Source organism: Hemicordylus capensis, chromosome 3 (assembly GCF_027244095.1).
Source record: "Hemicordylus capensis ecotype Gifberg chromosome 3, rHemCap1.1.pri, whole genome shotgun sequence".
In the NCBI taxonomy this organism is placed as follows: Eukaryota; Metazoa; Chordata; class Lepidosauria; order Squamata; family Cordylidae; genus Hemicordylus; species Hemicordylus capensis.
This window is the reverse complement of record NC_069659.1, coordinates 213,157,509-213,225,502: the sequence shown is the minus strand read 5'-3', so window position 1 is coordinate 213,225,502 and position 67,994 is coordinate 213,157,509.

Sequence of the window (67,994 nt, the reverse complement as noted above, 5' to 3'; positions counted from 1 at the left end):
GGAAAGTTCCGTTCGCAATGTTCCGTTTGGAAAGTTCCGTTCGGAGTGTTCCGTTTGGAAAGTTCCGTTCGGAGTGTTCCGTTTGGAACGTTCCGTTCGGAGTGTTCCATTTGGAAAGTTCCGTTCGGAGTGTTCCGTTTGGAAAGTTCCATTCGGAGTGTTCCTTTTGGAAAGTTCCGTTCGGAATATTCCGTTCGGAATGATCCATTCGGAGTGTTCCATTTGAAAAGTTCCGTTTGGAATGTTCAATTTGGAATGTTCCATTTGGAATGGTCCATTTGGCGTGTTCCATTTGGAAAGTTCCGTTCGGAGTGTTCCGTTTGGAAAGTTCCGTTTGAATGTTCGGTCCGGAGTGTTAGCTCTGAATGTTCCGTTCGTAGTGTTCCGTATGGAAAGTTAAATTCGGAGTGTTCCGTTTGGAAAGTTCTGTTCGGAGTGTTCCGTTTGGAAAGTTCCGTTCGGAGTGTTCCATTTGGAAAGTTCCATTAGGAGTGTTCCGTTTGGAAAGTTCCGTTCGGAGTGTTCCGTTTGGAAAGTTCCGTTCAGAGTGTTCCGTTTGTAAAGTTCCGTTCGGAGTGTTCCATTTGAAAAGTTCCATTTGGAATGTTCCATTTGGAATGTTCCATTTGGAATGGTCCATTTGGAATGTTCCATTTGGAATGGTCCATTTGGAGTGTTCCGTATGGAAAGTTTCATTCGGTGTGTTCCATTTGGAAAGTTCCGTTCGGAGTGTTCCATTTGGAAAGTTCCGTTCGGAGTGTTCCATTTGGAAAGTTCCGTTCGGAGTGTTCCGTTTGGAATATTCCATTTGGAAAGTTCCGTTCGGAGTGTTCCGTTTGGAAAGTTCCGTTCGGAATGTTCCGTTTGGAAAGTTCCGTTCGGAGTGTTCCGTTTGGAAAGTTCCGTTCGGAGTGTTCCGTTTGGAACGTTCCGTTCGGAGTGTTCCGTTTGGAAAGTTCCGTTCGGAGTGTTCCGTTTGGAAAGTTCCATTCGGAGTGTTCCTTTTGGAAAGTTCCGTTCGGAATATTCCGTTCGGAATGATCCATTCGGAGTGTTCCATTTGAAAAGTTCCGTTTGGAATGTTCAATTTGGAATGTTCCATTTGGAATGGTCCATTTGGCGTGTTCCATTTGGAAAGTTCCGTTCGGAGTGTTCCGTTTGGAATGTTCCGTTTGAATGTTCGGTCCGGAGTGTTAGCTCTGAATGTTCCGTTCGTAGTGTTCCGTATGGAAAGTTAAATTCGGAGTGTTCCGTTTGGAAAGTTCTGTTCGGAGTGTTCCGTTTGGAAACTTCCGTTCGGAGTGTTCCATTTGGAAAGTTCCGTTAGGAGTGTTCCGTTTGGAAAGTTCCGTTCGGAGTGTTCCGTTTGGAAAGTTCCGTTCGGAGCGTTCCATTTGAAAAGTTCCATTTGGAATGTTCCATTTGGAATGTTCCATTTGGAATGTTCCATTTGGAATGGTCCATTTGGAGTGTTCCGTATGGAAAGTTTCATTCGGTGTGTTCCATTTGGAAAGTTCCGTTCGGAGTGTTCCATTTGGAAAGTTCCGTTCGGAGTGTTCCATTTGGAAAGTTCCGTTCGGAGTGTTCCATTTGGAAAGTTCCGTTCGGAGTGTTCCGTTTGGAAAGTTCCGTTTGGAATATTCCATTTGGAAAGTTCCGTTCGGAGTGTTCCGTTTGGAAAGTTCCGTTCGGAATGTTCCGTTTGGAAAGTTCCGTTCGGAGTGTTCCGTTTGGAAAGTTCCGTTCGGAGTGTTCCGTTTGGAACGTTCCGTTCGGAGTGTTCCGTTTGTAAAGTTCCGTTCGGAGTGTTCAGTTTGGAAAGTTCCGTTTGGAATGTTCCATTTGGAATATTCCATCTGGAAAGTTCCGTTTGGAATGTTCCATTTGGAAAGTTCCGTTTGGAATGTTCCATTTGGAAAGTTCCGTTCGGAGTGTTCCGTTTGGAAAGTTCCGTTCGGAGTGTTCCGTTTGGAAAGTTCCGTTCGGAGTGTTCTGTTTGGAAAGTTCCGTTCAGAATGTTTGGTTTGGAATGATCCGTTCGGAGTGTTCCCTTTGAAAAGTTCCATTTGGAATGTTCCATTTGGAATGTTCCATTTGGAATGGTCCATTTGGAATGGTCCATTTGGAGTGTTCCGTGTGGAAAGTTTCATTCGGTGTGTTCCATTTGGAAAGTTCCGTTCGGAGTGTTCCATTTGGAAAATTCCGTTCGGCGTGTTCCGTTTGGAAAGTTCTGTTCGGAGTCTTCCGTTTGGAAAGTTCCGTTCGGAGTGTTCCATTTGGAAAGTTCCGTTAGGAGTGTTCCGTTTGGAAAGTTCCGTTCGGAGTGCTCCATTTGGAAAGTTCCGTTCGGAGTGTTCCATTTGGAAAATTCCATTCGGCGTGTTACGTTTGGAAAGTTCCGTTCGGAGTGTTCCATTTGGAAAGTTCCGTTCGGAGTGTTCCATTTGGAAAGTTTCGTTTGGAACGTTCCGTTCGGAGTGTTCCGTTTGGAAAGTTCCGTTCGGAGTGTTCCGTTTGGAAAGTTCCGTTTGGAATGTTCCATTTGGAATGTTCCTTTTGGAAAGTTATGTTTGGAATGTTCCATTTGGAAAGTTCCGTTCGGAGTGTTCCATTTGGAAAGTTCCGTTTGGAATGTTCCATTTGGAAAGTTCCGTTCGGAGTGTTCCGTTTGGAAAGTTCCGTTCGGAGTGTTCCGTTTGGAAAGTTCCATTCGGAGTGTTCCTTTTGGAAAGTTCCGTTCGGAATATTCCGTTCGGAATGATCCATTCGGAGTGTTCCATTTGAAAAGTTCCGTTTGGAATGTTCAATTTGGAATGTTCCATTTGGAATGGTCCATTTGGCGTGTTCCATTTGGAAAGTTCCGTTCGGAGTGTTCCGTTTGGAAAGTTCCGTTTGAATGTTCGGTCCGGAGTGTTAGCTCTGAAAGTTCCGTTCGTAGTGTTCCGTATGGAAAGTTAAATTCGGAGTGTTCCGTTTGGAAAGTTCTGTTCGGAGTGTTCCGTTTGGAAAGTTCCGTTCGGAGTGTTCCATTTGGAAAGTTCCGTTAGGAGTGTTCCGTTTGGAAAGTTCCGTTCGGAGTGTTCCGTTTGGAAAGTTCCGTTCGGAGTGTTCCGTTTGTAAAGTTCCGTTCGGAGTGTTCCATTTGAAAAGTTCCATTTGGAATGTTCCATTTGGAATGTTCCATTTGGAATGGTCCATTTGGAATGTTCCATTTGGAATGGTCCATTTGGAGTGTTCCGTATGGAAAGTTTCATTCGGTGTGTTCCATTTGGAAAGTTCCGTTCGGAGTGTTCCGTTTGGAAAGTTCCGTTTGGAATATTCCATTTGGAAAGTTCCGTTCGGAGTGTTCCGTTTGGAAAGTTCCGTTCGGAATGTTCCGTTCGGAAAGTTCCGTTCGGAGTGTTCCGTTTGGAAAGTTCCGTTCGGAGTGTTCCGTTTGGAACGTTCCGTTCGGAGTGTTCCGTTTGGAAAGTTCCGTTCGGAGTGTTCAGTTTGGAAAGTTCCGTTTGGAATGTTCCATTTGGAATATTCCATCTGGAAAGTTCCGTTTGGAATGTTCCATTTGGAAAGTTCCGTTCGGAGTGTTCCGTTTGGAAAGTTCCGTTCGGAGTGTTCCGTTTCGAAAGTTCCGTTCGGAGTGTTCTGTTTGGAAAGTTCCGTTCAGAATGTTTGGTTTGGAATGATCCGTTCGGAGTGTTCCCTTTGAAAAGTTCCATTTGGAATGTTCCATTTGGAATGTTCCATTTGGAATGGTCCATTTGGAATGGTCCATTTGGAGTGTTCCGTGTGGAAAGTTTCATTCGGTGTGTTCCATTTGGAAAGTTCCGTTCGGAGTGTTCCATTTGGAAAATTCCGTTCGGCGTGTTCCGTTTGGAAAGTTCTGTTCGGAGTCTTCCGTTTGGAAAGTTCCGTTCGGAGTGTTCCATTTGGAAAGTTCCGTTAGGAGTGTTCCGTTTGGAAAGTTCCGTTCGGAGTGTTCCATTTGGAAAGTTCCGTTCGGAGTGTTCCATTTGGAAAATTCCATTCGGCGTGTTACGTTTGGAAAGTTCCGTTCGGAGTGTTCCATTTGGAAAGTTCCGTTCGGAGTGTTCCATTTGGAAAGTTTCGTTTGGAACGTTCCGTTCGGAGTATTCCGTTTGGAAAGTTCCGTTCGGAGTGTTCCGTTTGGAAAGTTCCGTTTGGAATGTTCCATTTGGAATGTTCCTTTTGGAAAGTTATGTTTGGAATGTTCCATTTGGAAAGTTCCGTTCGGAGTGTTCCATTTGGAAAGTTCCATTTGGAATGTTCCATTTGGAAAGTTCCGTTCGGAGTGTTCCGTTTGGAAAGTTCCGTTCGGAGTGTTCCGTTTGGAAAGTTCCATTCGGAGTGTTCCTTTTGGAAAGTTCCGTTCGGAATATTCCGTTCGGAATGATCCATTCGGAGTGTTCCATTTGAAAAGTTCCGTTTGGAATGTTCAATTTGGAATGTTCCATTTGGAATGGTCCATTTGGCGTGTTCCATTTGGAAAGTTCCGTTCGGAGTGTTCCGTTTGGAAAGTTCCGTTTGAATGTTCGGTCCGGAGTGTTAGCTCTGAATGTTCCGTTCGTAGTGTTCCGTATGGAAAGTTAAATTCGGAGTGTTCCGTTTGGAAAGTTCTGTTCGGAGTGTTCCGTTTGGAAAGTTCCGTTCGGAGTGTTCCATTTGGAAAGTTCCTTTTGGAAAGTTATGTTTGGAATGTTCCATTTGGAAAGTTCCGTTCGGAGTGTTCCATTTGGAAAGTTCCGTTTGGAATGTTCCATTTGGAAAGTTCCGTTCGGAGTGTTCCGTTTGGAAAGTTCCGTTCGGAGTGTTCCGTTTGGAAAGTTCCATTCGGAGTGTTCCTTTTGGAAAGTTCCGTTCGGAATATTCCGTTCGGAATGATCCATTCGGAGTGTTCCATTTGAAAAGTTCCGTTTGGAATGTTCAATTTGGAATGTTCCATTTGGAATGGTCTATTTGGCGTGTTCCATTTGGAAAGTTCCGTTCGGAGTGTTCCGTTTGGAAAGTTCCGTTTGAATGTTCGGTCCGGAGTGTTAGCTCTGAATGTTCCGTTCGTAGTGTTCCGTATGGAAAGTTAAATTCGGAGTGTTCCGTTTGGAAAGTTCTGTTCGGAGTGTTCCGTTTGGAAAGTTCCGTTCGGAGTGTTCCATTTGGAAAGTTCCGTTAGGAGTGTTCCGTTTGGAAAGTTCCGTTCGGAGTGTTCCGTTTGGAAAGTTAAGTTCGGAGTGTTCCGTTTGTAAAGTTCCGTTCGGAGTGTTCCATTTGAAAAGTTCCATTTGGAATGGTCCATTTGGAATGTTCCATTTGGAATGGTCCATTTGGAGTGTTCCGTATGGAAAGTTCCGTTCGGAGTGTTCCATTTGGAAAGTTCCGTTCGGAGTGTTCCATTTGGAAAGTTCCGTTCGGAGTGTTCCATTTGGAAAGTTCCGTTCGGAGTGTTCCGTTTGGAATATTCCATTTGGAAAGTTCCGTTCGGAGTGTTCCGTTTGGAAAGTTCCGTTCGCAATGTTCCGTTTGGAAAGTTCCGTTCGGAGTGTTCCGTTTGGAAAGTTCCGTTCGGAGTGTTCCGTTTGGAACGTTCCGTTCGGAGTGTTCCGTTTGGAAAGTTCCGTTCGGAGTGTTCCGTTTGGAAAGTTCCATTCGGAGTGTTCCTTTTGGAAAGTTCCGTTCGGAATATTCCGTTCGGAATGATCCATTCGGAGTGTTCCATTTGAAAAGTTCCGTTTGGAATGTTCAATTTGGAATGTTCCATTTGGAATGGTCCATTTGGAGTGTTCCATTTGGAAAGTTCCGTTCGGAGTGTTCCGTTTGGAAAGTTCCGTTTGAATGTTCGGTCCGGAGTGTTAGCTCTGAATGTTCCGTTCGTAGTGTTCCGTATGGAAAGTTAAATTCGGAGTGTTCCGTTTGGAAAGTTCTGTTCGGAGTGTTCCGTTTGGAAACTTCCGTTCGGAGTGTTCCATTTGGAAAGTTCCGTTAGGAGTGTTCCGTTTGGAAAGTTCCGTTCGGAGCGTTCCATTTGAAAAGTTCCATTTGGAATGTTCCATTTGGAATGTTCCATTTGGAATGTTCCATTTGGAATGGTCCATTTGGAGTGTTCCGTATGGAAAGTTTCATTTGGTGTGTTCCATTTGGAAAGTTCCGTTCGGAGTGTTCCATTTGGAAAGTTCCGTTCGGAGTGTTCCATTTGGAAAGTTCCGTTCGGAGTGTTCCATTTGGAAAGTTCCGTTCGGAGTGTTCCGTTTGGAAAGTTCCGTTTGGAATATTCCATTTGGAAAGTTCCGTTCGGAGTGTTCCGTTTGGAAAGTTCCGTTCGGAATGTTCCGTTTGGAAAGTTCCGTTCGGAGTGTTCCGTTTGGAAAGTTCCGTTCGGAGTGTTCCGTTTGGAACGTTCCGTTCGGAGTGTTCCGTTTGGAAAGTTCCGTTCGGAGTGTTCAGTTTGGAAAGTTCCGTTTGGAATGTTCTATTTGGAATATTCCATCTGGAAAGTTCCGTTTGGAATGTTCCATTTGGAAAGTTCCGTTCGGAATGTTCCATTTGGAAAGTTCCGTTCGGAGTGTTCCGTTTGGAAAGTTCCGTTCGGAGTGTTCCGTTTGGAAAGTTCCGTTCGGAGTGTTCTGTTTGGAAAGTTCCGTTCAGAATGTTTGGTTTGGAATGATCCGTTCGGAGTGTTCCCTTTGAAAAGTTCCATTTGGAATGTTCCATTTGGAATGTTCCATTTGGAATGGTCCATTTGGAGTGTTCCGTGTGGAAAGTTTCATTCGGTGTGTTCCATTTGGAAAGTTCCGTTCGGAGTGTTCCATTTGGAAAATTCCGTTCGGCGTGTTCCGTTTGGAAAGTTCTGTTCGGAGTCTTCCGTTTGGAAAGTTCCGTTCGGAGTGTTCCATTTGGAAAGTTGCGTTAGGAGTGTTCCGTTTGGAAAGTTTCGTTCGGAGTGTTCCATTTGGAAAGTTCCGTTCGGAGTGTTCCATTTGGAAAATTCCATTCGGCGTGTTACGTTTGGAAAGTTCCGTTCGGAGTGTTCCATTTGGAAAGTTCCGTTCGGAGTGTTCCATTTGGAAAGTTTCGTTTGGAACGTTCCGTTCGGAGTGTTCCGTTTGGAAAGTTCCGTTCGGAGTGTTCCGTTTGGAAAGTTCCGTTTGGAATGTTCCATTTGGAATGTTCCTTTTGGAAAGTTATGTTTGGAATGTTCCATTTGGAAAGTTCCGTTCGGAGTGTTCCATTTGGAAAGTTCCGTTTGGAATGTTCCATTTGGAAAGTTCCGTTCGGAGTGTTCCGTTTGGAAAGTTCCGTTCGGAGTGTTCCGTTTGGAAAGTTCCATTCGGAGTGTTCCTTTTGGAAAGTTCCGTTCGGAATATTCCGTTCGGAATGATCCATTCGGAGTGTTCCATTTGAAAAGTTCCGTTTGGAATGTTCAATTTGGAATGTTCCATTTGGAATGGTCCATTTGGCGTGTTCCATTTGGAAAGTTCCTTCGGAGTGTTCCGTTTGGAAAGTTCCGTTTGAATGTTCGGTCCGGAGTGTTAGCTCTGAATGTTCCGTTCGTAGTGTTCCGTATGGAAAGTTAAATTCGGAGTGTTCCGTTTGGAAAGTTCTGTTCGGAGTGTTCCGTTTGGAAAGTTCCGTTCGGAGTGTTCCATTTGGAAAGTTCCGTTCGGAATGTTCCGTTTGGAAAGTTCCGTTCGGAGTGTTCCGTTTGGAAAGTTCCGTTCGGAGTGTTCCGTTTGTAAAGTTCCGTTCGGAGTGTTCCATTTGAAAAGTTCCATTTGGAATGTTCCATTTGGAATGTTCCATTTGGAATGGTCCATTTGGAATGTTCCATTTGGAATGGTCCATTTGGAGTGTTCCGTATGGAAAGTTTCATTCGGTGTGTTCCATTTGGAAAGTTCCGTTCGGAGTGTTCCATTTGGAAAGTTCCGTTTTGAATATTCCATTTGGAAAGTTCCGTTCGGAGTGTTCCGTTTGGAAAGTTCCGTTCGGAATGTTCCGTTTGGAAAGTTCCGTTCGGAGTGTTCCGTTTGGAAAGTTCCGTTCGGAGTGTTCCGTTTGGAACGTTCCGTTCGGAGTGTTCCGTTTGGAAAGTTCCGTTCGGAGTGTTCAGTTTGGAAAGTTCCGTTTGGAATGTTCCATTTGGAATATTCCATCTGGAAAGTTCCGTTTGGAATGTTCCGTTTGGAAAGTTCCGTTCGGAGTGTTCCGTTTGGAAAGTTCCATTCGGAGTGTTCCTTTTGTCAAGTTCCGTTCGGAATATTCCGTTCGGAATGATCCATTCGGAGTGTTCCATTTGAAAAGTTCCGTTTGGAATGTTCAATTTGGAATGTTCCATTTGGAATGGTCCATTTGGCGTGTTCCATTTGGAAAGTTCCGTTCGGAGTGTTCCGTTTGGAAAGTTCCGTTTGAATGTTCGGTCCGGAGTGTTAGCTCTTAATTTTCCGTTCGTAGTGTTCCGTATGGAAAGTTAAATTCGGAGTGTTCCGTTTGGAAAGTTCTGTTCGGAGTGTTCCGTTTGGAAAGTTCCGTTCGGAGTGTTCCATTTGGAAAGTTCCGTTAGGAGTGTTCCGTTTGGAAAGTTCCGTTCGGAGTGTTCCGTTTGGAAAGTTCCGTTCGGAGTGTTCCGTTTGTAAAGTTCCGTTCGGAGTGTTCCATTTGAAAAGTTCCATTTGGAATGTTCCATTTGGAATGTTCCATTTGGAATGTTCCATTTGGAATGGTCCATTTGGAGTGTTCCGTATGGAAAGTTTCATTCGGTGTGTTCCATTTGGAAAGTTCCGTTCGGAGTGTTCCATTTGGAAAGTTCCGTTCGGAGTGTTCCATTTGGAAAGTTCCGTTCGGAGTGTTCCATTTGGAAAGTTCCGTTCGGAGTGTTCCGTTTGGAAAGTTCCGTTTGGAATATTCCATTTGGAAAGTTCCGTTCGGAGTGTTCCGTTTGGAAAGTTCCGTTCGGAATGTTCCGTTTGGAAAGTTCCGTTCGGAGTGTTCCGTTTGGAAAGTTCCGTTCGGAGTGTTCCGTTTGGAAAGTTCCGTTCGGAGTGTTCAGTTTGGAAAGTTCCGTTTGGAATGTTCCATTTGGAATATTCCATCTGGAAAGTTCCGTTTGGAATGTTCCATTTGGAAAGTTCCGTTTGGAATGTTCCATTTGGAAAGTTCCGTTCGGAGTGTTCCGTTTGGAAAGTTCCGTTCGGAGTGTTCCGTTTGGAAAGTTCCGTTCGGAGTGTTCTGTTTGGAAAGTTCCGTTCAGAATGTTTGGTTTGGAATGATCCGTTCGGAGTGTTCCCTTTGAAAAGTTCCATTTGGAATGTTCCATTTGGAATGGTCCATTTGGAATGGTCCATTTGGAATGGTCCATTTGGAGTGTTCCGTGTGGAAAGTTTCATTCGGTGTGTTCCATTTGGAAAGTTCCGTTCGGAGTGTTCCATTTGGAAAATTCCGTTCGGCGTGTTCCGTTTGGAAAGTTCTGTTCGGAGTCTTCCGTTTGGAAAGTTCCGTTCGGAGTGTTCCATTTGGAAAGTTCCGTTAGGAGTGTTCCGTTTGGAAAGTTCCGTTCGGAGTGTTCCATTTGGAAAGTTCCGTTCGGAGTGTTCCATTTGGAAAATTCCATTCGGCGTGTTACTTTTGGAAAGTTCCGTTCGGAGTGTTCCATTTGGAAAGTTCCGTTCGGAGTGTTCCATTTGGAAAGTTTCGTTTGGAACGTTCCGTTCGGAGTGTTCTGTTTGGAAAGTTCCGTTCGGAGTGTTCCGTTTGGAAAGTTCCGTTTGGAATGTTCCATTTGGAATGTTCCATTTGGAAAGTTATGTTTGGAATGTTCCATTTGGAAAGTTCCGTTCGGAGTGTTCCATTTGGAAAGTTCCGTTTGGAATGTTCCATTTGGAAAGTTCCGTTCGGAGTGTTCCGTTTGGAAAGTTCCGTTCGGAGTGTTCCGTTTGGAAAGTTCCGTTCGGATTGTTCTGTTTGGAAAGTTCCGTTCGGAATGTTCGGTTTGGAATGATCCATTCGGAGTGTTCCCTTTGAAAAGTTCCATTTGGAATGTTCCATTTGGAATGTTCCATTTGGAATTGTCCATTTGGAATGTTCCATTTGGAATGGTCCATTTGGAATGTACCATTTGGAATGTTCCATTTGGAGTGTTCCGTATGGAAAGTTCCATTCGGTGTGTTCCATTTGGAAAGTTCCGTTCGGAGTGTTCCGTTTGGAAAATTCCGTTAGGAGTGTTCCGTTTGGAAAATTCCATTCGGAGTGTTCCATTTGGAAAGTTCCGTTCGGAGTGTTCCATTTGGAAAGTTCCGTTCGGAGTGTTCCATTTGGAAAGTTCCATTCGGAGTGTTTCGTTTGGAAAGTTCCGTTCGGAAAGTTTGTTTCGGACTGATCCATTCGGAGTGTTCCATTTGAAAAGTTCCATTTGGAATGTTCCATTTGGAATGGTCCATTTGGAATGTTCCATTTGGAATGGTCCATTTGGAATGTTCCGTTTGGAATGGTCCATTCGGAGTGTTCTGTTTGGAAATTTCCATTCAGAGTGTTCGATTTGGAAAGTTCCGTTCGGTGTGTTCCATTTGGAACGTTCCGTTTTTAATGTTCGGTCCGGAGTGTTACCTCCGGAATGTTCCGTTCGGGGTGTTCTGTATGGAAAGCTCCATTCGGAGTGTTCCTTATGGAAAGTTCCATTCGGTGTGTTCCATTTGGAAAGTTCCGTTCGGAGTGTTCCGTTTGGAAAGTTCCGCTCGGAGTGTTCCGTTTGGAAAGTTCCGTTCGGAGTGTTCCGTTTGGAAAGTTCCATTCGGAATGTTCGGTTCGGAATGACCCGTTCGGAGTGTTCCATTTGGAAAGTTCCGTTTGGAATGTTCCATTTGGAAAGTTCCGTTCGGAGTGTTCCATTTGGAAAGTTCCGTTCGGAGTGTTCCATTTGGAAAGTTCTGTTTGGAATGTTCCATTTGGAATGTTCCATTTGGAATGGTCCCTTTGGAGTGTTCCATTTGGAAAGTTCCATTCGGAGTGTTCCGTTTGGAAAGTTCCGTTCGGAATGTTCGGTTCGGAATGATCCATTCGGAGTGTTCCATTTGTTAAGTTCCGTTCGGAGTGTTCCATTTGGAAAGTTCCGTTCGGAGTGTTCCATTTGGAAAGTTCCATTTGGAATGTTCCATTTGGAATGTTCCATTTGGAATGGTCCATTTGGAATGTTCCATTTGGAATGGTCCATTTGGAGTGTTCCGTTTGGAATGGTCCATTCGGAGTGTTCTGTTTGGAAATTTCCATTCAGAGTGTTCCATTTGGAAAGTTCCGTTCGGTGTGTTCCATTTGGAATGTTCCGTTTTCAATGTTCGGTCCGGAGCGTTAGCTCCGGAATGTTCCGTTCGGGGTGTTCTGTATGGAAAGCTCCATTCGGAGTGTTCCGTATGGAAAGTTCCATTCGGTGTGTTCCATTTGGAAAGTTCTGTTCGGAGTGTTCCGTTTGGAAAGTTCCGTTTGGAATGTTCCATTTGGAAAGTTCCGTTCGGAGTGTTCCATTTGGAAAGTTCCGTTCGGAGTGTTCAATTTGGAAAGTTCTGTTTGGAATGTTCCATTTGGAATGTTCCATTTGGAATGGTCCGTTTGGAGTGTTCCATTTGGAATGGTCCGTTTGGAGTGTTACATTTGGAAAGTACCATTCGGAGTGTTCCATTTGGTAAGTTCCGTTCGGAGTGTTCCGTTTGGAAAGTTCCGTTTGAATGTTCAGTCCGGAGTGTTAGCTCTTGAATGTTCCGTTCGGAGTGTTCCGTATGGAAAGTTAAATTCGGAGTGTTCCGTTTGGAAAGTTCCGTTCGGAGTGTTCCGTTTGGAAAGTTCCATTCGGAGTGTTCCGTTTAGAAAGTTCCGTTCGGAATGTTCGGTTCGGAATGATCCATTCGGAGTGTTCCATTTGTTAAGTTCCATTCGGAGTGTTCCGTTTGGAAAGTTCCGTTTGAATGTTCAGTCCGGAGTGTTAGCTCTTGAATGTTCCGTTCGGAGTGTTCCGTATGGAAAGTTAAATTCGGAGTGTTCCGTTTGGAAAGTTCCGTTCGGAGTGTTCCGTTTGGAAAGTTCTGTTCGGAGTGTTCCGTTTGGAAAGTTCCGTTCGGAGTATTCCGTTTGGAAAGTTCCGTTCGGAATGTTCGGTTCGGAATGATCCATTCGGAGTGTTCCATTTGAAAAGTTCCGTTTGGAATGTTCCATTTGGAATGTTCCATTTGGAATGGTCCATTTGCAGTGTTCCATTTGGAAAGTTCCGTTCGGAGTGTTCGGTTTGGAAAGTTCCATTTGAATGTTCGGTCCGGAGTGTTAGCTCTTGAATGTTCCGTTCGGAGTGTTCCGTATGGAAAGTTAAATTCGGAGTGTTCCGTTTGGAAAGTTCCGTTCGGAGTGTTCCGTTTGGAAAGTTCCGTTCGGAGTGTTCTGTTTGGAAACTTCCGTTCGGAATGTTCGGTTTGGAATGATCCATTCGGAGTGTTCCCTTTGAAAAGTTCCATTTGGAATGTTCCATTTGGAAAGTTCCATTTGGAATGGTCCATTTGGAATGTTCCATTTGGAATGGTCCATTTGGAGTGTACCGTATGGAAAGTTCCATTTGGTGTGTTCCATTTGGAAAGTTCCATTCGGAGTGTTCCGTTTGGAAAATTCCGTTTGGAGTGTTCCGTTTGGAAAGTTCCGTTCAGAATGTTCGGTTCGGAATGATCCATTCGGAGTGTTCCATTTGAAAAGTTCCGTTTGGAATGTTCCATTTGGAATGTTCCATTTGGAATGGTCCATTTGCAGTGTTCCATTTGGAAAGTTCCGTTCGGAGTGTTCGGTTTGGAAAGTTCCATTTGAATGTTCGGTCCGGAGTGTTAGCTCTTGAATGTTCCGTTCGGAGTGTTCCGTATGGAAAGTTAAATTCGGAGTGTTCCGTTTGGAAAGTTCCGTTCGGAGTGTTCCGTTTGGAAAGTTCCGTTCGGAGTGTTCTGTTTGGAAACTTCCGTTCGGAATGTTCGGTTTGGAATGATCCATTCGGAGTGTTCCCTTTGAAAAGTTCCATTTGGAATGTTCCATTTGGAAAGTTCCATTTGGAATGGTCCATTTGGAATGGTCCATTTGGAATGGTCCATTTGGAGTGTACCGTATGGAAAGTTCCATTCGGTGTGTTCCATTTGGAAAGTTCCATTCGGAGTGTTCCGTTTGGAAAATTCCGTTTGGAGTGTTCCGTTTGGAAAATTCCATTCGGAGTATTCCGTTTGGAAAGTTCCGTTCGGAGTGTTCCATTTGGAAAGTTCCGTTCGGAGTGTTCCATTTGGAAAGTTCCATTAGGAGTGTTACGTTTGGAAAGTTCCGTTCGGAAAGTTTATTTCGGAATGATCCATTCGGAGTGTTCCATTTGAAAACTTCCATTTGGAATGCTCCATTTGGAGTGTTCCATTTGGAAAGTTCCATACGGAGTGTTCCGTTTGGAAAGTTCTGTTCGGAATGTTCGGTTCGGAATGATCCATTCGGAGTGTTCCATTTGAAAAGTTCCGTTTGGAATGTTCCATTTTGAATGTTCCATTTGGAATGGTCCCTTTGGAGTGTTCCATTTGGAAAGTTCCATTCGGAGTGTTCCGTTTGGAAAGTTCCGTTTGAATGTTCGGTCCGGAGTGTTAGCTCTTGAATGTTCCGTTCGGAGTGTTCCGTATGGAAAGTTAAATTCGGAGTGTTCCGTTTGGAAAGTTCCGTTCGGAGTGTTCCGTTTGGAAAGCTCTGTTCGGAGTGTTCCGTTTGGAAAGTTCCGTTCGGAGTATTCCGTTTGGAAAGTTCCGTTCGGAATGTTCTGTTTGGAAACTTCCGTTCGGAATGTTCGGTTTGGAATGATCCATTCGGAGTGTTCCCTTTGATATGTTCCATTTGGAATGTTCCATTTGGAAAGTTCCATTTGGAATGGTCCATTTGGAATGGTCCATTTGGAATGGTCCATTTGGAGTGTACCGTATGGAAAGTTCCATTCGGTGTGTTCCATTTGGAAAGTTCCATTCGGAGTGTTCCGTTTGGAAAATTCCGTTTGGAGTGTTCCGTTTGGAAAATTCCATTCGGAGTATTCCGTTTGGAAAGTTCCGTTCGGAGTGTTCCATTTGGAAAGTTCCGTTCGGAGTGTTCCATTTGGAAAGTTCCATTAGGAGTGTTACGTTTGGAAAGTTCCGTTCGGAATGTTCGGTTCGGAATGATCCGTTCGGAGTGTTCCATTTGAAAAGTTCCATTTGGAATGTTTCATTTGGAATGGTCCGTTTGGAGTGTTCCGTTTGGAATGGTCCATTCGGAGTGTTCCATTTGGAAATTTCCATTCAGAGTGTTCCATTTGGAAAGTTCCGTTCGGAGTGTTCCATTTGGAAAGTTCCTTTTTTAATGTTCGGTCCGGTGTGTTAGCTCCGGAATGTTCCGTTCGGGGTGTTCCGTATGGAAAGTTCCATTCGGTGTGTTCCGTTTGGAAAGTTCCGTTCGGAGTGTTCCGTTTGGAAAGTTCCTTTCGGAGTGTTCCATTTGGAAAGTTCCGTTCGGAATGTTCCGTTTGGAAAGTTCCGTTCGGAGTGTTCCGTTTGGAAAGTTCCTTTCGGAGTGTTCCATTTGGAAAGTTCCGTTCGGAATGTTCCGTTTGGAAAGTTCCGTTCGGAGTGATCCGTTTGGAAAGTTCCGTTCGGAATGTTCCGTTAGGAAAGTTCCGTTCGGAGTGTTCCTTTTGGAAAGTTCCATTCGGAGTGTTCCGTTTGGAAAGTTCCGTTCGGAGTGTTCCGTTTGGAAAGTTCCGTTCGAAGTGTTCCGTTTGGAAAGTTCCGTTCGGAATGTTCGGTTCGGAATGATCCGTTCGGAGTGTTCCATTTGAAAAGTTCCGTTTGGAATGTTCCATTTGGAATGTTCCATTTGGAATACTCCATTTGGAGTGTTCCATTTGGAAAGTTCCATACGGAGTGTTCCGTTTGGAAAGTTCTGTTCGGAATGTTCGGTTCGGAATGCTCCATTCGGAGTGTTCAATTTGAAAAAATCTGTTTGGAATTTTCCATTTGGAATGTTCCATTTGGAATGGTCCATTTGGAGTGTTCCATTTGAAAAGTTCCATTTGGAATGTTCCATTTGGAATGGTCGATTTGGAATGTTCCATTTGGAATGGTCCATTTGGAGTGTTCCGTTTGGAATGGTCCATTCGGAGTGTTCCGTTTGGAAATTTCCATTCAGAGTGTTCCTTATGGAAAGTTCCGTTCGGAATGTTCCGTTTGGAAAGTTCCGTTCGGAGTGTTCCGTTTGGAAAATTCCGTTCGGAATGTTCCGTTAGGAAAGTTCCGTTCGGAGTGTTCCTTTTTGAAAGTTCCATTCGGAGTGTTCCGTTTGGAAAGTTCCGTTCGGAGTGTTCCATTTGGAAAGTTCCATTCGGAGTGTTTCGTTTGGAAAGTTCCGTTCGGAAAGTTTATTTCGGAATGATCCATTCGGAGTGTTCCATTTGAAAACTTCCATTTGGAATGCTCCATTTGGAGTGTTCCATTTGGAAAGTTCCATACGGAGTGTTCCGTTTGGAAAGTTCTGTTCGGAATGTTCGGTTCGGAATGATCCATTCGGAGTGTTCCATTAGAAAAGTTCCGTTTGGAATGTTCCATTTTGAATGTTCCATTTGGAATGGTCCATTTGGAGTGTGCCATTTGGAAAGTTCCATTCGGTGTGTTACGTTTGGAAAGTTCCGTTTGAATGTTCGGTCCGGAGTGTTAGCTCTTGAATGTTCCGTTCGGAGTGTTCCGTATGGAAAGTTAAATTCGGAATGTTCCGTTTGGAAAGTTCCGTTCAGAGTGTTCCGTTTGGAAAGTTCCGTTCGGAGTGTTCCATTTGGAAAGTTCCATTCGGAATGTTCGGTTCGGAATGACCCGTTCGGAGTGTTCCATTTGGAAAGTTCCGTTTGGAATGTTCCATTTGGAAAGTTCCGTTCGGAGTGTTCCATTTGGAAAGTTCCGTTCGGAGTGTTCCATTTGGAAAGTTCTATTTGGAATGTTCCATTTGGAATGTTCCATTTGGAATGGTCCCTTTGGAGTGTTCCATTTGGAAAGTTCCATTCGGAGTGTTCCGTTTGGAAATTTCCGTTCGGAATGTTCGGTTCGGAATGATCCATTCGGAGTGTTCCATTTGTTAAGTTCCGTTCGGAGTGTTCCGTTTGGAAAGTTCCGTTTGAATGTTCGGTCCGGAGTGTTAGCTCTTGAATGTTCCGTTCGGAGTGTTCCGTATGGAAAGTTAAATTCGGAGTGTTCCGTTTGGAAAGTTCCGTTCGGAGTGTTCCGTTTGGAAAGCTCTGTTCGGAGTGTTCCGTTTGGAAAGTTCCGTTCGGAGTATTCCGTTTGGAAAGTTCCGTTCGGAATGTTCGGTTCGGAATGATCCATTCGGAGTGTTCCATTTGAAAAGTTCCGTTTGGTATGTTCCATTTGGAATGTTCCATTTGGAATGGTCCATTTGGAGTGTTCCATTTGGAAAGTTCCATTCGGAGTGTTCGGTTTGGAAAGTTCCGTTTGAATGTTCGGTCCGGAGTGTTAGCTCTTGAATGTTCCGTTCGGAGTGTTCCGTATGGAAAGTTAAATTCGGAATGTTCCGTTTGGAAAGTTCCATTCGGAGTGTTCCGTTTGGAAAGTTCCGTTCGGAGTGTTCCGTTTGGAAAGTTCCGTTCGGAGTGTTCCGTTTGGAAAGTTCTGTTCGGAGTGTTCCGTTTGGAAAGTTCCGTTCGGAGTGTTAAGTTTGGAAAGTTCCGTTCGGAATGTTCGGTTTGGAATGATCCATTCGGAGTGTTCCATTTGAATAGTTCCATTTGGAATGTTCCATTTGGAATGTTCCATTTGGAATGGTCCATTTGGAATGGTCCATTTGGAATGGTCCATTTGGAATGTTCCATTTGGAATGGTCCATTTGGAGTGTTCCGTTTGGAAAATTCCATTCGGAGTATTCCGTTTGGAAAGTTCCGTTCGGAGTGTTCCATTTGGAAAGTTCCGTTCGGAGTGTTCCATTTGGAAAGTTCCATTAGGAGTGTTACGTTTGGAAAGTTCCGTTCGGAAAGTTTATTTCGGAATGATCCATTCGGAGTGTTCCATTTGAAAACTTGCATTTGGAATGCTCCATTTGGAGTGTTCCATTTGGAAAGTTCCATACGGAGTGTTCCGTTTGGAAAGTTCTGTTCGGAATGTTCGGTTCGGAATGATCCATTCGGAGTGTTCCATTTGAAAAGTTCCGTTTGGAATGTTCCATTTTGAATGTTCCATTTGGAATGGTCCATTTGGAATGTTCCATTTGGAATGTTCCGTTTGGAAAGTTCCGTTTGGAATGTTCCATTTGGAAAGTTCCGTTCGGAGTGTTCCATTTGGAAAGTTCCATTTGGAATGTTCCATTTGGAAAGTTCCGTTCGGAGTGTTCCGTTTGGAAAGTTCCGTTTGGAGTGTTCCGTTTGGAAAGTTCCGTTCGGAGTGTTCTGTTTGGAAAGTTCCGTTCGGAATGTTCGGTTTGGAATGATCCGTTCGGTGTGTTCCCTTTGAAAAGTTCCATTTGGAATGTTCCATTTGGAATGTTCCATTTGGAATGTTCCATTTGGAATGGTCCATTTGGAGTGTTCCGTGTGGAAAGTTTCATTCGGTGTGTTCCATTTGGAAAGTTCCGTTCCGAGTGTTCCATTTGGAAAGTAACGTTCGGAGTGTTCCATTTGGAATGTTCCGTTCGGAAAGTTCCGTTTGGAAAGTTCCATTTGGAAAGTTCCGTTCGGAGTGTTCCATTTGGAAAGTTCCGTTCGGAGTGTTCCGTTTGGGAAGTTCCGTTCGGAGTGTTCCATTTGGAAAGTTCCGTTCGGAGTGTTCTGTTTGGAAAGTTCCGTTCGGAATGTTCGGTTTGGAATGATCCGTTCGGTGTGTTCCCTTTGAAAAGTTCCATTTGGAATGTTCCATTTGGAATGTTCCATTTGGAATGGTCCATTTGGAGTGTTCCGTGTGGAAAGTTTCATTCGGTGTGTTCCGTTTGGAAAATTCCGTTCGGAGTGTTCCGTTTGGAAAGTTCCGTTCGGAGTGCTCCATTTGGAAAGTTACGTTCGGAGTTTTCCATTTGGAAAGTTCCATTCGGAGTGTTACGTTTGGAAAGTTCCGTTCGGAGTGTTCCATTTGGAAAGTTCCGTTCGGAGTGTTCCATTTGGAAAGTTTCGTTTGTAACGTTCCGTTCGGAGTGTTCCGTTTGGAAAGTTCAGTTCGGAGTGTTCCGTTTGGAATGTTCCATTTGGAATGTTCCATTTTTAAAGTTATGTTTGGAATGTTCCATTTGGAAAGTTCCGTTCGGAGTGTTCCATTTGGAAAGTTCCGTTTGGAATGTTCCATTTGGAAAGTTCCGTTCGGATTGTTCCGTTTGGAAAGTTCCGTTCGGAATGTTCCGTTTGGAAAGTTCCGTTCGGAGTGTTCTGTTTGGAAAGTTCCGTTCGGAATGTTAGGTTTGGAATGATCCATTCGGAGTGTTCCCTTTGAAAAGTTCCATTTGGAATGTTCCATTTGGAATGTTCCATTTGGAATGGTCCATTTGGAATGTTCCATTTGGAATGGTCCATTTGGAGTGTTCCGTATGGAAAGATTCATTCGGTGTGTTCCATTTGGAAAGTTCCGTTCGGAGTGTTCCATTTGGAAAGTTCCGTTCGGAGTGTTCCATTTGGAAAGTTCCGTTCGGAGTGTTCCGTTTGGAAAGTTCCATTTGGAATGTTCCATTTGGAAAGTTCCGTTCGGAGTGTTCCGTTTGGAAAGTTCCGTTCGGAATGTTCGGTTTGGAATGATCCGTTCGGAGTCTTCCCTTTGAAAAGTTCCATTTGGAATGTTCCATTTGGAATGTTCCATTTGGAATGGTCCATTTGGAGTGTTCCGTGTGGAAAGTTTCATTCGGTGTGTTCCGTGTGGAAAGTTTCATTCGGTGTGTTCCGTGTGGAAAGTTTCATTCGGTGTGTTCCATTTGGAAAGTTCCGTTCGGAGTGTTCCATTTGGAAAATTCCGTTCGGCGTGTTCCGTTTGGAAAATTCCGTTCGGAGTGTTCCGTTTGGAAAGTTCCGTTCGGAGTGTTCCGTTTGGAAAGTTCCGTTCGGAGTGTTCCATTTGGAAAATTCCGTTCGGCGTGTTCCGTTTGGAAAATTCCGTTCGGAGTTTTCCGTTTGGAAAGTTCCGTTCGGAGTGTTCCATTTGGAAAGTTACGTTTGGAGTTTTCCATTTGGAAAGTTCCATTCGGAGTGTTACGTTTGGAAAGTTCCGTTCGGAGTGTTCCATTTGGAAAGTTCCGTTCGGAGTGTTCCATTTGGAAAGTTTCGTTTGGAACGTTCCGTTCGGAGTGTTCCGTTTGGAAAGTTCCGTTCGGAGTGTTCCGTTTGGAAAGTTCCGTTTGGAATGTTCCATTTGGAATGTTCCATTTGGAAAGTTATGTTTGGAATGTTCCATTTGGAAAGTTCCGTTCGGAGTGTTCCATTTGGAAAGTTCCGTTTGGAATGTACCATTTGGAAAGTTCCGTTCGGAGTGTTCCATTTGGAAAGTTCCGTTCGGAGTGTTCCGTTTGGAAAGTTCCGTTCGGAGTGTTCTGTTTGGAAAGTTCCGTTCGGAATGTTCGGTTTGGAATGATCCATTCGGAGTGTTCCCTTTGAAAAGTTCCATTTGGAATGTTCCATTTGGAATGTTCCATTTGGAATGTTCCATTTGGAATGTTCCATTTGGAATGGTCCATTTGGAGTGTTCCGTGTGGAAAGTTTCATTCGGTGTGTTCCATTTGGAAAGTTCCGTTCGGAGTGTTCCATTTGGAAAATTCCGTTCGGCGTGTTCCGTTTGGAAAATTCCGTTCGGAGTGTTCCGTTTGGAAAGTTCCGTTCGGAGTGTTCCATTTGGAAAGTTACGTTCGGAGTTTTCCATTTGGAAAGTTCCATTCGGAGTGTTCCGTTTGGAAAGTTCCGTTCGGAGTGTTCCATTTGGAAAGTTCCGTTCGGAGTGTTCCATTTGGAAAGTTTCGTTTGGAATGTTCCATTTGGAATGTTCCATTTGGAATGGTCCATTCGGAGTGTTCCATTTGGAAAGTTCCATTCGGAGTGTTCCGTTTGGAAAGTTCCGTTCGGAGTGTTCCGTTTGGAACGTTCCGTTAGGAATGTTCCATTTGGAAAGTTCCGTTCGGAGTGTTCCATTTGTAAAGTTCCGTTCGGAGTGTTCCATTTGTAAAGTTCCGTTCGGAATGTTCCGTTTGGAAAGTTCCGTTCGGAGTGTTCCGTTTGGAAAGTTCCGTTCGGAGTGTTCCGTTTGGAAAGTTCCGTTCGGAGTGTTCTGTTTGGAAAGTTCCGTTCGGAATGTTCGGTTTGGAATGATCCGTTCGGTGTGTTCCCTTTGAAAAGTTCCATTTGGAATGTTCCATTTGGAATGTTCCATTTGGAATGTTCCATTTGGAATGGTCCATTTGGAGTGTTCCGTGTGGAAAGTTTCATTCGGTGTGTTCCATTTGGAAAGTTCCGTTCCGAGTGTTCCATTTGGAAAGTTCCGTTCGGAGTGTTCCATTTGGAAAGTTCCGTTCGGAAAGTTCCGTTTGGAATGTTCCATTTGGAAAGTTCCGTTCGGAGTGTTCCATTTGGAAAGTTCCGTTCGGAATGTTCCGTTTGGAACGTTCCGTTAGGAGTGTTCCGTTTGGAAAGTTCCGTTCGGAGTGTTCCGTTTGGAAAGTTCCGTTTGGAATGTTCCATTTGGAATGTTCCATTTGGAAAGTTCCGTTTGGAATGTTCCATTTGGAAAGTTCCGTTCGGAGTGTTCCATTTGGAAAGTTCCGTTCGGAGTGTTCCGTTTGGAAAGTTCCGTTCGGAGTGTTCCGTTTGGAAAGTTCCGTTCGGAGTGTTCTGTTTGGAAAGTTCCGTTCGGAATGTTCGATTTGGAATGATCCGTTCGGTGTGTTCCCTTTGAAAAGTTCCATTTGGAATGTTCCATTTGGAATGTTCCATTTGGAATGGTCCATTTGGAGTGTTCCGTGTGGAAAGTTTCATTCGGTGTGTTCCATTTGGAAAGTTCCGTTCGGAGTTTTCCATTTGGAAAGTTCCATTCGGAGTGTTACGTTTGGAAAGTTCCGTTCGGAGTGTTCCATTTGGAAAGTTCCGTTCGGAGTGTTCCATTTGGAAAGTTTCGTTTGGAACGTTCCGTTCGGAGTGTTCCGTTTGGAAAGTTCAGTTCGGAGTGTTCCGTTTGGAAAGTTCCATTTGGAATGTTCCATTTGGAATGTTCCATTTGGAAAGTTATGTTTGGAATGTTCCATTTGGAAAGTTCCGTTCGGAGTGTTCCATTTGGAAAGTTCCGTTTGGAATGTTCCATTTGGAAAGTTCCGTTCGGAGTGTTCCGTTTGGAAAGTTCCGTTCGGAATGTTCCGTTTGGAAAGTTCCGTTCGGAGTGTTCTGTTTGGAAAGTTCCGTTCGGAATGTTAGGTTTGGAATGATCCGTTCGGAGTGTTCCATTTGGAAAATTCCGTTCGGCGTGTTCCGTTTCGAAAATTCCGTTCGGAGTGTTCCGTTTGGAAAGTTCCATTCGGAGTGTTCCATTTGGAAAGTTCCGTTCGGAGTGTTCCATTTGGAAAGTTCCGTTCGGAGTGTTCCATTTGGAAAGTTCCGTTCGGAGTGTTCCGTTTGGAAAGTTCCGTTTGGAATGTTCCGTTTGGAAAGTTCCGTTTGGAATGTTCCATTTGGAAAGTTCCGTTCGGAGTGTTCCATTTGGAAAGTTCCGTTTGGAATGTTCCATTTGGAAAGTTCCGTACGGAGTGTTCCATTTGGAAAGTTTTTTCGGAGTGTTCCATTCGGAAAGTTCTGTTTGGAATGTTCCATTTGGAATGGTCCATTTGGAATGTTCCATTTGGAATGGTCCATTTGGAGTGTTCCGTATGGAAAGTTTCATTCGGTGTGTTCCATTTGGAAAGTTCCGTTCGGAGTGTTCCATTTGGAAAATTCCATTCGGCGTGTTCCGTTTCGAAAATTCCGTTCGGAGTGTTCCGTTTGGAAAGTTCCATTCGGAGTGTTCCATTTGGAAAGTTTCGTTCGGAGTGTTCCATTTGGAAAGTTCCGTTCGGAGTGTTCCATTTGGAAAGTTCCGTTCGGAGTGTTCCGTTTGGAAAGTTCCGTTTGGAATGTTCCATTTGGAAAGTTCCGTTCGGAGTGTTCCATTTGGAAAGTTCCGTTCGGAATGTTCCGTTTGGAAAGTTCCGTTCGGAGTGTTCCGTTTGGAAAGTTCCGTTCGGAGTGTTCCGTTTGGAAAGTTCCGTTCGGAGTGTTCTGTTTGGAAAGTTCCGTTCGGAGTGTTCGGTTTGGAATGATCCGTTCGGTGTGTTCCCTTTGAAAAGTTCCATTTGGAATGTTCCATTTGGAATGTTCCATTTGGAATGTTCCATTTGGAATGTTCCATTTGGAATGGTCCATTTGGAGTGTTCCGTGTGGAAAGTTTCATTCGGTGTGTTCCATTTGGAAAGTTCCGTTCCGAGTGTTCCATTTGGAAAGTTCCGTTCGGAGTGTTCCATTTGGAAAGTTCCGTTCGGAAAGTTCCGTTTGGAATGTTCCATTTGGAAAGTTCCGTTCGGAGTGTTCCATTTGGAAAGTTCCGTTCGGAATGTTCCGTTTGGAACGTTCCGTTAGGAGTGTTCCGTTTGGAAAGTTCCGTTCGGAGTGTTCCGTTTGGAAAGTTCCGTTTGGAATGTTCCATTTGGAATGTTCCATTTGGAAAGTTCCGTTCGGAATGTTCCATTTGGAAAGTTCCGTTCGGAGTGTTCCATTTGGAAAGTTCCGTTCGGAGTGTTCCGTTTGGAAAGTTCCGTTCGGAGTGTTCCGTTTGGAAAGTTCCGTTCGGAGTGTTCTGTTTGGAAAGTTCCGTTCGGAATGTTCGGTTTGGAATGATCCGTTCGGTGTGTTCCCTTTGAAAAGTTCCATTTGGAATGTTCCATTTGCAATGTTCCATTTGGAATGGTCCATTTGGAGTGTTCCGTGTGGAAAGTTTCATTCGGTGTGTTCCATTTGGAAAGTTCCGTTCGGAGTTTTCCATTTGGAAAGTTCCATTCGGAGTGTTACGTTTGGAAAGTTCCGTTCGGAGTGTTCCATTTGGAAAGTTCCGTTCGGAGTGTTCCATTTGGAAAGTTTCGTTTGGAACGTTCCGTTCGGAGTGTTCCGTTTGGAAAGTTCAGTTCGGAGTGTTCCGTTTGGAAAGTTCCATTTGGAATGTTCCATTTGGAATGTTCCATTTGGAAAGTTATGTTTGGAATGTTCCATTTGGAAAGTTCCGTTCGGAGTGTTCCATTTGGAAAGTTCCGTTTGGAATGTTCCATTTGGAAAGTTCCGTTCGGAGTGTTCCGTTTGGAAAGTTCCGTTCGGAATGTTCCGTTTGGAAAGTTCCGTTCGGAGTGTTCTGTTTGGAAAGTTCCGTTCGGAATGTTAGGTTTGGAATGATCCGTTCGGAGTGTTCCATTTGGAAAATTCCGTTCGGCGTGTTCCGTTTCGAAAATTCCGTTCGGAGTGTTCCGTTTGGAAAGTTCCATTCGGAGTGTTCCATTTGGAAAGTTCCGTTCGGAGTGTTCCATTTGGAAAGTTCCGTTCGGAGTGTTCCATTTGGAAAGTTCCGTTCGGAGTGTTCCGTTTGGAAAGTTCCGTTTGGAATGTTCCATTTGGAAAGTTCCGTTCGGAGTGTTCCATTTGGAAAGTTCCGTTCGGAATGTTCCGTTTCGAAAGTTCCGTTCGGAGTGTTCCGTTTGGAAAGTTCCGTTTGGAAAGTTCCGTTCGGAGTGTTCCGTTTGGAAAGTTCCGTTTGGAATGTTCCATTTGGAATGTTCCGTTTGGAAAGTTCCGTTTGGAATGTTCCATTTGGAAAGTTCCGTTCGGAGTGTTCCATTTGGAAAGTTCCGTTTGGAATGTTCCATTTGGAAAGTTCCGTTCGGAGTGTTCCGTTTGGAAAGTTCCGTTCGGAGTGTTCCGTTTGGAAAGTTCCGTTCGGCGTGTTCCGTTTGGAAAATTCCGTTCGGAGTGTTCCGTTTGGAAAGTTCTGTTCGGAGTGTTCCATTTGGAAAGTTACGTTCGGAGTTTTCCGTTTGGAAAAGTTCCATTCGGAGTGTTCCGTTTGGAAAGTTCCGTTCGGAGTGTTCCATTTGGAAAGTTCCGTTTGGAATGTTCCATTTGGAAAGTTCCATTTGGAATGGTCCGTTCGGAGTGTTCCATTTGGAAAGTTCCATTCGGAGTGTTCCGTTTGGAAAGTTCCGTTCGGAGTGTTCCATTTGGAAAATTCCGTTCGGCGTGTTCCGTTTGGAAAATTCCGTTCGGAGTGTTCCGTTTGGAAAGTTCCGTTCGGAGTGCTCCATTTGGAAAGTTACGTTCGGAGTTTTCCATTTGGAAAGTTCCATTCGGAGTGTTACGTTTGGAAAGTTCCGTTCGGAGTGTTCCATTTGGAAAGTTCCGTTCGGAGTGTTCCATTTGGAAAGTTTCGTTTATAACGTTCCGTTCGGAGTGTTCCGTTTGGAAAGTTCAGTTCGGAGTGTTCCGTTTGGAAAGTTCCATTTGGAATGTTCCATTTGGAATGTTCCATTTTTAAAGTTATGTTTGGAATGTTCCATTTGGAAAGTTCCGTTCGGAGTGTTCCATTTGGAAAGTTCCGTTTGGAATGTTCCATTTGGAAAGTTCCGTTCGGATTGTTCCGTTTGGAAAGTTCCGTTCGGAATGTTCCGTTTGGAAAGTTCCGTTCGGAGTGTTCTGTTTGGAAAGTTCCGTTCGGAATGTTAGGTTTGGAATGATCCATTCGGAGTGTTCCCTTTGAAAAGTTCCATTTGGAATGTTCCATTTGGAATGTTCCATTTGGAATGGTCCATTTGGAATGTTCCATTTGGAATGGTCCATTTGGAGTGTTCCGTATGGAAAGATTCATTCGGTGTGTTCCATTTGGAAAGTTCCGTTCGGAGTGTTCCATTTGGAAAGTTCCGTTCGGAGTGTTCCATTTGGAAAGTTCCGTTCGGAGTGTTCCGTTTGGAAAGTTCCATTTGGAATGTTCCATTTGGAAAGTTCCGTTCGGAGTGTTCCGTTTGGAAAGTTCCGTTCGGAATGTTCGGTTTGGAATGATCCGTTCGGAGTCTTCCCTTTGAAAAGTTCCATTTGGAATGTTCCATTTGGAATGTTCCATTTGGAATGGTCCATTTGGAGTGTTCCGTGTGGAAAGTTTCATTCGGTGTGTTCCGTGTGGAAAGTTCCGTTCGGAGTGTTCCATTTGGAAAATTCCGTTCGGCGTGTTCCGTTTGGAAAATTCCGTTCGGAGTGTTCCGTTTGGAAAGTTCCGTTCGGAGTGTTCCGTTTGGAAAGTTCCGTTCGGAGTGTTCCATTTGGAAAATTCCGTTCGGCGTGTTCCGTTTGGAAAATTCCGTTCGGAGTTTTCCGTTTGGAAAGTTCCGTTCGGAGTGTTCCATTTGGAAAGTTACGTTTGGAGTTTTCCATTTGGAAAGTTCCATTCGGAGTGTTACGTTTGGAAAGTTCCGTTCGGAGTGTTCCATTTGGAAAGTTCCGTTCGGAGTGTTCCATTTGGAAAGTTTCGTTTGGAACGTTCCGTTCGGAGTGTTCCGTTTGGAAAGTTCCGTTCGGAGTGTTCCGTTTGGAAAGTTCCGTTTGGAATGTTCCATTTGGAATGTTCCATTTGGAAAGTTATGTTTGGAATGTTCCATTTGGAAAGTTCCGTTCGGAGTGTTCCATTTGGAAAGTTCCGTTTGGAATGTACCATTTGGAAAGTTCCGTTCGGAGTGTTCCATTTGGAAAGTTCCGTTCGGAGTGTTCCGTTTGGAAAGTTCCGTTCGGAGTGTTCTGTTTGGAAAGTTCCGTTCGGAATGTTCGGTTTGGAATGATCCATTCGGAGTGTTCCCTTTGAAAAGTTCCATTTGGAATGTTCCATTTGGAATGTTCCATTTGGAATGTTCCATTTGGAATGTTCCATTTGGAATGGTCCATTTGGAGTGTTCCGTGTGGAAAGTTTCATTCGGTGTGTTCCATTTGGAAAGTTCCGTTCGGAGTGTTCCATTTGGAAAATTCCGTTCGGCGTGTTACATTTGGAAAGTTCCGTTCGGAGTGTTCCATTTGGAAAGTTCCGTTCGGAGTGTTCCATTTGGAAAGTTTCGTTTGGAACGTTCCGTTCGGAGTGTTCCGTTTGGAAAGTTCAGTTCGGAGTGTTCCGTTTGGAAAGTTCCATTTGGAATGTTCCATTTGGAATGTTCCATTTGGAAAGTTATGTTTGGAATGTTCCATTTGGAAAGTTCCGTTCGGAGTGTTCCATTTGGAAAGTTCCGTTTGGAATGTTCCATTTGGAAAGTTCCGTTCGGAGTGTTCCGTTTGGAAAGTTCCGTTCGGAATGTTCCGTTTGGAAAGTTCCGTTCGGAGTGTTCTGTTTGGAAAGTTCCGTTCGGAATGTTAGGTTTGGAATGATCCGTTCGGAGTGTTCCATTTGGAAAATTCCGTTCGGCGTGTTCCGTTTCGAAAATTCCGTTCGGAGTGTTCCGTTTGGAAAGTTCCATTCGGAGTGTTCCATTTGGAAAGTTCCGTTCGGAGTGTTCCATTTGGAAAGTTCCGTTCGGAGTGTTCCATTTGGAAAGTTCCGTTCGGAGTGTTCCGTTTGGAAAGTTCCGTTTGGAATGTTCCATTTGGAAAGTTCCGTTCGGAGTGTTCCATTTGGAAAGTTCCGTTCGGAATGTTCCGTTTCGAAAGTTCCGTTCGGAGTGTTCCGTTTGGAAAGTTCCGTTTGGAAAGTTCCGTTCGGAGTGTTCCGTTTGGAAAGTTCCGTTTGGAATGTTCCATTTGGAATGTTCCGTTTGGAAAGTTCCGTTTGGAATGTTCCATTTGGAAAGTTCCGTTCGGAGTGTTCCATTTGGAAAGTTCCGTTTGGAATGTTCCATTTGGAAAGTTCCGTTCGGAGTGTTCCGTTTGGAAAGTTCCGTTCGGAGTGTTCCGTTTGGAAAGTTCCGTTCGGCGTGTTCCGTTTGGAAAATTCCGTTCGGAGTGTTCCGTTTGGAAAGTTCCGTTCGGAGTGTTCCATTTGGAAAGTTCCATTTGGAATGTTTCATTTGGAATGGTCCGTTTGGAGTGTTCCGTTTGGAATGGTCCATTCGTAGTGTTCCATTTGGAAATTTCCATTCAGAGTGTTCCATTTGGAAAGTTCCGTTCGGAGTGTTCCATTTGGAAAGTTCCTTTTTTAATGTTCGGTCCGGTGTGTTAGCTCCGGAATGTTCCGTTCGGGGTGTTCCGTATGGAAAGTTCCATTCGGTGTGTTCCGTTTGGAAAGTTCCGTTCGGAGTGTTCCGTTTGGAAAGTTCCTTTCGGAGTGTTCCATTTGGAAAGTTCCGTTCGGAATGTTCCGTTTGGAAAGTTCCGTTCGGAGTGTTCCGTTTGGAAAGTTCCTTTCGGAGTGTTCCATTTGGAAAGTTCCGTTCGGAATGTTCCGTTTGGAAAGTTCCGTTCGGAGTGATCCGTTTGGAAAGTTCCGTTCGGAATGTTCCGTTAGGAAAGTTCCGTTCGGAGTGTTCCTTTTGGAAAGTTCCATTCGGAGTGTTCCGTTTGGAAAGTTCCGTTCGGAGTGTTCCGTTTGGAAAGTTCCGTTCGAAGTGTTCCGTTTGGAAAGTTCCGTTCGGAATGTTCGGTTCGGAATGATCCGTTCGGAGTGTTCCATTTGAAAAGTTCCGTTTGGAATGTTCCATTTGGAATGTTCCATTTGGAATACTCCATTTGGAGTGTTCCATTTGGAAAGTTCCATACGGAGTGTTCCGTTTGGAAAGTTCTGTTCGGAATGTTCGGTTCGGAATGCTCCATTCGGAGTGTTCAATTTGAAAAAATCTGTTTGGAATTTTCCATTTGGAATGTTCCATTTGGAATGGTCCATTTGGAGTGTTCCATTTGAAAAGTTCCATTTGGAATGTTCCATTTGGAATGGTCGATTTGGAATGTTCCATTTGGAATGGTCCATTTGGAGTGTTCCGTTTGGAATGGTCCATTCGGAGTGTTCCGTTTGGAAATTTCCATTCAGAGTGTTCCTTATGGAAAGTTCCGTTCGGAATGTTCCGTTTGGAAAGTTCCGTTCGGAGTGTTCCGTTTGGAAAATTCCGTTCGGAATGTTCCGTTAGGAAAGTTCCGTTCGGAGTGTTCCTTTTTGAAAGTTCCATTCGGAGTGTTCCGTTTGGAAAGTTCCGTTCGGAGTGTTCCATTTGGAAAGTTCCATTCGGAGTGTTTCGTTTGGAAAGTTCCGTTCGGAAAGTTTATTTCGGAATGATCCATTCGGAGTGTTCCATTTGAAAACTTCCATTTGGAATGCTCCATTTGGAGTGTTCCATTTGGAAAGTTCCATACGGAGTGTTCCGTTTGGAAAGTTCTGTTCGGAATGTTCGGTTCGGAATGATCCATTCGGAGTGTTCCATTAGAAAAGTTCCGTTTGGAATGTTCCATTTTGAATGTTCCATTTGGAATGGTCCATTTGGAGTGTGCCATTTGGAAAGTTCCATTCGGTGTGTTACGTTTGGAAAGTTCCGTTTGAATGTTCGGTCCGGAGTGTTAGCTCTTGAATGTTCCGTTCGGAGTGTTCCGTATGGAAAGTTAAATTCGGAATGTTCCGTTTGGAAAGTTCCGTTCAGAGTGTTCCGTTTGGAAAGTTCCGTTCGGAGTGTTCCATTTGGAAAGTTCCATTCGGAATGTTCGGTTCGGAATGACCCGTTCGGAGTGTTCCATTTGGAAAGTTCCGTTTGGAATGTTCCATTTGGAAAGTTCCGTTCGGAGTGTTCCATTTGGAAAGTTCCGTTCGGAGTGTTCCATTTGGAAAGTTCTATTTGGAATGTTCCATTTGGAATGTTCCATTTGGAATGGTCCCTTTGGAGTGTTCCATTTGGAAAGTTCCATTCGGAGTGTTCCGTTTGGAAATTTCCGATCGGAATGTTCGGTTCGGAATGATCCATTCGGAGTGTTCCATTTGTTAAGTTCCGTTCGGAGTGTTCCGTTTGGAAAGTTCCGTTTGAATGTTCGGTCCGGAGTGTTAGCTCTTGAATGTTCCGTTCGGAGTGTTCCGTATGGAAAGTTAAATTCGGAGTGTTCCGTTTGGAAAGTTCCGTTCGGAGTGTTCCGTTTGGAAAGCTCTGTTCGGAGTGTTCCGTTTGGAAAGTTCCGTTCGGAGTATTCCGTTTGGAAAGTTCCGTTCGGAATGTTCGGTTCGGAATGATCCATTCGGAGTGTTCCATTTGAAAAGTTCCGTTTGGTATGTTCCATTTGGAATGTTCCATTTGGAATGGTCCATTTGGAGTGTTCCATTTGGAAAGTTCCATTCGGAGTGTTCGGTTTGGAAAGTTCCGTTTGAATGTTCGGTCCGGAGTGTTAGCTCTTGAATGTTCCGTTCGGAGTGTTCCGTATGGAAAGTTAAATTCGGAATGTTCCGTTTGGAAAGTTCCATTCGGAGTGTTCCGTTTGGAAAGTTCCGTTCGGAGTGTTCCGTTTGGAAAGTTCCGTTCGGAGTGTTCCGTTTGGAAAGTTCTGTTCGGAGTGTTCCGTTTGGAAAGTTCCGTTCGGAGTGTTAAGTTTGGAAAGTTCCGTTCGGAATGTTCGGTTTGGAATGATCCATTCGGAGTGTTCCATTTGAATAGTTCCATTTGGAATGTTCCATTTGGAATGTTCCATTTGGAATGGTCCATTTGGAATGGTCCATTTGGAATGGTCCATTTGGAATGTTCCATTTGGAATGGTCCATTTGGAGTGTTCCGTTTGGAAAATTCCATTCGGAGTATTCCGTTTGGAAAGTTCCGTTCGGAGTGTTCCATTTGGAAAGTTCCGTTCGGAGTGTTCCATTTGGAAAGTTCCATTAGGAGTGTTACGTTTGGAAAGTTCCGTTCGGAAAGTTTATTTCGGAATGATCCATTCGGAGTGTTCCATTTGAAAACTTGCATTTGGAATGCTCCATTTGGAGTGTTCCATTTGGAAAGTTCCATACGGAGTGTTCCGTTTGGAAAGTTCTGTTCGGAATGTTCGGTTCGGAATGATCCATTCGGAGTGTTCCATTTGAAAAGTTCCGTTTGGAATGTTCCATTTTGAATGTTCCATTTGGAATGGTCCATTTGGAATGTTCCATTTGGAATGTTCCGTTTGGAAAGTTCCGTTTGGAATGTTCCATTTGGAAAGTTCCGTTCGGAGTGTTCCATTTGGAAAGTTCCATTTGGAATGTTCCATTTGGAAAGTTCCGTTCGGAGTGTTCCGTTTGGAAAGTTCCGTTTGGAGTGTTCCGTTTGGAAAGTTCCGTTCGGAGTGTTCTGTTTGGAAAGTTCCGTTCGGAATGTTCGGTTTGGAATGATCCGTTCGGTGTGTTCCCTTTGAAAAGTTCCATTTGGAATGTTCCATTTGGAATGTTCCATTTGGAATGTTCCATTTGGAATGGTCCATTTGGAGTGTTCCGTGTGGAAAGTTTCATTCGGTGTGTTCCATTTGGAAAGTTCCGTTCCGAGTGTTCCATTTGGAAAGTAACGTTCGGAGTGTTCCATTTGGAAAGTTCCGTTCGGAAAGTTCCGTTTGGAAAGTTCCATTTGGAAAGTTCCGTTCGGAGTGTTCCATTTGGAAAGTTCCGTTCGGAGTGTTCCGTTTGGGAAGTTCCGTTCGGAGTGTTCCATTTGGAAAGTTCCGTTCGGAGTGTTCTGTTTGGAAAGTTCCGTTCGGAATGTTCGGTTTGGAATGATCCGTTCGGTGTGTTCCCTTTGAAAAGTTCCATTTGGAATGTTCCATTTGGAATGTTCCATTTGGAATGGTCCATTTGGAGTGTTCCGTGTGGAAAGTTTCATTCGGTGTGTTCCGTTTGGAAAATTCCGTTCGGAGTGTTCCGTTTGGAAAGTTCCGTTCGGAGTGCTCCATTTGGAAAGTTACGTTCGGAGTTTTCCATTTGGAAAGTTCCATTCGGAGTGTTACGTTTGGAAAGTTCCGTTCGGAGTGTTCCATTTGGAAAGTTCCGTTCGGAGTGTTCCATTTGGAAAGTTTCGTTTGTAACGTTCCGTTCGGAGTGTTCCGTTTGGAAAGTTCAGTTCGGAGTGTTCCGTTTGGAATGTTCCATTTGGAATGTTCCATTTTTAAAGTTATGTTTGGAATGTTCCATTTGGAAAGTTCCGTTCGGAGTGTTCCATTTGGAAAGTTCCGTTTGGAATGTTCCATTTGGAAAGTTCCGTTCGGATTGTTCCGTTTGGAAAGTTCCGTTCGGAATGTTCCGTTTGGAAAGTTCCGTTCGGAGTGTTCTGTTTGGAAAGTTCCGTTCGGAATGTTAGGTTTGGAATGATCCATTCGGAGTGTTCCCTTTGAAAAGTTCCATTTGGAATGTTCCATTTGGAATGTTCCATTTGGAATGGTCCATTTGGAATGTTCCATTTGGAATGGCCCATTTGGAGTGTTCCGTATGGAAAGATTCATTCGGTGTGTTCCATTTGGAAAGTTCCGTTCGGAGTGTTCCATTTGGAAAGTTCCGTTCGGAGTGTTCCATTTGGAAAGTTCCGTTCGGAGTGTTCCGTTTGGAAAGTTCCATTTGGAATGTTCCATTTGGAAAGTTCCGTTCGGAGTGTTCCGTTTGGAAAGTTCCGTTCGGAATGTTCGGTTTGGAATGATCCGTTCGGAGTCTTCCCTTTGAAAAGTTCCATTTGGAATGTTCCATTTGGAATGTTCCATTTGGAATGGTCCATTTGGAGTGTTCCGTGTGGAAAGTTTCATTCGGTGTGTTCCGTGTGGAAAGTTTCATTCGGTGTGTTCCGTGTGGAAAGTTTCATTCGGTGTGTTCCATTTGGAAAGTTCCGTTCGGAGTGTTCCATTTGGAAAATTCCGTTCGGCGTGTTCCGTTTGGAAAATTCCGTTCGGAGTGTTCCGTTTGGAAAGTTCCGTTCGGAGTGTTCCGTTTGGAAAGTTCCGTTCGGAGTGTTCCATTTGGAAAATTCCGTTCGGCGTGTTCCGTTTGGAAAATTCCGTTCGGAGTTTTCCGTTTGGAAAGTTCCGTTCGGAGTGTTCCATTTGGAAAGTTACGTTTGGAGTTTTCCATTTGGAAAGTTCCATTCGGAGTGTTACGTTTGGAAAGTTCCGTTCGGAGTGTTCCATTTGGAAAGTTCCGTTCGGAGTGTTCCATTTGGAAAGTTTCGTTTGGAACGTTCCGTTCGGAGTGTTCCGTTTGGAAAGTTCCGTTCGGAGTGTTCCGTTTGGAAAGTTCCGTTTGGAATGTTCCATTTGGAATGTTCCATTTGGAAAGTTATGTTTGGAATGTTCCATTTGGAAAGTTCCGTTCGGAGTGTTCCATTTGGAAAGTTCCGTTTGGAATGTACCATTTGGAAAGTTCCGTTCGGAGTGTTCCATTTGGAAAGTTCCGTTCGGAGTGTTCCGTTTGGAAAGTTCCGTTCGGAGTGTTCTGTTTGGAAAGTTCCGTTCGGAATGTTCGGTTTGGAATGATCCATTCGGAGTGTTCCCTTTGAAAAGTTCCATTTGGAATGTTCCATTTGGAATGTTCCATTTGGAATGTTCCATTTGGAATGTTCCATTTGGAATGGTCCATTTGGAGTGTTCCGTGTGGAAAGTTTCATTCGGTGTGTTCCATTTGGAAAGTTCCGTTCGGAGTGTTCCATTTGGAAAATTCCGTTCGGCGTGTTCCGTTTGGAAAATTCCGTTCGGAGTGTTCCGTTTGGAAAGTTCCGTTCGGAGTGTTCCATTTGGAAAGTTACGTTCGGAGTTTTCCATTTGGAAAGTTCCATTCGGAGTGTTCCGTTTGGAAAGTTCCGTTCGGAGTGTTCCATTTGGAAAGTTCCGTTCGGAGTGTTCCATTTGGAAAGTTTCGTTTGGAATGTTCCATTTGGAATGTTCCATTTGGAATGGTCCATTCGGAGTGTTCCATTTGGAAAGTTCCATTCGGAGTGTTCCGTTTGGAAAGTTCCGTTCGGAGTGTTCCGTTTGGAACGTTCCGTTAGGAATGTTCCATTTGGAAAGTTCCGTTCGGAGTGTTCCATTTGTAAAGTTCCGTTCGGAGTGTTCCATTTGTAAAGTTCCGTTCGGAATGTTCCGTTTGGAAAGTTCCGTTCGGAGTGTTCCGTTTGGAAAGTTCCGTTCGGAGTGTTCCGTTTGGAAAGTTCCGTTCGGAGTGTTCTGTTTGGAAAGTTCCGTTCGGAATGTTCGGTTTGGAATGATCCGTTCGGTGTGTTCCCTTTGAAAAGTTCCATTTGGAATGTTCCATTTGGAATGTTCCATTTGGAATGTTCCATTTGGAATGGTCCATTTGGAGTGTTCCGTGTGGAAAGTTTCATTCGGTGTGTTCCATTTGGAAAGTTCCGTTCCGAGTGTTCCATTTGGAAAGTTCCGTTCGGAGTGTTCCATTTGGAAAGTTCCGTTCGGAAAGTTCCGTTTGGAATGTTCCATTTGGAAAGTTCCGTTCGGAGTGTTCCATTTGGAAAGTTCCGTTCGGAATGTTCCGTTTGGAACGTTCCGTTAGGAGTGTTCCGTTTGGAAAGTTCCGTTCGGAGTGTTCCGTTTGGAAAGTTCCGTTTGGAATGTTCCATTTGGAATGTTCCATTTGGAAAGTTCCGTTTGGAATGTTCCATTTGGAAAGTTCCGTTCGGAGTGTTCCATTTGGAAAGTTCCGTTCGGAGTGTTCCGTTTGGAAAGTTCCGTTCGGAGTGTTCCGTTTGGAAAGTTCCGTTCGGAGTGTTCTGTTTGGAAAGTTCCGTTCGGAATGTTCGATTTGGAATGATCCGTTCGGTGTGTTCCCTTTGAAAAGTTCCATTTGGAATGTTCCATTTGGAATGTTCCATTTGGAATGGTCCATTTGGAGTGTTCCGTGTGGAAAGTTTCATTCGGTGTGTTCCATTTGGAAAGTTCCGTTCGGAGTTTTCCATTTGGAAAGTTCCATTCGGAGTGTTACGTTTGGAAAGTTCCGTTCGGAGTGTTCCATTTGGAAAGTTCCGTTCGGAGTGTTCCATTTGGAAAGTTTCGTTTGGAACGTTCCGTTCGGAGTGTTCCGTTTGGAAAGTTCAGTTCGGAGTGTTCCGTTTGGAAAGTTCCATTTGGAATGTTCCATTTGGAATGTTCCATTTGGAAAGTTATGTTTGGAATGTTCCATTTGGAAAGTTCCGTTCGGAGTGTTCCATTTGGAAAGTTCCGTTTGGAATGTTCCATTTGGAAAGTTCCGTTCGGAGTGTTCCGTTTGGAAAGTTCCGTTCGGAATGTTCCGTTTGGAAAGTTCCGTTCGGAGTGTTCTGTTTGGAAAGTTCCGTTCGGAATGTTAGGTTTGGAATGATCCGTTCGGAGTGTTCCATTTGGAAAATTCCGTTCGGCGTGTTCCGTTTCGAAAATTCCGTTCGGAGTGTTCCGTTTGGAAAGTTCCATTCGGAGTGTTCCATTTGGAAAGTTCCGTTCGGAGTGTTCCATTTGGAAAGTTCCGTTCGGAGTGTTCCATTTGGAAAGTTCCGTTCGGAGTGTTCCGTTTGGAAAGTTCCGTTTGGAATGTTCCGTTTGGAAAGTTCCGTTTGGAATGTTCCATTTGGAAAGTTCCGTTCGGAGTGTTCCATTTGGAAAGTTCCGTTTGGAATGTTCCATTTGGAAAGTTCCGTACGGAGTGTTCCATTTGGAAAGTTTTTTCGGAGTGTTCCATTCGGAAAGTTCTGTTTGGAATGTTCCATTTGGAATGGTCCATTTGGAATGTTCCATTTGGAATGGTCCATTTGGAGTGTTCCGTATGGAAAGTTTCATTCGGTGTGTTCCATTTGGAAAGTTCCGTTCGGAGTGTTCCATTTGGAAAATTCCATTCGGCGTGTTCCGTTTCGAAAATTCCGTTCGGAGTGTTCCGTTTGGAAAGTTCCATTCGGAGTGTTCCATTTGGAAAGTTCCGTTCGGAGTGTTCCATTTGGAAAGTTCCGTTCGGAGTGTTCCATTTGGAAAGTTCCGTTCGGAGTGTTCCGTTTGGAAAGTTCCGTTTGGAATGTTCCATTTGGAAAGTTCCGTTCGGAGTGTTCCATTTGGAAAGTTCCGTTCGGAATGTTCCGTTTGGAAAGTTCCGTTCGGAGTGTTCCGTTTGGAAAGTTCCGTTCGGAGTGTTCCGTTTGGAAAGTTCCGTTCGGAGTGTTCTGTTTGGAAAGTTCCGTTCGGAGTGTTCGGTTTGGAATGATCCGTTCGGTGTGTTCCCTTTGAAAAGTTCCATTTGGAATGTTCCATTTGGAATGTTCCATTTGGAATGTTCCATTTGGAATGTTCCATTTGGAATGGTCCATTTGGAGTGTTCCGTGTGGAAAGTTTCATTCGGTGTGTTCCATTTGGAAAGTTCCGTTCCGAGTGTTCCATTTGGAAAGTTCCGTTCGGAGTGTTCCATTTGGAAAGTTCCGTTCGGAAAGTTCCGTTTGGAATGTTCCATTTGGAAAGTTCCGTTCGGAGTGTTCCATTTGGAAAGTTCCGTTCGGAATGTTCCGTTTGGAACGTTCCGTTAGGAGTGTTCCGTTTGGAAAGTTCCGTTCGGAGTGTTCCGTTTGGAAAGTTCCGTTTGGAATGTTCCATTTGGAATGTTCCATTTGGAAAGTTCCGTTCGGAATGTTCCATTTGGAAAGTTCCGTTCGGAGTGTTCCATTTGGAAAGTTCCGTTCGGAGTGTTCCGTTTGGAAAGTTCCGTTCGGAGTGTTCCGTTTGGAAAGTTCCGTTCGGAGTGTTCTGTTTGGAAAGTTCCGTTCGGAATGTTCGGTTTGGAATGATCCGTTCGGTGTGTTCCCTTTGAAAAGTTCCATTTGGAATGTTCCATTTGCAATGTTCCATTTGGAATGGTCCATTTGGAGTGTTCCGTGTGGAAAGTTTCATTCGGTGTGTTCCATTTGGAAAGTTCCGTTCGGAGTTTTCCATTTGGAAAGTTCCATTCGGAGTGTTACGTTTGGAAAGTTCCGTTCGGAGTGTTCCATTTGGAAAGTTCCGTTCGGAGTGTTCCATTTGGAAAGTTTCGTTTGGAACGTTCCGTTCGGAGTGTTCCGTTTGGAAAGTTCAGTTCGGAGTGTTCCGTTTGGAAAGTTCCATTTGGAATGTTCCATTTGGAATGTTCCATTTGGAAAGTTATGTTTGGAATGTTCCATTTGGAAAGTTCCGTTCGGAGTGTTCCATTTGGAAAGTTCCGTTTGGAATGTTCCATTTGGAAAGTTCCGTTCGGAGTGTTCCGTTTGGAAAGTTCCGTTCGGAATGTTCCGTTTGGAAAGTTCCGTTCGGAGTGTTCTGTTTGGAAAGTTCCGTTCGGAATGTTAGGTTTGGAATGATCCGTTCGGAGTGTTCCATTTGGAAAATTCCGTTCGGCGTGTTCCGTTTCGAAAATTCCGTTCGGAGTGTTCCGTTTGGAAAGTTCCATTCGGAGTGTTCCATTTGGAAAGTTCCGTTCGGAGTGTTCCATTTGGAAAGTTCCGTTCGGAGTGTTCCATTTGGAAAGTTCCGTTCGGAGTGTTCCGTTTGGAAAGTTCCGTTTGGAATGTTCCATTTGGAAAGTTCCGTTCGGAGTGTTCCATTTGGAAAGTTCCGTTCGGAATGTTCCGTTTCGAAAGTTCCGTTCGGAGTGTTCCGTTTGGAAAGTTCCGTTTGGAAAGTTCCGTTCGGAGTGTTCCGTTTGGAAAGTTCCGTTTGGAATGTTCCATTTGGAATGTTCCGTTTGGAAAGTTCCGTTTGGAATGTTCCATTTGGAAAGTTCCGTTCGGAGTGTTCCATTTGGAAAGTTCCGTTTGGAATGTTCCATTTGGAAAGTTCCGTTCGGAGTGTTCCGTTTGGAAAGTTCCGTTCGGAGTGTTCCGTTTGGAAAGTTCCGTTCGGCGTGTTCCGTTTGGAAAATTCCGTTCGGAGTGTTCCGTTTGGAAAGTTCTGTTCGGAGTGTTCCATTTGGAAAGTTACGTTCGGAGTTTTCCGTTTGGAAAAGTTCCATTCGGAGTGTTCCGTTTGGAAAGTTCCGTTCGGAGTGTTCCATTTGGAAAGTTCCGTTTGGAATGTTCCATTTGGAAAGTTCCATTTGGAATGGTCCGTTCGGAGTGTTCCATTTGGAAAGTTCCATTCGGAGTGTTCCGTTTGGAAAGTTCCGTTCGGAGTGTTCCATTTGGAAAATTCCGTTCGGCGTGTTCCGTTTGGAAAATTCCGTTCGGAGTGTTCCGTTTGGAAAGTTCCGTTCGGAGTGCTCCATTTGGAAAGTTACGTTCGGAGTTTTCCATTTGGAAAGTTCCATTCGGAGTGTTACGTTTGGAAAGTTCCGTTCGGAGTGTTCCATTTGGAAAGTTCCGTTCGGAGTGTTCCATTTGGAAAGTTTCGTTTATAACGTTCCGTTCGGAGTGTTCCGTTTGGAAAGTTCAGTTCGGAGTGTTCCGTTTGGAAAGTTCCATTTGGAATGTTCCATTTGGAATGTTCCATTTTTAAAGTTATGTTTGGAATGTTCCATTTGGAAAGTTCCGTTCGGAGTGTTCCATTTGGAAAGTTCCGTTTGGAATGTTCCATTTGGAAAGTTCCGTTCGGATTGTTCCGTTTGGAAAGTTCCGTTCGGAATGTTCCGTTTGGAAAGTTCCGTTCGGAGTGTTCTGTTTGGAAAGTTCCGTTCGGAATGTTAGGTTTGGAATGATCCATTCGGAGTGTTCCCTTTGAAAAGTTCCATTTGGAATGTTCCATTTGGAATGTTCCATTTGGAATGGTCCATTTGGAATGTTCCATTTGGAATGGTCCATTTGGAGTGTTCCGTATGGAAAGATTCATTCGGTGTGTTCCATTTGGAAAGTTCCGTTCGGAGTGTTCCATTTGGAAAGTTCCGTTCGGAGTGTTCCATTTGGAAAGTTCCGTTCGGAGTGTTCCGTTTGGAAAGTTCCATTTGGAATGTTCCATTTGGAAAGTTCCGTTCGGAGTGTTCCGTTTGGAAAGTTCCGTTCGGAATGTTCGGTTTGGAATGATCCGTTCGGAGTCTTCCCTTTGAAAAGTTCCATTTGGAATGTTCCATTTGGAATGTTCCATTTGGAATGGTCCATTTGGAGTGTTCCGTGTGGAAAGTTTCATTCGGTGTGTTCCGTGTGGAAAGTTCCGTTCGGAGTGTTCCATTTGGAAAATTCCGTTCGGCGTGTTCCGTTTGGAAAATTCCGTTCGGAGTGTTCCGTTTGGAAAGTTCCGTTCGGAGTGTTCCGTTTGGAAAGTTCCGTTCGGAGTGTTCCATTTGGAAAATTCCGTTCGGCGTGTTCCGTTTGGAAAATTCCGTTCGGAGTTTTCCGTTTGGAAAGTTCCGTTCGGAGTGTTCCATTTGGAAAGTTACGTTTGGAGTTTTCCATTTGGAAAGTTCCATTCGGAGTGTTACGTTTGGAAAGTTCCGTTCGGAGTGTTCCATTTGGAAAGTTCCGTTCGGAGTGTTCCATTTGGAAAGTTTCGTTTGGAACGTTCCGTTCGGAGTGTTCCGTTTGGAAAGTTCCGTTCGGAGTGTTCCGTTTGGAAAGTTCCGTTTGGAATGTTCCATTTGGAATGTTCCATTTGGAAAGTTATGTTTGGAATGTTCCATTTGGAAAGTTCCGTTCGGAGTGTTCCATTTGGAAAGTTCCGTTTGGAATGTACCATTTGGAAAGTTCCGTTCGGAGTGTTCCATTTGGAAAGTTCCGTTCGGAGTGTTCCGTTTGGAAAGTTCCGTTCGGAGTGTTCTGTTTGGAAAGTTCCGTTCGGAATGTTCGGTTTGGAATGATCCATTCGGAGTGTTCCCTTTGAAAAGTTCCATTTGGAATGTTCCATTTGGAATGTTCCATTTGGAATGTTCCATTTGGAATGTTCCATTTGGAATGGTCCATTTGGAGTGTTCCGTGTGGAAAGTTTCATTCGGTGTGTTCCATTTGGAAAGTTCCGTTCGGAGTGTTCCATTTGGAAAATTCCGTTCGGCGTGTTACATTTGGAAAGTTCCGTTCGGAGTGTTCCATTTGGAAAGTTCCGTTCGGAGTGTTCCATTTGGAAAGTTTCGTTTGGAACGTTCCGTTCGGAGTGTTCCGTTTGGAAAGTTCAGTTCGGAGTGTTCCGTTTGGAAAGTTCCATTTGGAATGTTCCATTTGGAATGTTCCATTTGGAAAGTTATGTTTGGAATGTTCCATTTGGAAAGTTCCGTTCGGAGTGTTCCATTTGGAAAGTTCCGTTTGGAATGTTCCATTTGGAAAGTTCCGTTCGGAGTGTTCCGTTTGGAAAGTTCCGTTCGGAATGTTCCGTTTGGAAAGTTCCGTTCGGAGTGTTCTGTTTGGAAAGTTCCGTTCGGAATGTTAGGTTTGGAATGATCCGTTCGGAGTGTTCCATTTGGAAAATTCCGTTCGGCGTGTTCCGTTTCGAAAATTCCGTTCGGAGTGTTCCGTTTGGAAAGTTCCATTCGGAGTGTTCCATTTGGAAAGTTCCGTTCGGAGTGTTCCATTTGGAAAGTTCCGTTCGGAGTGTTCCATTTGGAAAGTTCCGTTCGGAGTGTTCCGTTTGGAAAGTTCCGTTTGGAATGTTCCATTTGGAAAGTTCCGTTCGGAGTGTTCCATTTGGAAAGTTCCGTTCGGAATGTTCCGTTTCGAAAGTTCCGTTCGGAGTGTTCCGTTTGGAAAGTTCCGTTTGGAAAGTTCCGTTCGGAGTGTTCCGTTTGGAAAGTTCCGTTTGGAATGTTCCATTTGGAATGTTCCGTTTGGAAAGTTCCGTTTGGAATGTTCCATTTGGAAAGTTCCGTTCGGAGTGTTCCATTTGGAAAGTTCCGTTTGGAATGTTCCATTTGGAAAGTTCCGTTCGGAGTGTTCCGTTTGGAAAGTTCCGTTCGGAGTGTTCCGTTTGGAAAGTTCCGTTCGGCGTGTTCCGTTTGGAAAATTCCGTTCGGAGTGTTCCGTTTGGAAAGTTCCGTTCGGAGTGTTCCATTTGGAAAGTTACGTTCGGAGTTTTCCGTTTGGAAAGTTCCATTCGGAGTGTTCCGTTTGGAAAGTTCCGTTCGGAGTGTTCCATTTGGAAAGTTCCGTTTGGAATGTTCCATTTGGAAAGTTCCATTTGGAATGGTCCGTTCGGAGTGTTCCATTTGGAAAGTTCCATTCGGAGTGTTCCGTTTGGAAAGTTCCGTTCGGAGTGTTCCATTTGGAAAATTCCGTTCGGCGTGTTCCGTTTGGAAAATTCCGTTCGGAGTGTTCCGTTTGGAAAGTTCCGTTCGGAGTGCTCCATTTGGAAAGTTACGTTCGGAGTTTTCCATTTGGAAAGTTCCATTCGGAGTGTTACGTTTGGAAAGTTCCGTTCGGAGTGTTCCATTTGGAAAGTTCCGTTCGGAGTGTTCCATTTGGAAAGTTTCGTTTATAACGTTCTGTTCGGAGTGTTCCGTTTGGAAAGTTCAGTTCGGAGTGTTCCGTTTGGAAAGTTCCATTTGGAATGTTCCATTTGGAATGTTCCATTTTTAAAGTTATGTTTGGAATGTTCCATTTGGAAAGTTCCGTTCGGAGTGTTCCATTTGGAAAGTTCCGTTTGGAATGTTCCATTTGGAAAGTTCCGTTCGGATTGTTCCGTTTGGAAAGTTCCATTTGGAATGTTCCATTTGGAAAGTTCCGTTCGGAGTGTTCCGTTTGGAAAGTTCCGTTCGGAATGTTCGGTTTGGAATGATCCGTTCGGAGTCTTCCCTTTGAAAAGTTCCATTTGGAATGTTCCATTTGGAATGTTCCATTTGGAATGGTCCATTTGGAATGTTCCATTTGGAATGGTCCATTTGGAGTGTTCCGTATGGAAAGATTCATTCGGTGTGTTCCATTTGGAAAGTTCCGTTCGGAGTGTTCCATTTGGAAAGTTCCGTTCGGAGTGTTCCATTTGGAAAGTTCCGTTCGGAGTGTTCCGTTTGGAAAGTTCCATTTGGAATGTTCCATTTGGAAAGTTCCGTTCGGAGTGTTCCGTTTGGAAAGTTCCGTTCGGAATGTTCGGTTTGGAATGATCCGTTCGGAGTCTTCCCTTTGAAAAGTTCCATTTGGAATGTTCCATTTGGAATGTTCCATTTGGAATGGTCCATTTGGAGTGTTCCGTGTGGAAAGTTTCATTCGGTGTGTTCCGTGTGGAAAGTTCCGTTCGGAGTGTTCCATTTGGAAAATTCCGTTCGGCGTGTTCCGTTTGGAAAATTCCGTTCGGAGTGTTCCGTTTGGAAAGTTCCGTTCGGAGTGTTCCGTTTGGAAAGTTCCGTTCGGAGTGTTCCATTTGGAAAATTCGGTTCGGCGTGTTCCGTTTGGAAAATTCCGTTCGGAGTTTTCCGTTTGGAAAGTTCCGTTCGGAGTGTTCCATTTGGAAAGTTACGTTTGGAGTTTTCCATTTGGAAAGTTCCATTCGGAGTGTTACGTTTGGAAAGTTCCGTTCGGAGTGTTCCATTTGGAAAGTTCCGTTCGGAGTGTTCCATTTGGAAAGTTTCGTTTGGAACGTTCCGTTCGGAGTGTTCCGTTTGGAAAGTTCCGTTCGGAGTGTTCCGTTTGGAAAGTTCCGTTTGGAATGTTCCATTTGGAATGTTCCATTTGGAAAGTTATGTTTGGAATGTTCCATTTGGAAAGTTCCGTTCGGAGTGTTCCATTTGGAAAGTTCCGTTTGGAATGTACCATTTGGAAAGTTCCGTTCGGAGTGTTCCATTTGGAAAGTTCCGTTCGGAGTGTTCCGTTTGGAAAGTTCCGTTCGGAGTGTTCTGTTTGGAAAGTTCCGTTCGGAATGTTCGGTTTGGAATGATCCATTCGGAGTGTTCCCTTTGAAAAGTTCCATTTGGAATGTTCCATTTGGAATGTTCCATTTGGAATGTTCCATTTGGAATGTTCCATTTGGAATGGTCCATTTGGAGTGTTCCATTTGGAAAGTTCCATTCGGAGTGTTCCGTTTGGAAAGTTCCGTTCGGAGTGTTCCGTTTGGAACGTTCCGTTAGGAATGTTCCATTTGGAAAGTTCCGTTCGGAGTGTTCCATTTGTAAAGTTCCGTTCGGAGTGTTCCGTTTGGAAAGTTCCGTTCGGAGTGTTCCGTTTGGAACGTTCCGTTCGGAGGGTTCCATTTGGAAAGTTCCGTTCGGAGTGTTCCGTTTGGAAAGTTCCGTTTGGAATGTTCCGTTTGGAAAGTTCCGTTTGGAATGTTCCATTTGGAAAGTTCCGTTCGGAGTGTTCCATTTGGAAAGTTCCGTTTGGAATGTTCCATTTGGAAAGTTCCGTACGGAGTGTTCCATTTGGAAAGTTTTTTCGGAGTGTTCCATTCGGAAAGTTCTGTTTGGAATGTTCCATTTGGAATGGTCCATTTGGAATGTTCCATTTGGAATGGTCCATTTGGAGTGTTCCGTATGGAAAGTTTCATTCGGTGTGTTCCATTTGGAAAGTTCCGTTCGGAGTGTTCCATTTGGAAAATTCCATTCGGCGTGTTCCGTTTCGAAAATTCCGTTCGGAATGTTCCGTTTGGAAAGTTCCATTCGGAGTGTTCCATTTGGAAAGTTTCGTTCGGAGTGTTCCATTTGGAAAGTTCCGTTCGGAGTGTTCCATTTGGAAAGTTCCGTTCGGAGTGTTCCATTTGGAAAGTTTCGTTTGGAACGTTCCGTTCGGAGTGTTCCGTTTGGAAAGTTCAGTTCGGAGTGTTCCGTTTGGAAAGTTCCATTTGGAATGTTCCATTTGGAATGTTCCATTTGGAAAGTTATGTTTGGAATGTTCCATTTGGAAAGTTCCGTTCGGAGTGTTCCATTTGGAAAGTTCCGTTTGGAATGTTCCATTTGGAAAGTTCCGTTCGGAGTGTTCCGTTTGGAAAGTTCCGTTCGGAATGTTCCGTTTGGAAAGTTCCGTTCGGAGTGTTCTGTTTGGAAAGTTCCGTTCGGAATGTTAGGTTTGGAATGATCCGTTCGGAGTGTTCCATTTGGAAAATTCCGTTCGGCGTGTTCCGTTTCGAAAATTCCGTTCGGAGTGTTCCGTTTGGAAAGTTCCATTCGGAGTGTTCCATTTGGAAAGTTCCGTTCGGAGTGTTCCATTTGGAAAGTTCCGTTCGGAGTGTTCCGTTTGGAAAGTTCCGTTTGGAATGTTCCGTTTGGAAAGTTCCGTTCGGAGTGTTCCATTTGGAAAGTTCCGTTCGGAATGTTCCGTTTGGAAAGTTCCGTTCGGAGTGTTCCGTTTGGAAAGTTCCGTTCGGAGTGTTCCGTTTGGAAAGTTCCGTTTGGAATGTTCCATTTGGAATGTTCCGTTTGGAAAGTTCCGTTTGGAATGTTCCATTTGGAAAGTTCCGTTCGGAGTGTTCCATTTGGAAAGTTCCATTTGGAATGTTCCATTTGGAAAGTTCCGTTCGGAGTGTTCCGTTTGGAAAGTTCCGTTCGGAGTGTTCTGTTTGGAAAGTTCCGTTCGGAGTGTTCTGTTTGGAAAGTTCCGTTCGGAATGTTCGGTTTGGAATGATCCGTTCGGTGTGTTCCCTTTGAAAAGTTCCATTTGGAATGTTCCATTTGGAATGTTCCATTTGGAATGTTCCATTTGGAATGGTCCATTTGGAGTGTTCCGTGTGGAAAGTTTCATTCGGTGTGTTCCATTTGGAAAGTTCCGTTCCGAGTGTTCCATTTGGAAAGTTCCGTTCGGAGTGTTCCATTTGGAAAGTTCCGTTCGGAAAGTTCCGTTTGGAATGTTCCATTTGGAAAGTTCCGTTCGGAGTGTTCCATTTGGAAAGTTCCATTCGGAATGTTCCGTTTGGAACGTTCCGTTAGGAGTGTTCCGTTTGGAAAGTTCCGTTCGGAGTGTTCCGTTTGGAAAGTTCCGTTTGGAATGTTCCATTTGGAATGTTCCATTTGGAAAGTTCCGTTTGGAATGTTCCATTTGGAAAGTTCCGTTCGGAGTGTTCCATTTGGAAAGTTCCGTTCGGAGTGTTCCGTTTGGAAAGTTCTGTTCGGAGTGTTCCGTTTGGAAAGTTCCGTTCGGAGTGTTCTGTTTGGAAAGTTCCGTTCGGAATGTTCGGTTTGGAATGATCCGTTCGGTGTGTTCCCTTTGAAAAGTTCCATTTGGAATGTTCCATTTGGAATGTTCCATTTGGAATGGTCCATTTGGAGTGTTCCGTTTGGAAAGTTCCGTTCGGAGTGTTCCATTTGGAAAGTTCCGTTCGGAGTGTTCCATTTGGAAAGTTTCGTTTGGAACGTTCCGTTCGGAGTGTTCCGTTTGGAAAGTTCAGTTCGGAGTGTTCCGTTTGGAAAGTTCCATTTGGAATGTTCCATTTGGAATGTTCCATTTGGAAGGTTATGTTTGGAATGTTCCATTTGGAAAGTTCCGTTCGGAGTGTTCCATTTGGAAAGTTCCGTTTGGAATGTTCCATTTGGAAAGTTCCGTTCGGAGTGTTCCGTTTGGAAAGTTCCGTTCGGAATGTTCCGTTTGGAAAGTTCCGTTCGGAGTGTTCTGTTTGGAAAGTTCCGTTCGGAATGTTCGGTTTGGAATGATCCGTTCGGTGTGTTCCCTTTGAAAAGTTCCATTTGGAATGTTCCATTTGGAATGTTCCATTTGGAATGGTCCATTTGGAGTGTTCCGTGTGGAAAGTTTCATTCGGTGTGTTCCATTCGGAAAGTTCCGTTCGGAGTTTTCCATTTGGAAAGTTCCATTCGGAGTGTTACGTTTGGAAAGTTCCGTTCGGAGTGTTCCATTTGGAAAGTTCCGTTCGGAGTGTTCCATTTGGAAAGTTTCGTTTGGAATGTTCCATTTGGAATGGTCAATTTGGAATGGTCCATTTGGAATTGTCCATTTGGAGTGTTTTCTATGGAAAGTTTCATTCGGTGTGTTCGATTTGGAACGTTCCGTTCGGGGTGTTCCATTTGGAAAATTCCGTTCGGCGTGTTCCGTTTCGAAAATTCCGTTCGGAGTGTTCCGTTTGGAAAGTTTCATTCGGAGTGTTCCATTTGGAAAGTTCCATTCGGAGTTTTACGTTTGGAAAGTTCCGTTCGGAGTGTTCCATTTGGAAAGTTCCGTTCGGAGTGTTCCATTTGGAAAGTTCCGTTCGGAGTGTTCCGTTTGGAAAGTTCCGTTCGGAGTGTTCCGTTTGGAAAGTTCCGTTCGGAGTGTTACGTTTGGAAAGTTCCGTTCGGAATGTTCGGTTTGGAATGATCCGTTCGGAGTGCTCCATTTCAAAAGTTCCATTTGGAATGTTCCATTTGGAATGTACCATTTTAATGGTCCATTTGGAATGTTCCATTTGGAATGGTCCATTTGGAGTGTTCCATATGGAAAGTTCCATTCGGTGTGTTCCATTTGGAAAGTTCCGTTCGGAGTGTTCCGTTTGGAAAGTTCCGTTCGGAGTTTTCCGTTTGGAAAGTTCCGTTCGGAGTGTTCCGTTTGGAAAGTTCCGTTCGGAGTGTTCCGTTTGGAAAGTTCCGTTCGGAGTGTTCCGTTTGCAAAGTTCCGTTCGGAGTGTTCCATTTGGAAAGTTCAGTTTGGAATGTTCCATTTGGAATGTTCCATTTGGAATGGTCCGTTCAGAGTGTTCCATTTGAAAAGTTCCATTTGGAATGTTCCATTTGGAATGTTCCATTTGGAAAGTTCCGTTTGGAATGTTCCATTTAGAAAGTTCCGTTCGGAGTGTTCCGTTTGGAAAGTTCCGTTCGGAGTGTTCCGCTTGGAAAGTTCCGTTCGGAGTGTTCCGTTTGGAAAGTTCCGTTCGGAGTGTTCCGTTTGGAAAGTTCCATTTGAAAAGTTCCATTTGGAATGTTCCATTTGGAATGTTCCATTTGGAAAGTACCGTTCGGAATGTTCCATTTAGAAAGTTCCGTTCGGAGTGTTCCGTTTGGAAAGTTCCGTTCGGAGTGTTCCGTTTGGAAAGTTCCGTTCGGAGTGTCCCGTTTGGAAAGTTCCGTTCGGAGTGTTCCGTTTGGAAAGTTCCATTTGGAATGTTCCGTTTGGAATGTTCCATTTGGAATGGTCCATTTGGAATGTTCCATTTGGAATGGTCTATTTGGAGTGTTCCGTTTGGAAAGTTTCATTCGGTGTGTTCCATTTGGAAAGTTCCGTTCGGAGTGTTTCATTTGGAAAATTCCGTTCGGCGTGTTCCGTTTGGAAAATTCCGTTCGGAGTGTTCCGTTTTGAAAGTTCCGTTCGGAGTGTTCCGTTTAGAAAGTTCCGTTCGGAGTGTTCCATTTGGAAAGTTCCGTTCGGAGTGTTCCGTTTGGAAAGTTCCGTTCGGAATGTTCGGTTCGGAATGATCCATTCGGAGTGTTCCATTTGAAAAGATCCGTTTGGAATGTTCCCTTTGGAATGTTCCATTTGGAATGGTCCATTTGGAGTGTTCCGTTTGGAAAGTTCCGTTCGGAGTGTTCCGTTTGGAAAGTTCCGTTTGAATGTTCGGTCCGGAGTATTAGCTCTTGAATGTTCCGTTCGGAGTGTTCCGTAAGGAAAGTTAAATTCGGAATGTTCCGTTTGGAAAGTTCCATTCGGAGTGTTCCGTTTGGAAAGTTCCGTTCGGAGTGTTCCATTTGGAAAGTTCCGTTCGGAGTGTTCTGTTTGGAAAGTTCCGTTCGGAGTGTTCCGTTTGGAAAGTTCCGTTCGGAGTGTTCCGTTTGGAAAGTTCCGTTCGGAGTGTTCCATTTGAAAAGTTCCATTTGGAATGTTCCATTTGGAATGTTCCATTTGGAAGGGTCCATTTGGAATGTTCCATTTCGAAGGGTCCATTTGGAGTGTTCCGTATGGAAAGTTTCATTCGGTGTGTTCCATTTGGAAAGTTCCCTTCGGAGTGTTCCATTTGGAAAGTTCCGTTCGGAGTGTTCCGTTTGGAAAGTTCCGTTTGGAATGTTCCATTTGGAAAGTTCCATTTGGAATGTTCCATTTGGAATGGTCCATTTGGAGTGTTCCGTGTGGAAAGTTTCATTCGGTGTGTTCCATTTGGAAAGTTCCGTTCGGAGTGTTCCATTTGGAAAATTCCGTTCGGCGTGTTCTGTTTGGAAAATTCCGTTCGGAGTGTTCCGTTTGGAAAGTTCCGTTCGGAGTGTTCCATTTTGAAAATTCCGTTCGGCGTGTTCCATTTGGAAAGTTTCGTTTGGAATGTTCCATTTGGAATGTTCCATTTGGAATGGTCCGTTTGGAGTGTTCCATTTGGAAAGTTCCATTCGGAGTGTTCCGTTTGGAAAGTTCTGTTCGGAATGTTCGGTTCGGAATGATCCGTTCGGAGTGTTCCATTTGAAAAGTTAAGTTCCATTTGGAATGTTCCATTTGGAAAGTTCCGTTCGGAGTGTTCCATTTGGAAAGTTCCGTTTGGAGTGTTCCATTTGGAAAATTCCGTTCGGCGTGTTCCGTTTGGAAAATTCCGTTCGGAGTGTTCCGTTTGGAAAGTTCCGTTCGGAGTGTTACGTTTGGAAAGTTCCGTTCGGAGTGTTCCGTTTGCAAAGTTCCGTTCGGAGTGTTCCATTTGGAAAGTTCAGTTTGGAATGTTCCATTTGGAATGTTCCATTTGAAATGGTCAGTTCAGAGTGTTCCATTTGAAAAGTTCCATTTGGAATGTTCCATTTGGAATTTTCCATTTGGAAAGTTCCGTTTGGAATGTTCCATTTAGAAAGTTCCGTTCGGAGTGTTCCGTTTGGAAAGTTCCGTTCGGAGTGTTCCGCTTGGAAAGTTCCGTTCGGAGTGTTCCGTTTGGAAAGTTCCGTTCGGAGTGTTCCGTTTGGAAAGTTCCATTTGGAATGTTCCATTTGGAATGTTCCATTTGGAATGGTCCGTTCGGAGTGTTCCATTTGAAAAGTTCCGTTCGGAGTGTTCCATTTGGAAAGTTCCGTTCGGAGTGTTCCATTTGGAAAGTTCCGTTTGGAATGTTCCATTTGGAATGGTCAATTTGGAATGGTCCATTTGGAATTGTCCATTTGGAGTGTTCCGTATGGAAAGTTTCATTCGGTGTGTTCGATTTGGAAAGTTCCGTTCGGGGTGTTCCATTTGGAAAATTCCGTTCGGCGTGTTCCGTTTCGAAAATTCCGTTCGGAGTGTTCCGTTTGGAAAGTTTCATTCGGAGTGTTCCATTTGGAAAGTTCCATTCGGAGTTTTACGTTTGGAAAGTTCCGTTCGGAGTGTTCCATTTGGAAAGTTCCGTTCGGAGTGTTCCATTTGGAAAGTTCCGTTCGGAGTGTTCCGTTTGGAAAGTTCCGTTCGGAGTGTTCCGTTTGGAAAGTTCCGTTCGGAGTGTTACGTTTGGAAAGTTCCGTTCGGAATGTTCGGTTTGGAATGATCCGTTCGGAGTGCTCCATTTCAAAAGTTCCATTTGGAATGTTCCATTTGGAATGTACCATTTTAATGGTCCATTTGGAATGTTCCATTTGGAATGGTCCATTTGGAGTGTTCCATATGGTAGGTTCCATTCGGTGTGTTCCATTTGGAAAGTTCCGTTCGGAGTGTTCCGTTTGGAAAGTTCCGTTCGGAGTTTTCCGTTTGGAAAGTTCCGTTCGGAGTGTTCCGTTTGGAAAGTTCCGTTCGGAGTGTTCCGTTTGGAAAGTTCCGTTCGGAGTGTTCCGTTTGCAAAGTTCCGTTCGGAGTGTTCCATTTGGAAAGTTCAGTTTGGAATGTTCCATTTGGAATGTTCCATTTGGAATGGTCCGTTCAGAGTGTTCCATTTGAAAAGTTCCATTTGGAATGTTCCATTTGGAATGTTCCATTTGGAAAGTTCCGTTTGGAATGTTCCATTTAGAAAGTTCCGTTCGGAGTGTTCCGTTTGGAAAGTTCCGTTCGGAGTGTTCCGCTTGGAAAGTTCCGTTCGGAGTGTTCCGTTTGGAAAGTTCCGTTCGGAGTGTTCCGTTTGGAAAGTTCCATTTGAAAAGTTCCATTTGGAATGTTCCATTTGGAATGTTCCATTTGGAAAGTACCGTTCGGAATGTTCCATTTAGAAAGTTCCGTTCGGAGTGTTCCGTTTGGAAAGTTCCGTTCGGAGTGTTCCGTTTGGAAAGTTCCGTTCGGAGTGTTCCGTTTGGAAAGTTCCGTTCGGAGTGTCCCGTTTGGAAAGTTCCGTTCGGAGTGTTCCGTTTGGAAAGTTCCATTTGGAATGTTCCGTTTGGAATGTTCCATTTGGAATGGTCCATTTGGAATGTTCCATTTGGAATGGTCCATTTGGAGTGTTCCGTTTGGAAAGTTTCATTCGGTGTGTTCCATTTGGAAAGTTCCGTTCGGAGTGTTTCATTTGGAAAATTCCGTTCGGCGTGTTCCGTTTGGAAAATTCCGTTCGGAGTGTTCCGTTTTGAAAGTTCCGTTCGGAGTGTTCCGTTTAGAAAGTTCCGTTCGGAGTGTTCCATTTGGAAAGTTCCGTTCGGAGTGTTCCGTTTGGAAAGTTCCGTTCGGAATGTTCGGTTCGGAATGATCCATTCGGAGTGTTCCATTTGAAAAGATCCGTTTGCAATGTTCCCTTTGGAATGTTCCATTTGGAATGGTCCATTTGGAGTGTTCCGTTTGGAAAGTTCCGTTCGGAGTGTTCCGTTTGGAAAGTTCCGTTTGAATGTTCGGTCCGGAGTATTAGCTCTTGAATGTTCCGTTCGGAGTGTTCCGTAAGGAAAGTTAAATTCGGAATGTTCCGTTTGGAAAGTTCCATTCGGAGTGTTCCGTTTGGAAAGTTCCGTTCGGAGTGTTCCATTTGGAAAGTTCCGTTCGGAGTGTTCTGTTTGGAAAGTTCCGTTCGGAGTGTTCCGTTTGGAAAGTTCCGTTCGGAGTGTTCCGTTTGGAAAGTTCCGTTCGGAGTGTTCCATTTGAAAAGTTCCATTTGGAATGTTCCATTTGGAATGTTCCATTTGGAATGGTCCATTTGGAATGTTCCATTTGGAAGGGTCCATTTGGAGTGTTCCGTATGGAAAGTTTCATTCGGTGTGTTCCATTTGGAAAGTTCCCTTCGGAGTGTTCCATTTGGAAAGTTCCGTTCGGAGTGTTCCGTTTGGAAAGTTCCGTTTGGAATGTTCCATTTGGAAAGTTCCATTTGGAATGTTCCATTTGGAATGGTCCATTTGGAGTGTTCCGTGTGGAAAGTTTCATTCGGTGTGTTCCATTTGGAAAGTTCCGTTCGGAGTGTTCCATTTGGAAAATTCCGTTCGGCGTGTTCTGTTTGGAAAATTCCGTTCGGAGTGTTCCATTTGGAAAGTTCCGTTCGGAGTGTTCCATTTGGAAAATTCCGTTCGGCCTGTTCCATTTGGAAAGTTTCGTTTGGAATGTTCCATTTGGAATGTTCCATTTGGAATGGTCCGTTTGGAGTGTTCCATTTGGAAAGTTCCATTCGGAGTGTTCCGTTTGGAAAGTTCTGTTCGGAATGTTCGGTTCGGAATGATCCGTTCGGAGTGTTCCATTTGAAAAGTTAAGTTCCATTTGGAATGTTCCATTTGGAAAGTTCCGTTCGGAGTGTTCCATTTGGAAAGTTCCGTTTGCAGTGTTCCATTTGGAAAATTCCGTTCGGCGTGTTCCGTTTGGAAAATTCCGTTCGGAGTGTTCCGTTTGGAAAGTTCCGTTCGGAGTGTTACGTTTGGAAAGTTCCGTTCGGAGTGTTCCATTTGTAAAGTTCCATTTGGAATGTTCCATTTGGAATGTTCCATTTGGAAAGTTCCGTTTGGAATGTTCCATCTGGAAAGTTCCGTTCGGAGTGTTATATTTGGAAAGTTCCGTTTGGAATGTTCCATTTGGAAAGTTCCGTTCGGAGTGTTCCATTTGGAAAGTTCCGTTCGGAGTGTTCCGTTTGGAAAGTTCCGTTTGAATGTTCGGTCCGGAGTGTTAGCTATTGAATGTTCCGTTCGGAGTGTTCCGTATGGAAAGTTAAATTCGGAATGTTCCGTTTAGAAAGTTCCATTCGGAGTGTTCCATTTGGAAAGTTCCGTTCGGAGTGTTCTGTTTGGAAAGTTCCGTTCGGAGTGTTCCGTTTGGAAAGTTCCGTTTGGAGTGTTCCGTTTGGAAAGTTCCGTTCGGAGTGTTCCATTTGAAAAGTTCCATTTGGAATGTTCCATTTGGAATGTTCCATTTGGAAGGGTCCATTTGCAATGTTCCATTTGGAATGGTCCATTTGGAGTGTTCCGTATGGAAAGTTTCATTCGGTGTGTTCCATTTGGAAAGTTCCGTTCGGAGTGTTCCATTTGGAAAGTTCCGTTCGGAATGTTCCATTTGGAAAGTTCCGTTCGGAGTGTTCCGTTTGGAAAGTTCCGTTCGGAGTGTTCCGTTTGGAAAGTTCCGTTCGGAGTGTTCCGTTTGGAAAGTTCCGTTCGGAGTGTTCCGTTTGGAAAGTTCCTTTCGGAGTGTTCCGTTTGGAAAGTTCCGTTCGGAGTGTTCCATTTGGAAAGTTCCGTTCGGAGTGTTACGTTTGGAAAGTTCCGTTCGGAATGTTCGGTTTCGAATGATCCATTCGGAGTGTTCCATTTCAAAAGTTCCATTTGGAATGTTCCATTTGGAATGTACCATTTTAATGGTCCATTTGGAATGTTCCATTTGGCATGGTCCATTTGGAGTGTTCCGTTTGGAAAGTTCCATTCGGTGTGTTCCATTTGGAAAGTTCCGTTCGGAGTGTTCCGTTTGGAAAGTTCCGTTCGGAGTGTTCCGTTTGGAAAGTTCCGTTCGGAGTGTTCCGTTTGGAAAGTTCCGTTCGGAGTGTTCCGTTTGCAAAGTTCCGTTCGGAGTGTTCCATTTGGAAAGTTCCGTTTGGAATGTTCCATTTGGAATGGTCCGTTCGGAGTGTTCCATTTGAAAAGTTCCATTTGGAATGTTCCATTTGGAATGTTCCATTTGGAAAGTTCCGTTCGGAGTGTTCCGTTTGGAAAGTTCCGTTCGGAGTGTTCCGTTTGGAAAGTTCCGTTCGGAGTGTTCCGCTTGGAAAGTTCCGTTCGGAGTGTTCCGTTTGGAAAGTTCCATTTGGAATGTTCCATTTGGAATGTTCCATTTGGAATGGTCCGTTCGGAGTGTTCCATTTGAAAAGTTCCATTTGGAATGTTCCATTTGGAATGTTCCATTTGGAAAGTTCCGTTCGGAATGTTCCATTTAGAAAGTTACGTTCGGAGTGTTCCGTTTGGAAAGTTCCGTTCGGAGTGTTCCGTTTGGAAAGTTCCGTTCTGAGTGTTCCGTTTGGAAAGTTCCGTTCGGAGTGTTCCGTTTGGAAAGTTCCGTTCGGAGTGTTCCGTTTGGAAAGTTCCGTTCGGAGTGTTCCATTTGGAAAGTTCCGTTCGGAGTGTTCCGTTTGGAAAGTTCCGTTCGGAGTGTTCCGTTTGGAAAGTTCCGTTCGGAGTGTTACGTTTGGAATGTTCCGTTCGGAATGTTCGGTTTGGAATGATCCATTCGGAGTGTTCCATTTGAAAAGTTCCATTTGGAATGTTCCATTTGGAAAGTTCCGTTCGGAGTGTTCCATTTGGAAAGTTCCGTTCGGAGTGTTCCGTTTGGAATGTTCCATTTGGAAAGTTCCGTTTGGAGTGTTCCATTTGGAAAGTTCCGTTCAGAATGTTCCGTTTGGAAAGTTCCGTTCTGAGTGTTCCGTTTGGAAACTTCCGTTCGGAGTTTTCCGTTTGGAAAGTTCCATTCGGAGTGTTCCATTTGGAAAGTTCCGTTCGGAGTGTTCCGCTTGGAAAGTTCCATTCGGAGTGTTCCATTTGTAAAGTTCCATTTGGAATGTTCCATTTGGAATGTTCCATTTGGAAAGTTCCGTTCGGAATGTTCCATTTGGAAAGTTCCGTTCAGAGTGTTCCATTTGGAAAGTTCCGTTCGGAGTGTTCCATTTGGAAAGTTCCGTTTGGAATGTTCCATTTGGAATGGTCAATTTGGAATGGTCCATTTGGAATTGTCCATTTGGAGTGTTCCGTATGGAAAGTTTCATTCGGTGTGTTCGATTTGGAAAGTTCCGTTCGGAGTGTTCCATTTGGAAAATTCCGTTCGGCGTGTTCCGTTTCGAAAATTCCGTTCGGAGTGTTCCGTTTGGAAAGTTTCATTCGGAGTGTTCCATTTGGAAAGTTCCATTCGGAGTGTTACGTTTGGAAAGTTCCGTTCGGAGTGTTCCATTTGGAAAGTTCCGTTCGGAGTGTTCCATTTGGAAAGTTCCGTTCGGAGTGTTCCGTTTGGAAAGTTCCGTTCGGAGTGTTCCGTTTGGAAAGTTCCGTTCGGAGTGTTCCGTTTGGAAAGTTCCGTTCTGAGTGTTCCGTTTGGAAAGTTCCGTTCGGAGTGTCCCGTTTGGAAAGTTCCGTTCGGAGTGTTCCGTTTGGAAAGTTCCATTTGGAATGTTCCGTTTGGAATGTTCCATTTGGAATGGTCCATTTGGAATGTTCCATTTGGAATGGTCCATTTGGAGTGTTCCGTTTGGAAAGTTTCATTCGGTGTGTTCCATTTGGAAAGTTCCGTTCGGAGTGTTTCATTTGGAAAATTCCGTTCGGCGTGTTCCGTTTGGAAAATTCCGTTCGGAGTGTTCCGTTTTGAAAGTTCCGTTCGGAGTGTTCCGTTTAGAAAGTTCCGTTCGGAGTGTTCCATTTGGAAAGTTCCGTTCGGAGTGTTCCGTTTGGAAAGTTCCGTTCGGAATGTTCGGTTCGGAATGATCCATTCGGAGTGTTCCATTTGAAAAGATCTGTTTGGAATGTTCCCTTTGGAATGTTCCATTTGGAATGGTCCATTTGGAGTGTTCCGTTTGGAAAGTTCCGTTCGGAGTGTTCCGTTTGGAAAGTTCCGTTTGAATGTTCGGTCCGGAGTATTAGCTCTTGAATGTTCCGTTCGGAGTGTTCCGTAAGGAAAGTTAAATTCGGAATGTTCCGTTTGGAAAGTTCCATTCGGAGTGTTCCGTTTGGAAAGTTCCGTTCGGAGTGTTCCATTTGGAAAGTTCCGTTCGGAGTGTTCTGTTTGGAAAGTTCCGTTCGGAGTGTTCCGTTTGGAAAGTTCCGTTCGGAGTGTTCCGTTTGGAAAGTTTCGTTCGGAGTGTTCCATTTGAAAAGTTCCATTTGGAATGTTCCATTTGGAATGGTCCATTTGGAATGGTCCATTTGGAATGTTCCATTTGGAAGGGTCCATTTGGAGTGTTCCGTATGGAAAGTTTCATTCGGTGTGTTCCATTTGGAAAGTTCCCTTCGGAGTGTTCCATTTGGAAAGTTCCGTTCGGAGTGTTCCGTTTGGAAAGTTCCGTTTGGAATGTTCCATTTGGAAAGTTCCATTTGGAATGTTCCATTTGGAATGGTCCATTTGGAGTGTTCCGTGTGGAAAGTTTCATTCGGTGTGTTCCATTTGGAAAGTTCCGTTCGGAGTGTTCCATTTGGAAAATTCCGTTCGGCGTGTTCTGTTTGGAAAATTCCGTTCGGAGTGTTCCGTTTGGAAAGTTCCGTTCGGAGTGTTCCATTTGGAAAATTCCGTTCGGCGTGTTCCATTTGGAAAGTTTCGTTTGGAATGTTCCATTTGGAATGTTCCATTTGGAATGGTCCGTTTGGAGTGTTCCATTTGGAAAGTTCCATTCGGAGTGTTCCGTTTGGAAAGTTCTGTTCGGAATGTTCGGTTCGGAATGATCCGTTCGGAGTGTTCCATTTGAAAAGTTAAGTTCCATTTGGAATGTTCCATTTGGAAAGTTCCGTTCGGAGTGTTCCATTTGGAAAGTTCCGTTTGGAGTGTTCCATTTGGAAAATTCCGTTCGGCGTGTTCCGTTTGGAAAATTCCGTTCGGAGTGTTCCGTTTGGAAAGTTCCGTTCGGAGTGTTACGTTTGGAAAGTTCCGTTCGGAGTGTTCCATTTGTAAAGTTCCATTTGGAATGTTCCATTTGGAATGTTCCATTTGGAAAGTTCCGTTTGGAATGTTCCATCTGGAAAGTTCCGTTCGGAGTGTTATATTTGGAAAGTTCCGTTTGGAATGTTCCATTTGGAAAGTTCCGTTCGGAGTGTTCCATTTGGAAAGTTCCGTTCGGAGTGTTCCGTTTGGAAAGTTCCGTTTGAATGTTCGGTCCGGAGTGTTAGCTATTGAATGTTCCGTTCGGAGTGTTCCGTATGGAAAGTTAAATTCGGAATGTTCCGTTTGGAAAGTTCCATTCGGAGTGTTCCATTTGGAAAGTTCCGTTCGGAGTGTTCTGTTTGGAAAGTTCCGTTCGGAGTGTTCCGTTTGGAAAGTTCCGTTTGGAGTGTTCCGTTTGGAAAGTTCCGTTCGGAGTGTTCCATTTGAAAAGTTCCATTTGGAATGTTCCATTTGGAATGTTCCATTTGGAAGGGTCCATTTGCAATGTTCCATTTGGAATGGTCCATTTGGAGTGTTCCGTATGGAAAGTTTCATTCGGTGTGTTCCATTTGGAAAGTTCCGTTCGGAGTGTTCCATTTGGAAAGTTCCGTTCGGAATGTTCCATTTGGAAAGTTCCGTTCGGAGTGTTCCGTTTGGAAAGTTCCGTTCGGAGTGTTCCGTTTGGAAAGTTCCGTTCGGAGTGTTCCGTTTGGAAAATTCCGTTCGGAGTGTTCCGTTTGGAAAGTTCCGTTCGGAGTGTTCCGTTTGGAAAGTTCCGTTCGGAGTGTTCCGTTTGGAAAGTTCCTTTCGGAGTGTTCCGTTTGGAAAGTTCCGTTCGGAGTGTTCCATTTGGAAAGTTCCGTTCGGAGTGTTACGTTTGGAAAGTTCCGTTCGGAATGTTCGGTTTCGAATGATCCATTCGGAGTGTTCCATTTCAAAAGTTCCATTTGGAATGTTCCATTTGGAATGTACCATTTTAATGGTCCATTTGGAATGTTCCATTTGGCATGGTCCATTTGGAGTGTTCCGTTTGGAAAGTTCCATTCGGTGTGTTCCATTTGGAAAGTTCCGTTCGGAGTGTTCCGTTTGGAAAGTTCCGTTCGGAGTGTTCCGTTTGGAAAGTTCCGTTCGGAGTGTTCCGTTTGGAAAGTTCCGTTCGGAGTGTTCCGTTTGGAAAGTTCCGTTCGGAGTGTTCCATTTGGAAAGTTCCGTTTGGAATGTTCCATTTGGAATGTTCCATTTGGAATGGTCCGTTCGGAGTGTTCCATTTGAAAAGTTCCATTTGGAATGTTCCATTTGGAAAGTTCCGTTCGGAGTGTTCCGTTTGGAAAGTTCCGTTCGGAGTGTTCCGTTTGGAAAGTTCCGTTCGGAGTGTTCCGCTTGGAAAGTTCCGTTCGGAGTGTTCCGTTTGGAAAGTTCCATTTGGAATGTTCCATTTGGAATGTTCCATTTGGAATGGTCCGTTCGGAGTGTTCCATTTGAAAAGTTCCATTTGGAATGTTCCATTTGGAATGTTCCATTTGGAAAGTTCCGTTCGGAATGTTCCATTTAGAAAGTTACGTTCGGAGTGTTCCGTTTGGAAAGTTCCGTTCGGAGTGTTCCGTTTGGAAAGTTCCGTTCGGAGTGTTCCGTTTGGAAAGTTCCGTTCTGAGTGTTCCGTTTGGAAAGTTCCGTTCGGAGTGTTCCGTTTGGAAAGTTCCGTTCGGAGTGTTCCGTTTGGAAAGTTCCATTTGGAAAGTTCCGTTCAGAGTGTTCCATTTGGAAAGTTCCGTTTGGAATGTTCCATTTGGAAAGTTCCGTTCGGATTGTTCCATTTGGAAATTTCCGTTCGGAGTGTTCCATTTGGAAAGTTCCGTTTGGAATGTTCCATTTGGAATGGTCAATTTGGAATGGTCCATTTGGAATTGTCCATTTGGAGTGTTCCGTATGGAAAGTTTCATTCGGTGTGTTCGATTTGGAAAGTTCCGTTCGGAGTGTTCCATTTGGAAAATTCCGTTCGGCGTGTTCCGTTTCGAAAATTCCGTTCGGAGTGTTCCGTTTGGAAAGTTTCATTCGGAGTGTTCCATTTGGAAAGTTCCATTCGGAGTGTTACGTTTGGAAAGTTCCGTTCGGAGTGTTCCATTTGGAAAGTTCCGTTCGGAGTGTTCCATTTGGAAAGTTCCGTTCGGAGTGTTCCGTTTGGAAAGTTCCGTTCGGAGTGTTCCGTTTGGAAAGTTCCGTTCGGAGTGTTACGTTTGGAAAGTTCCGTTCGGAATGTTCGGTTTGGAATGATCCGTTCGGAGTGTTCCATTTCAAAAGTTCCATTTGGAATGTTCCATTTGGAATGTACCATTTTAATGGTCCATTTGGAATGTTCCATTTGGAATGGTCCATTTGGAGTGTTCCATATGGAAAGTTCCATTCGGTGTGTTCCATTTGGAAAGTTCCGTTCGGAGTGTTCCGTTTGGAAAGTTCCGTTCGGAGTTTTCCATTTGGAAAGTTCCGTTCGGAGTGTTCCGTTTGGAAAGTTCCGTTCGGAGTGTTCCGTTTGGAAAGTTCCGTTCGGAGTGTTCCGTTTGCAAAGTTCCGTTCGGAGTGTTCCATTTGGAAAGTTCAGTTTGGAATGTTCCATTTGGAATGTTCCATTTGAAATGGTCCGTTCAGAGTGTTCCATTTGAAAAGTTCCATTTGGAATGTTCCATTTGGAATGTTCCATTTGGAAAGTTCCGTTTGGAATGTTCCATTTAGAAAGTTCCGTTCGGAGTGTTCCGTTTGGAAAGTTCCGTTCGGATTGTTCCGCTTGGAAAGTTCCGTTCGGAGTGTTCCGTTTGGAAAGTTCCGTTCGGAGTGTTCCGTTTGGAAAGTTCCATTTGGAATGTTCCATTTGGAATGTTCCATTTGGAATGGTCCGTTCGGAGTGTTCCATTTGAAAAGTTCCATTTGGAATGTTCCATTTGGAATGTTCCATTTGGAAAGTACCGTTCGGAATGTTCCATTTAGAAAGTTCCGTTCGGAGTGTTCCGTTTGGAAAGTTCCGTTCGGAGTGTTCCGTTTGGAAAGTTCCGTTCTGAGTGTTCCGTTTGGAAAGTTCCGTTCGGAGTGTCCCGTTTGGAAAGTTCCGTTCGGAGTGTTCCGTTTGGAAAGTTCCATTTGGAATGTTCCGTTTGGAATGTTCCATTTGGAATGGTCCATTTGGAATGTTCCATTTGGAATGGTCCATTTGGAGTGTTCCGTTTGGAAAGTTTCATTCGGTGTGTTCCATTTGGAAAGTTCCCTTCGGAGTGTTCCATTTGGAAAGTTCCGTTCGGAGTGTTCCATTTGGAAAGTTCCGTTTGGAATGTTCCATTTGGAAAGTTCCATTTGGAATGTTCCATTTGGAATGGTCCATTTGGAGTGTTCCGTGTGGAAAGTTTCATTCGGTGTGTTCCATTTGGAAAGTTCCGTTCGGAGTGTTCCATTTGGAAAATTCCGTTCGGCGTGTTCTGTTTGGAAAATTCCGTTCGGAGTGTTCCGTTTGGAAAGTTCCGTTCGGAGTGTTCCATTTGGAAAATTCCGTTCGGCGTGTTCCATTTGGAAAGTTTCGTTTGGAATGTTCCATTTGGAATGTTCCATTTGGAATGGTCCGTTTGGAGTGTTCCATTTGGAAAGTTCCATTCGGAGTGTTCCGTTTGGAAAGTTCTGTTCGGAATGTTCGGTTCGGAATGATCCGTTCGGAGTGTTCCATTTGAAAAGTTAAGTTCCATTTGGAATGTTCCATTTGGAAAGTTCCGTTCGGAGTGTTCCATTTGGAAAGTTCCGTTTGGAGTGTTCCATTTGGAAAATTCCGTTCGGCGTGTTCCGTTTGGAAAATTCCGTTCGGAGTGTTCCGTTTGGAAAGTTCCGTTCGGAGTGTTACGTTTGGAAAGTTCCGTTCGGAGTGTTCCATTTGTAAAGTTCCATTTGGAATGTTCCATTTGGAATGTTCCATTTGGAAAGTTCCGTTTGGAATGTTCCATCTGGAAAGTTCCGTTCGGAGTGTTATATTTGGAAAGTTCCGTTCGGAATGTTCCATTTGGAAAGTTCCGTTCGGAGTGTTCCGTTTGGAAAGTTCCGTTCGGAGTGTTCCGTTTGGAAAGTTCCGTTCGGAGTGTTCCGTTTGCAAAGTTCCGTTCGGAGTGTTCCATTTGGAAAGTTCAGTTTGGAATGTTCCATTTGGAATGTTCCATTTGAAATGGTCCGTTCAGAGTGTTCCATTTGAAAAGTTCCATTTGGAATGTTCCATTTGGAATGTTCCATTTGGAAAGTTCCGTTTGGAATGTTCCATTTAGAAAGTTCCGTTCGGAGTGTTCCGTTTGGAAAGTTCCGTTCGGATTGTTCCGCTTGGAAAGTTCCGTTCGGAGTGTTCCGTTTGGAAAGTTCCGTTCGGAGTGTTCCGTTTGGAAAGTTCCATTTGGAATGTTCCATTTGGAATGTTCCATTTGGAATGGTCCGTTCGGAGTGTTCCATTTGAAAAGTTCCATTTGGAATGTTCCATTTGGAATGTTCCATTTGGAAAGTACCGTTCGGAATGTTCCATTTAGAAAGTTCCGTTCGGAGTGTTCCGTTTGGAAAGTTCCGTTCGGAGTGTTCCGTTTGGAAAGTTCCGTTCTGAGTGTTCCGTTTGGAAAGTTCCGTTCGGAGTGTCCCGTTTGGAAAGTTCCGTTCGGAGTGTTCCGTTTGGAAAGTTCCATTTGGAATGTTCCGTTTGGAATGTTCCATTTGGAATGGTCCATTTGGAATGTTCCATTTGGAATGGTCCATTTGGAGTGTTCCGTTTGGAAAGTTTCATTCGGTGTGTTCCATTTGGAAAGTTCCCTTCGGAGTGTTCCATTTGGAAAGTTCCGTTCGGAGTGTTCCGTTTGGAAAGTTCCGTTTGGAGTGTTCCATTTGGAAAATTCCGTTCGGCGTGTTCCGTTTGGAAAATTCCGTTCGGAGTGTTCCGTTTGGAAAGTTCCGTTCGGAGTGTTACGTTTGGAAAGTTCCGTTCGGAGTGTTCCATTTGTAAAGTTCCATTTGGAATGTTCCATTTGGAATGTTCCATTTGGAAAGTTCCGTTTGGAATGTTCCATCTGGAAAGTTCCGTTCGGAGTGTTATATTTGGAAAGTTCCGTTCGGAATGTTCCATTTGGAAAGTTCCGTTCGGAGTGTTCCGTTTGGAAAGTTCCGTTCGGAGTGTTCCGTTTGGAAAGTTCCGTTCGGAGTGTTCCGTTTGCAAAGTTCCGTTCGGAGTGTTCCATTTGGAAAGTTCAGTTTGGAATGTTCCATTTGGAATGTTCCATTTGAAATGGTCCGTTCAGAGTGTTCCATTTGAAAAGTTCCATTTGGAATGTTCCATTTGGAATGTTCCATTTGGAAAGTTCCGTTTGGAATGTTCCATTTAGAAAGTTCCGTTCGGAGTGTTCCGTTTGGAAAGTTCCGTTCGGATTGTTCCGCTTGGAAAGTTCCGTTCGGAGTGTTCCGTTTGGAAAGTTCCGTTCGGAGTGTTCCGTTTGGAAAGTTCCATTTGGAATGTTCCATTTGGAATGTTCCATTTGGAATGGTCCGTTCGGAGTGTTCCATTTGAAAAGTTCCATTTGGAATGTTCCATTTGGAATGTTCCATTTGGAAAGTACCGTTCGGAATGTTCCATTTAGAAAGTTCCGTTCGGAGTGTTCCGTTTGGAAAGTTCCGTTCGGAGTGTTCCGTTTGGAAAGTTCCGTTCTGAGTGTTCCGTTTGGAAAGTTCCGTTCGGAGTGTCCCGTTTGGAAAGTTCCGTTCGGAGTGTTCCGTTTGGAAAGTTCCATTTGGAATGTTCCGTTTGGAATGTTCCATTTGGAATGGTCCATTTGGAATGTTCCATTTGGAATGGTCCATTTGGAGTGTTCCGTTTGGAAAGTTTCATTCGGTGTGTTCCATTTGGAAAGTTCCCTTCGGAGTGTTCCATTTGGAAAGTTCCGTTCGGAGTGTTCCGTTTGGAAAGTTCCGTTTGGAATGTTCCATTTGGAAAGTTCCATTTGGAATGTTCCATTTGGAATGGTCCATTTGGAGTGTTCCGTGTGGAAAGTTTCATTCGGTGTGTTCCATTTGGAAAGTTCCGTTCGGAGTGTTCCATTTGGAAAATTCCGTTCGGCGTGTTCTGTTTGGAAAATTCCGTTCGGAGTGTTCCGTTTGGAAAGTTCCGTTCGGAGTGTTCCATTTGGAAAATTCCGTTCGGCGTGTTCCATTTGGAAAGTTTCGTTTGGAATGTTCCATTTGGAATGTTCCATTTGGAATGGTCCGTTTGGAGTGTTCCATTTGGAAAGTTCCATTCGGAGTGTTCCGTTTGGAAAGTTCTGTTCGGAATGTTCGGTTCGGAATGATCCGTTCGGAGTGTTCCATTTGAAAAGTTAAGTTCCATTTGGAATGTTCCATTTGGAAAGTTCCGTTCGGAGTGTTCCATTTGGAAAGTTCCGTTTGGAGTGTTCCATTTGGAAAATTCCGTTCGGCGTGTTCCGTTTGGAAAATTCCGTTCGGAGTGTTCCGTTTGGAAAGTTCCGTTCGGAGTGTTACGTTTGGAAAGTTCCGTTCGGAGTGTTCCATTTGTAAAGTTCCATTTGGAATGTTCCATTTGGAATGTTCCATTTGGAAAGTTCCGTTTGGAATGTTCCATCTGGAAAGTTCCGTTCGGAGTGTTATATTTGGAAAGTTCCGTTTGGAATGTTCCATTTGGAAAGTTCCGTTCGGAGTGTTCCATTTGGAAAGTTCCGTTCGGAGTGTTCCGTTTGGAAAGTTCCGTTTGAATGTTCGGTCCGGAGTGTTAGCTATTGAATGTTCCGTTCGGAGTGTTCCGTATGGAAAGTTAAATTCGGAATGTTCCGTTTGGAAAGTTCCATTCGGAGTGTTCCATTTGGAAAGTTCCGTTCGGAGTGTTCTGTTTGGAAAGTTCCGTTCGGAGTGTTCCGTTTGGAAAGTTCCGTTTGGAGTGTTCCGTTTGGAAAGTTCCGTTCGGAGTGTTCCATTTGAAAAGTTCCATTTGGAATGTTCCATTTGGAATGTTCCATTTGGAAGGGTCCATTTGCAATGTTCCATTTGGAATGGTCCATTTGGAGTGTTCCGTATGGAAAGTTTCATTCGGTGTGTTCCATTTGGAAAGTTCCGTTCGGAGTGTTCCATTTGGAAAGTTCCGTTCGGAATGTTCCATTTGGAAAGTTCCGTTCGGAGTGTTCCGTTTGGAAAGTTCCGTTCGGAGTGTTCCGTTTGGAAAGTTCCGTTCGGAGTGTTCCGTTTGGAAAATTCCGTTCGGAGTGTTCCGTTTGGAAAGTTCCGTTCGGAGTGTTCCGTTTGGAAAGTTCCGTTCGGAGTGTTCCGTTTGGAAAGTTCCTTTCGGAGTGTTCCGTTTGGAAAGTTCCGTTCGGAGTGTTCCATTTGGAAAGTTCCGTTCGGAGTGTTACGTTTGGAAAGTTCCGTTCGGAATGTTCGGTTTCGAATGATCCATTCGGAGTGTTCCATTTCAAAAGTTCCATTTGGAATGTTCCATTTGGAATGTACCATTTTAATGGTCCATTTGGAATGTTCCATTTGGCATGGTCCATTTGGAGTGTTCCGTTTGGAAAGTTCCATTCGGTGTGTTCCATTTGGAAAGTTCCGTTCGGAGTGTTCCGTTTGGAAAGTTCCGTTCGGAGTGTTCCGTTTGGAAAGTTCCGTTCGGAGTGTTCCGTTTGGAAAGTTCCGTTCAGAATGTTCCGTTTGGAAAGTTCCGTTCTGAGTGTTCCGTTTGGAAACTTCCGTTCGGAGTTTTCCGTTTGGAAAGTTCCATTCGGAGTGTTCCATTTGGAAAGTTCCGTTCGGAGTGTTCCGTTTGGAAAGTTCCATTCGGAGTGTTCCATTTGTAAAGTTCCATTTGGAATGTTCCATTTGGAATGTTCCATTTGGAAAGTTCCGTTCGGAATGTTCCATTTGGAAAGTTCCGTTCAGAGTGTTCCATTTGGAAAGTTCCGTTTGGAATGTTCCATTTGGAAAGTTCCGTTCGGATTGTTCCATTTGGAAAGTTCCGTTCGGAGTGTTCCATTTGGAAAGTTCCGTTTGGAATGTTCCATTTGGAATGGTCAATTTGGAATGGTCCATTTGGAATTGTCCATTTGGAGTGTTCCGTATGGAAAGTTTCATTCGGTGTGTTCGATTTGGAAAGTTCCGTTCGGAGTGTTCCATTTGGAAAATTCCGTTCGGCGTGTTCCGTTTCGAAAATTCCGTTCGGAGTGTTCCGTTTGGAAAGTTTCATTCGGAGTGTTCCATTTGGAAAGTTCCATTCGGAGTGTTACGTTTGGAAAGTTCCGTTCGGAGTGTTCCATTTGGAAAGTTCCGTTCGGAGTGTTCCATTTGGAAAGTTCCGTTCGGAGTGTTCCGTTTGGAAAGTTCCGTTCGCAGTGTTCCGTTTGGAAAGTTCCGTTCGGAGTGTTACGTTTGGAAAGTTCCGTTCGGAATGTTCGGTTTGGAATGATCCGTTCGGAGTGTTCCATTTCAAAAGTTCCATTTGGAATGTTCCATTTGGAATGTACCATTTTAATGGTCCATTTGGAATGTTCCATTTGGAATGGTCCATTTGGAGTGTTCCATATGGAAAGTTCCATTCGGTGTGTTCCATTTGGAAAGTTCCGTTCGGAGTGTTCCGTTTGGAAAGTTCCGTTCGGAGTTTTCCATTTGGAAAGTTCCGTTCGGAGTGTTCCGTTTGGAAAGTTCCGTTCGGAGTGTTCCGTTTGGAAAGTTCCGTTCGGAGTGTCCCGTTTGCAAAGTTCCGTTCGGAGTGTTCCATTTGGAAAGTTCAGTTTGGAATGTTCCATTTGGAATGTTCCATTTGAAATGGTCCGTTCAGAGTGTTCCATTTGAAAAGTTCCATTTGGAATGTTCCATTTGGAATGTTCCATTTGGAAAGTTCCGTTTGGAATGTTCCATTTAGAAAGTTCCGTTCGGAGTGTTCCGTTTGGAAAGTTCCGTTCGGAGTGTTCCGTTTGGAAAGTTCCGTTCGGAGTGTTCCATTTGGAAAGTTCCGTTCGGAGTGTTCCGTTTGGAAAGTTCCGTTTGAATGTTCGGTCCGGAGTGTTAGCTATTGAATGTTCCGTTCGGAGTGTTCCGTATGGAAAGTTAAATTCGGAATGTTCCGTTTGGAAAGTTCCATTCGGAGTGTTCCATTTGGAAAGTTCCGTTCGGAGTGTTCTGTTTGGAAAGTTCCGTTCGGAGTGTTCCGTTTGGAAAGTTCCGTTTGGAGTGTTCCGTTTGGAAAGTTCCGTTCGGAGTGTTCCATTTGAAAAGTTCCATTTGGAATGTTCCATTTGGAATGTTCCATTTGGAAGGGTCCATTTGCAATGTTCCATTTGGAATGGTCCATTTGGAGTGTTCCGTATGGAAAGTTTCATTCGGTGTGTTCCATTTGGAAAGTTCCGTTCGGAGTGTTCCATTTGGAAAGTTCCGTTCGGAATGTTCCATTTGGAAAGTTCCGTTCGGAGTGTTCCGTTTGGAAAGTTCCGTTCGGAGTGTTCCGTTTGGAAAGTTCCGTTCGGAGTGTTCCGTTTGGAAAATTCCGTTCGGAGTGTTCCGTTTGGAAAGTTCCGTTCGGAGTGTTCCGTTTGGAAAGTTCCGTTCGGAGTGTTCCGTTTGGAAAGTTCCTTTCGGAGTGTTCCGTTTGGAAAGTTCCGTTCGGAGTGTTCCATTTGGAAAGTTCCGTTCGGAGTGTTACGTTTGGAAAGTTCCGTTCGGAATGTTCGGTTTCGAATGATCCATTCGGAGTGTTCCATTTCAAAAGTTCCATTTGGAATGTTCCATTTGGAATGTACCATTTTAATGGTCCATTTGGAATGTTCCATTTGGCATGGTCCATTTGGAGTGTTCCGTTTGGAAAGTTCCATTCGGTGTGTTCCATTTGGAAAGTTCCGTTCGGAGTGTTCCGTTTGGAAAGTTCCGTTCGGAGTGTTCCGTTTGGAAAGTTCCGTTCGGAGTGTTCCGTTTGGAAAGTTCCGTTCAGAATGTTCCGTTTGGAAAGTTCCGTTCTGAGTGTTCCGTTTGGAAACTTCCGTTCGGAGTTTTCCGTTTGGAAAGTTCCATTCGGAGTGTTCCATTTGGAAAGTTCCGTTCGGAGTGTTCCGTTTGGAAAGTTCCATTCGGAGTGTTCCATTTGTAAAGTTCCATTTGGAATGTTCCATTTGGAATGTTCCATTTGGAAAGTTCCGTTCGGAATGTTCCATTTGGAAAGTTCCGTTCAGAGTGTTCCATTTGGAAAGTTCCGTTTGGAATGTTCCATTTGGAAAGTTCCGTTCGGATTGTTCCATTTGGAAAGTTCCGTTCGGAGTGTTCCATTTGGAAAGTTCCGTTTGGAATGTTCCATTTGGAATGGTCAATTTGGAATGGTCCATTTGGAATTGTCCATTTGGAGTGTTCCGTATGGAAAGTTTCATTCGGTGTGTTCGATTTGGAAAGTTCCGTTCGGAGTGTTCCATTTGGAAAATTCCGTTCGGCGTGTTCCGTTTCGAAAATTCCGTTCGGAGTGTTCCGTTTGGAAAGTTTCATTCGGAGTGTTCCGTTTGGAAAGTTCCATTCGGAGTGTTACGTTTGGAAAGTTCCGTTCGGAGTGTTCCATTTGGAAAGTTCCGTTCGGAGTGTTCCGTTTGGAAAGTTCCGTTCGGAGTGTTCCGTTTGGAAAGTTCCGTTCGGAGTGTTACGTTTGGAAAGTTCCGTTCGGAATGTTCGGTTTGGAATGATCCGTTCGGAGTGTTCCATTTCAAAAGTTCCATTTGGAATGTTCCATTTGGAATGTACCATTTTAATGGTCCATTTGGAATGTTCCATTTGGAATGGTCCATTTGGAGTGTTCCATATGGAAAGTTCCATTCGGTGTGTTCCATTTGGAAAGTTCCGTTCGGAGTGTTCCGTTTGGAAAGTTCCGTTCGGAGTTTTCCGTTTGGAAAGTTCCGTTCGGAGTGTTCCGTTTGGAAAGTTCCGTTCGGAGTGTTCCGTTTGGAAAGTTCCGTTCGGAGTGTCCCGTTTGCAAAGTTCCGTTCGGAGTGTTCCATTTGGAAAGTTCCGTTTGGAGTGTTCCATTTGGAATGTTCCATTTGAAATGGTCCGTTCAGAGTGTTCCATTTGAAAAGTTCCATTTGGAATGTTCCATTTGGAATGTTCCATTTGGAAAGTTCCGTTTGGAATGTTCCATTTAGAAAGTTCCGTTCGGAGTGTTCCGTTTGGAAAGTTCCGTTCGGAGTGTTCCGTTTGGAAAGTTCCGTTCTGAGTGTTCCGTTTGGAAAGTTCCGTTTGGAGTGTCCCGTTTGGAAAGTTCCGTTCGGAGTGTTCCGTTTGCAAAGTTCCTTTCGGAGTGTTCCGTTTGGAAAGTTCCGTTCGGAGTGTTCCATTTGGAAAGTTCCGTTCGGAGTGTTCCGTTTGGAAAGTTCCGTTCGGAGTGTTCCGTTTGGAAAGTTCCGTTCGGAGTGTTACGTTTGGAAAGTTCCGTTCGGAATGTTCGGTTTGGAATGATCCGTTCGGAGTGTTCCATTTCAAAAGTTCCATTTGGAATGTTCCATTTGGAATGTACCATTTTAATGGTCCATTTGGAATGTTCCATTTGGAATGGTCCATTTGGAGTGTTCCATATGGAAAGTTCCATTCGGTGTGTTCCATTTGGAAAGTTCCGTTCGGAGTGTTCCGTTTGGAAAGTTCCGTTCGGAGTTTTCCGTTTGGAAAGTTCCGTTCGGAGTGTTCCGTTTGGAAAGTTCCGTTCGGAGTGTTCCGTTTGGAAAGTTCCGTTCGGAGTGTCCCGTTTGCAAAGTTCCGTTCGGAGTGTTCCATTTGGAAAGTTCCGTTTGGAGTGTTCCATTTGGAATGTTCCATTTGAAATGGTCCGTTCAGAGTGTTCCATTTGAAAAGTTCCATTTGGAATGTTCCATTTGGAATGTTCCATTTGGAAAGTTCCGTTTGGAATGTTCCATTTAGAAAGTTCCGTTCGGAGTGTTCCGTTTGGAAAGTTCCGTTCGGAGTGTTCCGTTTGGAAAGTTCCGTTCTGAGTGTTCCGTTTGGAAAGTTCCGTTCGGAGTGTCCCGTTTGGAAAGTTCCGTTCGGAGTGTTCCGTTTGGAAAGTTCCATTTGGAATGTTCCGTTTGGAATGTTCCATTTGGAATGGTCCATTTGGAATGTTCCATTTGGAATGGTCCATATGGAGTGTTCCGTTTGGAAAGTTTCATTCGGTGTGTTCCATTTGGAAAGTTCCCTTCGGAGTGTTCCATTTGGAAAGTTCCGTTCGGAGTGTTCCGTTTGGAAAGTTCCGTTTGGAATGTTCCATTTGGAAAGTTCCATTTGGAATGTTCCATTTGGAATGGTCCATTTGGAGTGTTCCGTGTGGAAAGTTTCATTCGGTGTGTTCCATTTGGAAAGTTCCGTTCGGAGTGTTCCATTTGGAAAATTCCGTTCGGCGTGTTCTGTTTGGAAAATTCCGTTCGGAGTGTTCCGTTTGGAAAGTTCCGTTCGGAGTGTTCCATTTGGAAAATTCCGTTCGGCGTGTTCCATTTGGAAAGTTTCGTTTGGAATGTTCCATTTGGAATGTTCCATTTGGAATGGTCCGTTTGGAGTGTTCCATTTGGAAAGTTCCATTCGGAGTGTTCCGTTTGGAAAGTTCTGTTCGGAATGTTCGGTTCGGAATGATCCGTTCGGAGTGTTCCATTTGAAAAGTTAAGTTCCATTTGGAATGTTCCATTTGGAAAGTTCCGTTCGGAGTGTTCCATTTGGAAAGTTCCGTTTGGAGTGTTCCATTTGGAAAATTCCGTTCGGCGTGTTCCGTTTGGAAAATTCCGTTCGGAGTGTTCCGTTTGGAAAGTTCCGTTCGGAGTGTTACGTTTGGAAAGTTCCGTTCGGAGTGTTCCATTTGTAAAGTTCCATTTGGAATGTTCCATTTGGAATGTTCCATTTGGAAAGTTCCGTTTGGAATGTTCCATCTGGAAAGTTCCGTTCGGAGTGTTATATTTGGAAAGTTCCGTTTGGAATGTTCCATTTGGAAAGTTCCGTTCGGAGTGTTCCATTTGGAAAGTTCCGTTCGGAGTGTTCCGTTTGGAAAGTTCCGTTTGAATGTTCGGTCCGGAGTGTTAGCTATTGAATGTTCCGTTCGGAGTGTTCCGTATGGAAAGTTAAATTCGGAATGTTCCGTTTGGAAAGTTCCATTCGGAGTGTTCCATTTGGAAAGTTCCGTTCGGAGTGTTCTGTTTGGAAAGTTCCGTTCGGAGTGTTCCGTTTGGAAAGTTCCGTTTGGAGTGTTCCGTTTGGAAAGTTCCGTTCGGAGTGTTCCATTTGAAAAGTTCCATTTGGAATGTTCCATTTGGAATGTTCCATTTGGAAGGGTCCATTTGCAATGTTCCATTTGGAATGGTCCATTTGGAGTGTTCCGTATGGAAAGTTTCATTCGGTGTGTTCCATTTGGAAAGTTCCGTTCGGAGTGTTCCATT